General features: G+C 38.6%; 1 protein-coding gene and 2 long non-coding RNA genes across 9 annotated transcripts; 1 reads left to right on the forward strand and 2 right to left on the reverse strand.

The window, feature by feature from the left end:
* The first annotated feature begins 28,870 nt into the window (after nucleotides 1–28,870).
* LOC145058365 (uncharacterized) lies at nucleotides 28,871–33,669 on the forward strand. Of its 5 annotated transcripts, XR_013686356.1 has the most exons (8): nucleotides 28,871–29,315; nucleotides 29,485–29,595; nucleotides 30,150–30,252; nucleotides 30,356–30,421; nucleotides 30,499–30,545; nucleotides 30,650–30,697; nucleotides 31,047–31,175; nucleotides 32,699–33,668. It is a non-coding gene; the product is annotated as an uncharacterized LOC145058365 (long non-coding RNA). The 5 variants fall into 5 exon arrangements; XR_013686354.1 differs by having other exon boundaries at nucleotides 30,150–30,421; nucleotides 32,699–33,669; XR_013686357.1 differs by having other exon boundaries at nucleotides 28,871–29,150; nucleotides 30,150–30,421; nucleotides 32,699–33,669.
* A 3,221-nt stretch (nucleotides 33,670–36,890) lies between these two features.
* LOC145056687 (uncharacterized) lies at nucleotides 36,891–39,151 on the reverse strand. 3 transcript variants are annotated; one of them, XR_013685883.1, is made up of 3 exons: nucleotides 38,607–39,140; nucleotides 37,270–38,443; nucleotides 36,891–37,194 (listed from the first exon to the last, which is right to left on the reverse strand). It is a non-coding gene; the product is annotated as an uncharacterized LOC145056687 (long non-coding RNA). The 3 variants fall into 3 exon arrangements; XR_013685882.1 differs by having other exon boundaries at nucleotides 37,270–37,539; nucleotides 37,635–39,126; XR_013685881.1 differs by having other exon boundaries at nucleotides 37,270–39,151.
* Nucleotides 39,152–41,063: 1,912 nt separating this feature from the next.
* Nucleotides 41,064–46,449, reverse strand: LOC145056688 (uncharacterized). The gene is made up of 12 exons (XM_079004396.1): nucleotides 46,190–46,449; nucleotides 45,657–45,784; nucleotides 45,471–45,533; nucleotides 44,655–44,776; nucleotides 44,347–44,462; nucleotides 43,445–44,252; nucleotides 42,652–43,374; nucleotides 42,336–42,557; nucleotides 42,144–42,239; nucleotides 41,861–42,055; nucleotides 41,619–41,732; nucleotides 41,064–41,510 (listed from the first exon to the last, which is right to left on the reverse strand). Exons 1-12 carry the CDS (start codon nucleotides 46,288–46,290, stop codon nucleotides 41,250–41,252), a joined length of 2,949 nt encoding a protein of 982 aa, XP_078860522.1. The 5' UTR covers nucleotides 46,291–46,449; the 3' UTR covers nucleotides 41,064–41,249.
* Between the last annotated feature and the right edge of the window lie 25,640 nt (nucleotides 46,450–72,089).

Consider the following 72,089-nt stretch of genomic DNA (forward strand, 5'->3'; position numbering starts at 1 on the left):
CATAAAGAAATACCATAGGGTATTTGATCTTACTGTAAATATCTTAATCAGTTCGTATATTTTAGCTATTTCTTATATCCCTTTTCTCGCATAGATTTTAATGGCTGGATTTCACCACGGCGATCCGTACTTCCCGAACCAAGGCAATGCAGGATGGCTAGAGGAAGAACCAGAAGATGATCACCCAATCCCTTTGGATGATCACCATGCTGAGGGTTTTTCCGATAGTTCTGACTCGGAGCCTGAAGTCAACAACCTACCCCCAGCTGCTCAAAACCCAAACCTGAACCCTCATCCCGCATTTCAAGGACCCACACCTCTGTAGTCCCCTAACTTGACTAGATGGAGTCAGGAACAGAGTCAACCCATTCCCTACAACGGAGATAGAAGTTTCTACAACCTCACTGAAGGAGGATCTGCTGACAGGGTCCTACCCATCATGGTTCGTAGGATTTCTAGGACCACGATACTGGGTCAAGCAACTATCGATCGAGTCATGGAGATTGACGCCAACTCTGGCGTTAACATTGTCCACATTCGCCAACTAGAGTCTGCTCATGAAAGGAATCTGGTCCGCAATGTAGCTCTGCAGAGGGAACTTGCCGAAACTCAAGCTGAAGTTAGGGAACTTCGAGCTCAGCAAGTGAGAGTTGACATGCGTATAAGGTACATAGAACGTCTACTGTCGGGATCAAGAACTCATGCTAGCAGTTCTCGTCGCCGATAGAATCTTGACGCTCATCTTTTGGATATAACCTGGTTTATGTAAAAACTTTGGTATAATTTCCTATCTTTGTAAATCTTAGACCTGTTAGGTCTTGATCTATTCATAGTTCTGTCAAAATTTTCCTATCTTGGTTGATGTAAGGCCTACTTCTAGGCCATTTTCCCAAACTTGTTACATCTGTAATCCCAGTATTATTGATAGATATCTAATCATATGGAAATCATTATCCAAATGTCATTATCTTCATTTAGTCATGCTATTCATCATGTTGTTGGACTATGGGGAATTGGTCCATGAGACACATTTATCATTCAGCTATACTTATCCATGTCGTCATCTTTTAAACATATAGTTAAAGATGCTGCCACGCAGAAATCCCATACGTAACCCAATCAACGAAACACCGATACCACCACCTCCACCACCACCTCAACCTCCTCAACCACCTCCTCCCTTCGATGCCACTATGTTCCAGGCAGCTTTCACAGCCGCAGTTGCAGCTGCTGTGTCAGCCATCAACGCTCCTGTCCCTAGTGGATCGGGAACAGGTGCACCTCCCTCGAACCACGGTGAAAGCCATGGACACCCTCGGGAATGCACCTATAAGGACTTCATGAACGCCAAGCCCCGCAGCTTCAATGGTACTGGTGGGGTTATGGTGTTAAGGCAACGGATTGAAAAGATGGAATCTGTCTTTGAAATCTATGCTTGCCAGGAGGGCAAAAAGGTCAAGTTCGCAGCTTGTACCTTCTCTGACAGAGCATTAACATGGTGGAACGGCCATGTTAAGTATCTGAATTTAGTGGTGGCATATTCCATCAGCTGGGAACACTTGAAGGACATGCTGATGAGAGAGTATTGTCCTCGAGGTGAAGTGCAAAAACTCGAGCAGGAACTCTGGGGTCTACAAATGGTTGGATCCGACATATCAACCTACACAAATAGGTTCTGTGATCTGGCAATCCTATGCCCTGACATGGTTGCTCTTGAGAGCAAGAAAATAGAGAGATACATCTAGGGATTGTCACCCCAGATCCATTCGAGTGTGTTAGCTTCCAAGCCTGTCACTTTCGATAGTGCCAAGGAGCTGGCACAATCTCTCATAGATCACAGGAAACCTCAGAACCCAACAATCCCTACACCCGTACCACAAAAGGTCAACAACAACAAGAAGGGGTGGAACAAGAGGAAAAGAGGGGCTTCGCAAGAATCCTCCAAGAGACAACAACTTGTGGCAATCAATGCTGCCACGGTAACTACCGTTGTCCCTGCGAACCCATACCAGCAAAAACTCATGCTGGAACTCTCCTGAAGTGCACCAAGTACAATTTCCACCACCACGGACCTTGCAGGGAGATGCAGTGCACTAACTGCAACAGGAAGGAGCATACACTCTGTTTCTGCAAGACTCCAACAGCTCAGGCCGCCCAGGTTCCTAACGCCGGTATGGGCCAAGCTTGCTATGGTTGTGGCGAAGTGGGCCACTACAAGAGGAACTACCCTAAAGCGGGGATGGCTGGAGGAGTAGGAAGAGTTATGTCCTTTGGCCACAAGGAAGCGGTAGCTGATCCTACGATAGTTACTGGTACGTTTCTCCTCGATAAATCATATGATTGCATACTTTTCGACAGCGGAGCAGAGAAAAGTTTCGTAAGTCATAAATTTGCACACCTGCTTAAACAAAAACCATGTGCATTAGATAATTCATTCACGGTAGAAATGGCTAACGGGAAAATGGAGAGTACTAACTGCATATACGTAGGTTGTAATTTAACTTTAGATGGTCATACTTTCAAGATAGACCTCATGTCGGTCCCAATTAAATGTTTCAACGTTATCATCGGCATGGATTGGTTGAGTCTTCTTCGCGCTGACATCATGTGCTTTGAAAAAGCAGTTCGTCTTAACCTTCCTAACAATGAAACCTTAGTTATCTATGGCGACAAACCTAGTACGAGCCTTCGCATCATTTCGTGCATCCAAGCCTAGAAGTGCTTGCGAAAGGAATATCATGCATTCCTCGCACACGTCGTCAACACGAGTCAAGAAATGAAAGACATTCAGAACATCCCAAAAGTACGAGACTTTCCAGACATCTTCCTAAAAGAATTTCCCGGATTACCACCACAACGCCAAGTCGAGTTCAGAATCAACTTAGTGCCAGGAGCTACTCCCGTAGCCAAATCTCCTTATCGTCAAGCACCGGCCGAGATGCAGGAACTTTCCAGTCAGCTTAACGAACTTCTCAAGAAGGGATTCATTTGGCTTAGCTTCTCGCCATGGGGAGTACTGGTCTTGTTCGTCAAGAAGAAAGATGGATCGTTTCGTATGTGCATCGACTATAGAGAACTCAACAAGCTTACCATTAAAAATTGTTATCCTTTGCCCCGCATTGACGATTTATTTGATCAACTTCAAGGAGCCAACTACTTCTCGAAGATAGATCTACGATCCGGATATCACCAACTACGAGTGTTAGAGGAGGATGTTCCCAAGACATCCTTCCGAACTCGTTATGGACACTACAAGTTTGTGGTGATGCCGTTCGGATTAACTAACACGCCCGCAGTATTCATAGATCTGATGAATAGGGTGTGTCGTCCTTACTTGGATCAGTTCGTCATTGTTTTCATTGATGACATACTTATCTACTCTCGAAGTAAGGAGGAACATAGTCAACATCTCCGTAGAGTCTTAGAAACATTGCGAGCAGAGAAGCTCTATGAAAAGTTCTCCAAGTGCGAATTTTGGATCCGATGAGTCGAATTCTTGGGCCATGTTGTTAGTGAAGAAGGAAAAGACGTGGACCCTTCCAAAATCAAGGCCATTGAGAACTGGTCAACACCGAAGACACCTACAGAAATTCATCAATTTCTAGGTCTCGCTGGCTACTATCGCATGTTCATTCAGAACTTCTCCCGCATAGTGAAACCTCTTACAACACTGACCCAGAAGGGCATGGCCTTTGACTAGGAAGAGAAGCAGGAGAGAGCGTTCCAAACGCTCAAAGGAGCCTTGTGCACCGCACCAATACTATCCCTCCCCAAAGGGATAGAAGACTTCGTTGTCTATTGCGATGCATCAAATCTAGGACTCGGATGTGTTCTGATGTAGCGAGGTAAAGTCATAGCCTATGCCTTGAGACAGCTGAAGACACATAAGGTTAACTACACCACCTATGATCTTGAGCTAGGAGCAGTTGTGTTTGTTCTGTAGACCTGGAGACACTACTTGTATGGTACAAAAAGCACGATCTTTACAGACCACAAGAGTCTACAACACATTTTCGATCAGAAGGAGCTCAACATGAGACAATGGCGGTGGGTCGAGCTACTCAGTGATTATGAGTGCGAAATTCGTTATCATCCAAGTAAAGCCAATGTAGTAGCCGACGCCGCAAGTCGGAAAGAATATGTTGGTCGTAGAGTCAAATCTTTGACTCTAACTATCCATTCACACTTGTCCACGCAAATTAAGGAGGCTCGTCTCGACGCTTTGAAACCTGAAAACGTGGCAGGTGAATCCCTTAGAGGGATGGACAAGAACTTGGAAGTCAAGGGTGGCGGAGCCTTATACCTCATGGATCGGATCTGAACACCGAAACACGGTGGCTTCAGAGACATGGTCATGACCGAAGCTTACAACACTCGTTATTCCGTCCACCCAGGTTCAGATAAGATGTATCTGGATCTTTAAAAGTTATACTAGTGGCCTAACGTGAAAGCAAATATTGCTACCTTCGTAAGTAAGTGCCTTAGTTGCACAAAGGTAAAGGTCGAATACCAGAAACCGTCCGGTCTTCTACAGCAACCGGAGATACCAGAATGGAAGTGGGAGTGGATCACTATGGACTTCATAACCAAGTTGCCCAAGATGACGGGTGGACTTGATTCCATATGGGTCATCGTTGATAGACTGACCAAGTCTGCACACTTCTTGCCAATCAAAGAAACAGACAAGAGGGAGAAACTTACAAGAACTTACATTAGGGAGATTGTAAGACTGCACGGTGTTCCCTTATCTATTATCTCGGACAGAGATAGTAGATTCACTTCGAGGTTCTGGAAGTCATTACAAATCTCCCTAGGAACTAGGTTGGACATGAGTACAGCCTACCATCCACAGACCGACGGACAAAGTGAGAGAACTATCCAGACATTAGAAGATATGTTGCGAGCCTGTGTGATTGACTTTGGGAAAGCTTGGGATACTCATTTACCCTTTGTAGAATTTTCCTACAACAACAGTTATCACACGAGCATAAAGGCAGCTCCATTCGAGGCCCTCTATGGCCAAAAGTGCAGATCCCCTCTGTGCTGGGCTGAGGTGAGTGATACCCAGTTAGCTAAGGGACGAATTCCCGAAAGCACTCTCACAGGTCCGTAGATCATTCGGGAAACGACAGAGAAGATCGTTCAAATTCATGAATGATTGAAAGCCTCTAGAGACCGACAAAAAATCTACACTGACAAGCGAAGGAAACCGTTGGAATTCCAGGTGGGTGACCGAGTTCTACTGAAGGTCTCACCCTGGAAGGGATTGATACACTTCGGAAAGTGTGGGAAGCTCAATCCAAGATACGTAGGGCCTTTCGAGATCCTTATCCGAATCGGCCCCGTATCTTACAAACTCAATCTATCGCGCGGACTCAGTAACGTACATCCTACCTTCCATGTCTCGAACTTGAAAAAGTGTATGTCCGATGAGACTCTTGTTATTCCACTCGACGAGATCGAGATCAACGAGAGCCTCAACTTCGTGGAGAAAGCAGTAGAGATCATGGACCGAGAGGTCAAGCAAACAAAGCAGAGCCGTATCCCGATAGTGAAGGTTTGCTGGAACGCCAAACGAGGACCTGAATTCACTTGGGAATGAGAGGATCAGATGAAACTAAAATATCCTCATCTTTTCGCTTAGTTATTTGTAACTTCTTATTTGCTTAAATTCTAATTTCGAGATGAAATTCCTTCTAACGGGGGATGATGTGACAACCCGAAATTTCCATTTTGTACGAACATTATCAAGTAAATAGAAGTTAGAACAGTCGCAGTAAATTTTCAGACTTATCCGTATAAGTTTGAGTATTTCAAGTTTTACACTTAAGGAGATATCAGGAGAGTGGATGGACTAGGGTTTTGTGCAACTCTGTTATTCCAAAACTCTATTATATTAGAGTTCATTTCATGAATAAAATATTTTCTGCCAAAAATCCCAGGACTATATATAGAATTCTGAGCCATATTCATTCATTAGTGACATTTCCAACTAGAGAAAAGCCATTTTCTCTCTCACGGATCTTCGGTTTTTCATCCCAAATCGTGAGTACCTCTCTCTAGTTGTATTATATGGCTTATAATGTGCTTAATAACATAGATTTCATAACAAAACAACAAGATTCGAGAGTTTACCGCCGAAGAACACCTTGGGGAGTAAACCCTTTTATAAGGGTAAAATGATGCCTAGTCCTTTCCCCTTTATATGTAACTACCTTAGACTTGTATGTTAGTGTATATAGGACTAGAAATCACCCATGAACACCAAGAGTAAGGTGTTCATGGCCCAAGAAGTTCTTGGACCATGAACTCCAAACTCAAGGACCAAAGAGTGCCTTAATCACTCCTAAAGCCTTGGAACAATAGCCTTGATTTACTCCTAGTTATTTAAGGACTTTAAATCATCAAAAACCCATCCCCATGAGAGATTATGGCTGTAATATCTAATGGAAATGGTCCCAGGTCCGTGAAGTCCTCAAAGGAGTGTTTTAATGCCCTAAACCCTTCCAAGGATTAAACCATCAAGTAGAATTGCTTCTAGGGATCATGTAACACTTCAAAACACCAAAGAAAGCTAAGCTTAGGAGCTTACGGCCATAAACTCAAGAGTTTACGGTCGTAAACTCCTTGTTGTAATGGCATTGAAGAGTAAACTCAAAGATAGGATCCTTTAGAACCCTAAACCCATTAGCCTTGTCCCACAACAACTTAGATGCAATCCTTAGGGCTTATAACACTTATATAAAGTGTTTATCATGTTCTAGGATGTCTTAACATTTTCAATTAGTCGTTTAAGACTAATTGGGTGCATATATGTGTGATTATATGTTCATTAGGATCATAGTGTGTGTACAAGTCCTCACTTGACACCTAACAATCCTACACCGTTCAGTTCATCCAAACCACCATCTTCAGGTGAGTTCATACCCCTTAATCAATGTTTTAAATGATTTTAAATGCTTTAAATGGGGGAGGGGGATACAAGTAGAAAATAGCATGTTCTTAAATCAATCATAGATATTTATAACTGTGTTTTCATCCAACTGATTTCACATGCTTCAAAATGTGATGTATCAAATGGTTTTCTATCTTAAAGATACCATGTTATCAAAAGTAGTGTGTTTGAAATGTTTATTAAAATGACATCAAGTCATTGTTATTTATTGTTCAAAACTCATAGATGTCATACAAAACCATTTCTTTTACCTTCTTGAACAAAACTATATCTATACACTTATGTTCTTATATATGTATTGATATTATAGTTTTCATCCTTCATGAAGTTTTTCCCACACTCTTGTGTAGCAAAGGTGTATAAACCTGCTTGAACAACCAATTACCTTCCAGTTAACTATTATAGGGATAGTTAGGAGACACAAAACATTATTCCTATTACAAGGAATTACACCAGAATCAGTTCATTCATGAGTCTATACTATACATTACATGTTACATGAATACGTCTACATAGATACGCTTACATGAATACCTTTACATAGATACATTTACATGTATACACTTACATGGATACTTGTACCTAGATTCACTAGGATGATTTACTAGTACATTATGCGTAGATTGTCCTGCCTATCCCAATTCAACGGGATATCTAGACGGGACTAACCATTCCGGAACCCACCTGTTAACAACAGTGGTAGATGAACATCTACGGATGCCTACGATTATTACTTATATTAGGGGTACCTTTACGGGACTAACTATTCCTTTGGCCTACTATTCGCTACAGAGGTAAATGACCATCTACGGATGCCTACGGTTAATACTTATATTAGGAGTACCTTTACGGGACTAACCATTCCTTAAACCTGCTGCGGCTATAGAGGAAAATTGAACAATCTATGGATGTTAAAAGGTTATACATTTTGCTAATCGCGATGTCGTGTTAATCCTAATACAAAAGGATAACACTTACATGATTATATTTTTCCTATTACTTTATTTTGTGATACATTCACATAAACGATGAGTTAGACTAAGTATTGCTAGTAATAGTCAAAAGGAAGGAAAAACTATCATTTTTATAGCAAAACATCCGGGTCTTGGTAGAAGACTACATTTCATACTAGTAGGAAATATGGGATTTTCTAGGGTTTTCATACTTATATCAACTGTTTCATTCAATGATTTACATAGCATTCATAACAGCTTTCCAAAACAAGACAATGACACTTAAACACTTATGAATTCACCAGCTTTAGGCTAATACTTGCTTTCAAAATAACTTGTATTCTCAGGTCACCAATAGACAGGTACGATGGCCAGGTTTTGAGAAGACGGAGCACAGACAAGATTCGTCTTTTATTTTGATTGTATATTTTGGTGTCTTATTACAATGAAAGAACACACATGTATTAAAACTTTACTTTTAATGCAATGGATGATGTTGTTGCTTGTTTACTACTTTACACTGTTGTGATATTGTACATGACGTCCTCCACCCCGGAACGTTTCCGCCATTCTTGGTTTTGGGGTGTGACACACTAGCATCAAAGTTGCACCATTCGAAGCCCTCTATGGGTGCAAGTGCAGATCCCCTATGTGTTGGGCTGAGGTGGGTGACACGCAGCTAGCAAGAAAACAAGTGCCTGATAGCACACTCACTGGCCCTAAGATCATACGGGAAACTACTGAAAATATCGTTCAGGTCCGTGAATGATTAAAGGCGTCCCTGGATCGGCAAAAGAGTTGTGATGATAAGCGACAAAAGCCCTTAGAGTTCCACGTTATATCAAATGAAGCAGAAGTACCCACATATTTTCCCTAGCTCATGAGTACCCACTCTAGAAATATTTTTGGGATGAAATTCCCTCTAACGGGGGATAATGTGACAACCGGTTATTTCGGGTCAAGAAAGACTATAAAATTCAAGCAAGTCAACAAAAGTCAAATAGTGAAAACAAAACACTTTACACCTTACTTTTAGGGTTCTTGGTTTTAGGACCCAAGAACCTTGAGTTTTGGTAAGTTCTTCATGTTAATCTAGTGTTTCTACACATTTTTACACTAGTTTCATCTTATTTACACACATTATCATGTGTTAAAACTCTTAGGGTAATATCATCTTCAAAGAGTTCATCAACCACATTCAAGTATTTTAGGCTTGTAGATCTTCACATCATCTTTTCAAACAACCCACAACCACACTCAAGGTGAGTTCATACCCCTACATTTTCGAGATTTTCATGTTTTAGGGGGGGTACAAGTAAAAATTGTTTTATCATACAAATACTTGCATGTTTCATCTCTATGTTAAATATAAAACATTATTTGCATGAACTATGAACTATCACTAGTTTTTGGATAATTATTTGTGATATAATAGTTTTGAGATGCAAAACTAACAAAAACAAGATATAAAATATGTTATATGATCATAAGGAAAATTATAATTACAAAACTACAAGGTTTTTGGAGCTTTTTACCAAAATATAGTTTTTTCCAACAAAAGGGTTACATTCTAGTTATTTCACCATTTTGAGGGGTACAACCCAAAAATGTGACATTTTAACCATACATTTTGAAACTAGACAAGATAATACTATGTATTTATATAAATGATTATATAAATAGTCTTAAACAACAAACATTATAAACTATAATTGGTATAGTTTAGGAGTCACAAACACTACACTATCATTACGTAAGAAACGTATAATTATATAAAGGTATAATTATTTTTACACTATGTAACTACTATGAAAGAGTAATGCTTTCATTTACAAGAAAAAGGGTTTTCAGTTCACGTAAACCGGTTGATACAATTTTGTGAGACATTTGGCTTCACCGTACCTGCCAGAGTACACACTAAGTCATGCATTATAACCACAAACTTTTGTAGGGAGAGTGTGACACTTGTGTATACATCTTTACGGGATTGACAACCCCGCACCTAAGCTGTTAACTACAGTTAGAACTGCAGGTCTGCGGTGACAAATATCGTAACAGTTCCGACGCCTGAAGAACATCGTAGCAGGCCAACTAGTCGTTAGCATGGTTATGATAACTCACATGGGGTGTTAACAAAACATTTGGTTTACGGGGTTAACATACATTCAAGTAGTTTTATATGTGAAGGGTCTAGGTAATGGTTTGGTCTAGGCTTTCATTGTAATAAGTTCTTTTGAGTCTTTATGCAGTTTTGGTAGGTTGTTTGGTAGTTTACGGCCAAGTAGTGAGTTTACGGCCGTAAACCTAGTGTTCGGCCCAAGTCCACTATATATAGGGGTTATGTAGGTCATTAATGGTTGTTGATGCCACAATAGTTCACGGACATAGAGAGCAAGTTGTACCAGACGTTTTTATGCAATATAAGCATGTGGAAGCTTATTTCAATTCTGTCATACATGGATTGAATCTTGGTTGTCAACCAAATTCCAACCAAATTCCAAACTTGGTTGTCATACATGGATTGAATCTCGTTGTCCATTGCCTCTTTCCATTTTGTAGACTCTAAGCCTGCCACGGCTTCCTTATAGCTATTAGGTTCATCTAAATTTATTAGTGTACCATCACTAATATACGTGTGCCCTTCAGTAGTAATATGAAAACCATAAAACTGGGGTTGAACTCTAACTCTTTCGGAACGTCTAAGAGGTAAGGACTCGTCAATTAATTCAACCGGAGTTTCCTCCTCGGGTTGAGCGCCAGCGGTGGAGGTTCCTTCATCACTCGATTCTTGAATCTCTTCAAGCTCGATCTGCCTCCCACTGTCTCCTTGGCTTATGAGTTCTCACTCTCGGAAAACCCCTCTTCTCGCAACGAAGACAACATTGTCATTCGGTCTATAGAAGAGATATCCAAAGGATTTCTGCGGGTAGCCGATGAAAATACATCGCTCACTACGAGGTTCGAGCTTGTCGTGAGTATCTCATCTTACGAAAGCCTCGCAACCCCAAACCTTGATATGTGCCAACGAGGGAGCTTTCCCTGTCCACATCTCGTGAGGTGTTTTGGCAACCTTCTTAGTAGGGACTCGGTTAAGGACATGGGCGGCAGTCTCTAAGGCATACCCCCAGAATGAGATAGGTAGTGAAGCACGACTCATCATAGAACGAACCATGTCCAACAAGGTTCAATTAGGCCTTTCTGCCACACCATTCAACTGCGGTGTCCTGGGTGGTGTCAATTGCGAAACTATTCCGCATTCTTTGAGATAGTCGTGGAATTCAAGACTTAGGTACTCTCCTCCTCGATCGGATCGAAGCATCTTGATTTTCCTGCCCAATTGATTCTCCACTTCATGTTTGAATTCTTTGAACTTTTCAAACGTTTCAGACTTGTGCTTGATTAAGTAAATATAACCATATCTACTATAATCATCGGTGAAAGTCACATAGAAGCGGTTCGCATCCTTTGTGGTGGATCTAAAGGGTCCACATACATCGATATGTATGAGATCCAATAAACCCTCACCCCTCTCACAAGTACCAGTGAAGGGTGACTTGGTCATCTTTCCAAGCAAACAAGACTCACACGTGTCATCTTCCCTAAGGTCGAATGATTCCAACACTCCACCCTTTTGGAGTTGGGCTATGCGCTTCTTGTTGACATGTCCAAAACGACAATGCCACAAACATGCTTTATCCATACTATTGGAAGAATCCATGCATAAAACATCATTTCCTAGGTTATCTAAAATCATAACAGTTTCATAAATTCCATTACAAGGCATTGCTTCAAAATATAAGACACCATTTAGATAAACATAAATCGAACCATTCTCATTATTAAACAAAAATCTAAATCCTTGTCTAAACAAACCATGAAATGAAATGATGTTTCTTGCCATATCTGGCGAGTAGCAACAATTATTCAAATCTAAACTTAATCCATTACTAAGCACTAAAGAATACACTCCAATCTTGGTGACAGGCGACGATCTTCTGTTTCCCATGATTAGATTTATTCTTCCACACTCCACATCCCTATTTCTTCTTAGTCCCTACAATTCAGAACAAATGTGGTAACCACACCCGGTATCAAGGACCCAAGAAATAGCATGAGATGAATCATTAGATTTAATTGTGTAAATACCTGCGAAAGACGGCTTGATCTTTCCTTCCTTGATGGCTTGCAGATATTCTGGGCAGCTTCTCTTCCAATGCCCTATTTTATGCCAATGGTGGCACGCTGCCTCCTTTGGGTTAGGGTTGGGTTTAGCAGGGTTAACCTTGGTCCCACTAGAAGAGGAACCATCTCGGGACTTTCCCTTGCGGTGGCTCTTTAACGGAGCCTTCCTCTTTTTGCCCCTTCCCTTCCCAATAGCCAAAACAGGAGCAGCGGGTGGATTGGGAGTTGGTGCAACAGACTTGTCCTTGAGGTTGCTCTCAGCAACCCTTAGGAGACCTTGGAGTTTGCTTAGGGTGACCTCTTCCTTGTTCATGTGGTAGGTCATCCTACATTGGTTGTAACACGGAGGCAAGGAATGAAGTACCATGTCGATCGCCAAATCTTCCCCAAAGTCGACATTCAACTTGCGAAGACGATCGACATACCTTTGCATCTTTTGCAAGTGTATAGTTAGAGAATCTCCATGTCCCATTTTAGTAGTGATCATTTTTGTGAAGATCTCGTAATGTTCCTACCTCGCGTTTTGATGGTATCTCTCCAATAAGTCTTGATGCATCTCGTACGGATACATGTCCTCATAGGACGTTTGGAATTCGGCGTTCATTATGGCTATCATGATGCAGTGAACCTTCGTTGCATCACGTTCATGAGTCTCAAAATTAGTCATTTCAGCCAGAGTAGCGACTTCTGGATTGATCTTCTCGAGCTTCTTGTCAAGGACATACTCCTTGTCCTCGTAGCGAGCAATCGTGCGAATGTATCTAATCCATTTGCTAAAGTTCATTCCATCGAAAGTCACTTTTTGGCAAAGGCTCATTAGCATGAATGAGCTAGCAGCGTTGTTCGCGTTCGACATCTACAAATAGAAAGGACAAAGTTTGATTAGAATTGAATCCCTAATTATCATCCAATATGAAAAATTAGGGCTAGGATCCAACAACATTATTTACACATTAGAAAAGGGATGTCGTAATCCAACATGCAAACAATTTGAAGGTAAGTGAATTACGATTCACTAATTCTCCACCATGAAAACATAACCTTAAGTTCTAAATGTATTGAGAATTCCTAGATTTCGATGAGATTCATTGAACTTTTCAATGGCATGTTTAAATCTCGATATGCCCCTCTCGTTTGTGACTAGGATGCTGAGGATCACAAAGTGGGTGTGAATAACCATGCAAATCTACACGGTGCCTTCATTGTTACAATCACTTATTCAATGTGTCGGTGAACTACACACGCTCCACCGAACCATGATAAACAATGAATCACCCTTTGCCACCTTTGCTTAGAACCAATTAGTGTGTCGGTAAACCACACACGCTCCACTAACTTCTTAGCAAGGGTGCAAAGTGTAATTTCATGGGTTTGCATCAATTCACTTTTCCTAACGTAACTAGGATTGGGAATTTGAAAAACATGTAGTTACTTTGTGTTTTAATATTATACTTTTAATGAGGAGATAGGGTTCCCTATCCTACCCGTTCAGCTAACGACCCTCCACCGATCAAGCAAGCGGTGGGTGTGAGTATACACCCATTAAGCGCCATTTCATAGGCCGCAACCTTATACCCACCATATAAACCGGCTTCGTGAATGAGGCCTACTAATGGTAAGACTAGCATTTTAATTATACATACATATATATATATATATATATATATATATATATATATATATATATATATATTAGTCTTGTAATATTATATTAGTATAGGGTTGAATTTTAAACTTGTAAAATTCTAGGGTTTGAAATTTAAATTGTCTAAATTAAACTTTTAATCACAAAACATAAATTTCAAAACTTGAGGACAAGTTTTAAACTTTTCAAAACATAAGGGATCAAATAACAAATAATTTAAATTAACTATTTAATCTCATAAGTATCCATATTTGATTTATTTAAATGTTTCTTGCAAAACAAATCACTAATTTAATTAAAATAATCAAGTAATATCATATAAGGAAATTATTATTCAATTAATTGGTAAATATCTTTTGTTAGGTCAAGGATATACTCACATATATGTTTAAAATCGGATTTTATTGACCCATGAAGATTAAGGCAAGTTTCCATAAGAAAAACAGCAAGAAATCCCGAAACTAGCTCCATCTAACGCTCGAACTCGCCGAGTACCACACTGGACTTGCCGAGTTGAGGCCTACTCGCCGAGTACACTGTGGTACTCACCGAGTTCATCAGGCAGATGGATAAAAATGATTTTTTCAATCAACAAGCAATCAACCAATGCATCAATTCAATAGAAACCAATCAAGTCTCTAATACCACTGATGGGTTTGAGCCATAAGAACTTTCCTATGTGCACATGAAAACCCTAATGCTTGGATTTAGGTTTCTCTAATTGAACATGCAATGTATTCAAGACTTTGATTGATAGATCTAATGTAAACATTCAATTAATAACATATAGAATCAGATCTGAAGGAATACCTTCAATTGCTTGCTTGAATCTTCTTGTCTTTGGAGCTTAGAGTCACAATTGTCACTCCTCTAATGGCTTACAAAAACCAACTAGCAAGAGGATGATAATAGAGAGAGAGAGAGAGATGAGGATGAGAAAATCGGCTCTAGGGTTTCTTGAGATGCAAGAGTGCTGATTTCCTCCACCCAAAGGGTCTATATATACTATTGACTACTAGGGTTACACCTTAAACCCTAATTGAATAACTTAGGCCCTAAGCAATCCAATGATCCCTATGGACTACGCCTTGGACGATTTCTACGATCTTCCAAACCCTAAAATCGTCCACCCTCTTATCCATAAGGATTCATAGCCCAAAATACAGCTATCACACGTTTGACAGTTTATGCCCCTTTATTCAATTAACCTCTTTAAGTCACCAAATTAATTCCTAATTAATTTATGACTTATATTAATCAAATAACAATATTATTATTCCTTATATTATACTCATAATATATTAATAATATTTCTTCTCTCATTATAAATCATCCTGTCAAGTTGCTATGGTGAAGGCAAACCAAAAGGACCATGCACAACCGGGTCAAATACTTGCCAAATATAGTTACAGCCTTAGACACTATTCCAACAAAGGTTTCATAGAGTATACTTCAGAAAAAGCTTTTTGGGAAGCTTTTATTGAGGTATATGAAGGTAATGAGGATATGAAGGAAATCCGCCAGGATATGCTGCGACAAAGGTTTAATATGTTCAACTACATTCCTGGAGAAACACTGGAAGCACAGCTGCAGCGATTCACAACTCTCACCACTGAGATGACTATAGTTGGGATCTTCTTGACAAAGTTTGAAATAAATAGGAAGCTACTGAATGCTCTCCCAAAGTCATGGGACATGAATGTGGTTGTCATCAAGAAGACCAAGGATCTAAATCACCTTACTCTTGCTGAAATGATGGCGATCATCAAGGCTTGTGATATTGATGATAAACAACGGGAGATAAATCATGTGAATTCATATTCAACTACAAACCTTGGGATTTCATCTAACAATTCTCTTTCATCTCTCACCTTTCCCTCTCCAGGTCAACCTTTTGCTACTCAGCAAGCTTAGACACAATCCTTTTCCACTTCATCAGCTACTTCACTTCCTGCTACATCGTCCATGCCTTTTTCTTAGAACCAATCGTTTGTTGCTTCTCAAGTTGCTCCTTCCTCAAATGTGGCTTCTTCCTCAAATGCTAAGGAGTGTGATGAAAATCTTGGTCTCGCCATAGGACTTGTTAACTGCTACAATGCTCTTGTAGCTGGAGATCTTCCACCACAATTGTTATTTGCTAATCTGGATCGGATTTATCTAGAAGATGTGGAAGAAATGGATATTACATGGCAAATTGCCATGGAAGTGTTCAAGGCGAAGCAGTTTGCGAAGAAGACAAGGAAGAATAACTGGGGATGAGCGCTGATAAAAAGGTAGGGTTTAGCAAAGGGAAGCTATGTTGTTTCAACTGTCACGAGCCGGGTCATTTTTGCTCGTGAGTGCCCGAAGCCAGATAGAAGATTAAAAAATGACCGGATAATGGTTACAGTGGGAAACAATTGGGGAGGTGCTCAGGTCAACAGTGAGAAGGCTATAGTTGCTCAGTCATTTGACTGGGAGGACCAGATTCAGGCCCTGAACATTTCAAAAACAGAAAATGCTCACCTGGCCTAAGTTAAAGATGAAGCCTCCATGGAGAGTGTTGCAGTTGAAGAAAAGATGATGGAGCTTCAGTTTCCGTTGATGGTATCTTCTACTTCTAAACCGAAGAAAAATGAGGTAAGTTTGCCTTCTTGCTCTCAAGCTTGTATTGATTATGTTAAAAAAAAATCATGAAGAAATAGAAACATTACGTAGAGAAGTAGAGGACCTTAGATATGAGGGTTATCAACTTAGAAAAGGACAAAAACCCCTTAAGTCCTAGCTAGAAACAAAAATAAAGGACTTTAGGAGACTTCAGGAAGACTATAGTAATAAATGTGAAAATTATGACTACATTAAGAGATAGAACGCTGAGTTAATTACTGAACTTGACACATTAAAGGGCAAATTTGAAACTGCTGATTTTGATTTTAGAAAATTTGATGTATCAAGTGAAGTAGTTTCCAACATGATAGACCACTTTATGCAATTTAAACATAATCAGTCAAAGGGTCTAGGGTATGATAAAGTGCCTCCTCCTTTCAATCATTCATATCAGTTTCAACCTTTGTCCAAGGAGGAGATTGCTAATGAACCATTCATGGTTTATGGCAAACCATCTGGTTTTGTTTCGGGAGGATTTATTAATGTTGAAAGTACTAACATTTCTACTTCCCCTACAGATCAATCCTTAGATCAGTCAAAGCATGAAGTTGAAGGATCTGTTTCTGATAACAAAACTGAGTCTGAACCTGAAGTTTTAGTTTCCAATAAAGTTTTTTCTGTTTCTGATGTTATAAATGACAATGCCTTTTGTGATGTTTCTGCACCTGCTGATACTGGTTTAAGTTGTTTTGAATTGTTTGATGAGTTGCTTGATAATCCTACTGTCTGTGATGCTTCAAATGCAAACATACCAACTCCACAGGTTACATCATCTGATGCACCCTCACTTGTCTCACAACCTGCTTCTTGTTCATGTTCTTGTGGGAAAAGTAAGGGTATCAGTAAAGAAAACAAATCTGAGAAACACTGTACAAATTTAAATAATACCAAACAACTTTGTTTTAATTGTGGTATTGGTGGTCATATAGCTAGAAATTGTCCTAATAGAATGTTTGTACACTTTATGTCATCAAGAGGAGAGAACGAATCTAGAGGAAGGTCTTTAATTAGAAAGTCCTCAAGAATTCGTTCTCAGGATAATGATTGGAAGGATGATCGAAGTAGAAAAAGGGCAGGTTTTCAAAAGAATAATCAGGTTTTCAATAACAAAATCACAAATAGTTTGCCAAAATCGAACAAGGCTCCGCCAAATTCGGTTTCGTCAAAGAGCAGATCCAGGTCTTCAACCACCTCTGGTAGAAAATCCGGATGTTCTAAGCAAACTAAACAGAAAAAATGTTTCAAAATTACCAGTGATCGTTAAGAAACCTAATTATCAGTGGATGCCCAAATCAACTCCCAACCAATCATCATCATCCTCTAAAAGTACTTTATCTGATGATTCTAAATTGAAGACTTTGAAAGATAAATCAGAGAAAGGGAAGGGCCAACACAGGAAAGTGATGACCTGGGTTCCCAAATCTAAATGATCCCACTCATTTTTCAGGGACAGTTGCGGGGGAATGTCGTCAGACCTTGGTTCGTCAACAGCGACTGCTCCCGACATATAACAGGAGATATCTCCCAACTGAACAACATTCAATCTTTTAATGGGGGGTATGTTTCCTTTGCGGGTGGAGAAGTGTCACACCCCAAAACTGTGAATGGCGGAAACATTATGTGGCGGAGGACGTCATGTATAGTATCACAACAATGAATAGTAGTAAACAAGCAACAACATCATCCATTGCATGAATAATATAATTTCATACATGTGTGTTCTGTCAAAGTTATAGACACCAAAAATATACATATCAAAATAAAAGATGAGTCTTGAACGAACTCCATCTTCTCAAAAGCCTGGCACATGTACCTGTCTAGTGGTGACCTGAGAATACAAGTTATTTTGAAAGCGAGTATCAGCTTTAAAGCTGGTGAGATCATAAGTATATTAGTGTCTTAGTTTGTATGAAAGCGTTTGTAAGATGTTTGTAAGATGTAATGTATAAGTTTTGTTAAGTTTGTTTTTGTTTGAACTATCCTAGAAAACCCTATATTTCCTACTAAGAGTAGCCTTCTACCAAGGCACCTAGTAACTGTGTGTGTCTCTTGTAAGAGTGTGTATTTTCCCAAATTTGACTGTCATTAACCAAAAATATAGTTTTTACATTACCGTGCATCGTGTGAATGTTCACGAAGTGAATGTAATGGGAAAAATATTATAGTACTGTAGTGTTGTATTAAGTAACTACTGATGTACTAACTACCTTAAATCAATTGTTATTTAAAGTACAATGTGATCAGCCTGTACCCTGCTACCGACTCAATAGTAAAACGACGATGTAAGACGCCGTAAGAAATGACATTTGGCACCCGTAGACTTGCAAGTCCCACTGTAGTGAGCAGCAAGGTGTAGGATAGTCAATCCAGTATAGATCTATACGCAAACTCATACGCTCCCTAATTAAGGAGATTCTTGATACAAAAACGGTCATGGCAGGTAGTGCCATGACCCGTTTAATAGCTCACATAACTGAACGTAATGTATATGTAATGTATATCACACAAAAAGCACCAAAACCTTACATTGGGAGGCTCCATGACCCGGTTTTACGGTTTTGGGAGGCTCCTAAAACCGTAAACACCAAATATGGTGCAAAGTGGTGCCTTAAGGTGCCTAGATGCTTCACCATGCCTTAGCGACTTGTCTAGATTCATCCTTGATGAGTTTATCACACAAAAAGCACCAAAACCTTACATTTTTATGTGTTTACGGTTTGGGGATCTCCCAAAACCGTAAACACCCCAAAAGGTGTGTAAAAGTCCCATAAAAGTCGCATGGTTATTCCTTATGTCTAAATCTAACCTAGACTATTGCCATGATTGAGCTAAGGACTTGAAAACCCCCAAATACCAAACTTATGGGTTTAAGGTATTAAACGGGTCATGGCACTACTTGCCATGACCGTTTTTGTATCCAGAATCTCCTTAATTGGGGAGCGTATGAGTTTGCGTATAGATCTATACTGGATTGACTATCCTACACCTTGCTGCTCGCTACAGTGGGACTTGCAAGTCTACGGGTGCCAAATGTCATTTCTTACGGCGTCTTACATCGTCGTTTTACTATTGAGTCGGTAGCAGGGTACAGGTCGATCACATTGTACTTTAAATAACAATTGATTTAAGGTAGTTAGTACAGCAGTAGTTACTTAATACAACACTACAGTACTATAATATTTATCCCATTACATTCACCGCGTGAACATTCACACGATGCATGGTAATGTAAAAACTATATTTTTTGTTAATGATAGTCGGATTTGGGAAAATACACACTCTTACAAGAGACACACACAGTTACTAAGTGCCTTGGTAGAAGGCTACTCTTAGTAGGAAACAAGGGTTTTCTAGGATAGTTCAAACAAACACAAACTTTACAAAACTTATACATTACATCTTACAAACGCTTTCATACAAACTAAGACACTAATATACTTATGATCTCACCAGCTTTAAAGTTGATACTCGCTTTCAAAATAACTTGTATTCTCAGGTCACCACTAGACAGGGACAGGTGCCAGGCTTTTGAGAAGATGGAGTTCGTTCAAGACTCATCTTTTATTTTGATATGTATATTTTTGGTGTCTATAACTTTGACAGAACACACATGTATGAAATTATATTATTAATGCAATGGATGATGTTGTTGCTTGTTTACTACTATTCATTGTTGTGATACTATACATGACATCCTCCGCCCCAGAATGTTTCCGCCATTCACGGTTTTGGGGTGTGACAAGTCCTTTGAAGCATTTTTACTTGGTGGTTAGGCCTTTGGAAGGATCTAGGGCACCATTTCACTCCTAAATGGAGTTTACGGTCCCTTTACCATTTTCCTTTGAGTTTACTACCTTAAACTCATGAGTTTACTACCTTAAACTCATGAGTTTACTACCTTAAACCCATAAGTTTGGTATTTGGGGGTTTTCAAGTCCTTACCTCAATCATGGCAATAGTCTAGGTTAGATTTAGACATAAGGAATAACCATGGGACTTTTATGGGAGTTTTACACACCTTTTGGGGTGTTTACGGTTTTGGGAGATCCCCAAACCGTAAAAACATAAAAATGTAAGGTTTTTGTGTTTTTTTGTGTGATAAACTTATCAAGGATGAATCTAGACAAGCCCCTAAGGCATGGTGAAGCATCTTTGCACCTTAATGCACCACTTTGCACCATATTTGGTGTTTACGGTTTTGGGAGCCTCCCAAAATCGTGAACACTTTGATCTTGGTGTTCTTGGTACATTTCTTTGATGCTAACATGTAATACAAGCTTAATAAGACTCAAGGATGGAATTACTTAGTATAAGGAAGCTTGAAATGAGCTTAAAGTCCAAGAACACTTAGTGTGTGTTCTTGGTGTTCTTGGTGTTTTTGGAAAACTAATCAAAACATAAAAATGGATGGATTAAAGGATGTACAATCACTAGATTAAGTGATATACTAACTTGAAAGGGCTAGAAACACTTACTAGATTGAAGATATTGAACAAAACTTGGATCATACTTGAGAGGGTTTTTGAGTTTACTCTTTTGGTAATTGGGGAGTAAACATAAAATGACTAGTTTGGGGAGTAAACTCATGCTTAAGGCATGAGTTTACGTTTTTGGGGGTAGTTTACGGCCCAAACATAAAAGTTTGGCTGTGAACTTCTAAGACACGAGGTATTCGCGGTTTAGAAAATTCGAGACCCGAAACGGCACATTCTTTCACCCGTTCATTTAAAGATTTATTATTAAAATAATCAAATGAACTTATTTTTCCTAAAAACAAGTAAAAGTGAACTTGACTTATAATATGAAGAGATTGACTTTTAGGGTTTGACCGAATGAATATTCCGGGTTGTCACAAGAAGGTAGCAAGATCACTCAGAGAGGAACTGTTACAAATGGAGTGTTAAGTTTCGAGAATGTCAACTTTGCTCCCGAGTTAAAGCATAGTATGTTGAGTGTGTCTCAGATATGCGACAAAGGCTATTCTGCACATTTCACTGACAAGGAATGTAAGATTCTCAAGCCAGGCATTGTCATCCCGGAAGAATGGATTCTTGTCAAATCTAAGAGGGATGGAAATGCTTACATAAATGGTATGAATAGAAACCTTCCAGAACAAGTTACTTGCCTCTTTTCAAAGGTCTCAGAACAAAATGCAATGTTATGGCACCGAAGATTCGGTCATGCTAACGCCAAAAACCTAAATCGTCTTGCAAATAATGAGATGGTTCGTGGTTTACCTGTCAAAAATTTTATAACGTTTGAGAAGTGTGTGTCATGTGCCCAGGGTAAACATCATAGAAAACTACACCTTCCAAAACAGGTTAAATCAATCAGTCAGGTGCTCCAATTATTACATATGGACTTGTTCGGTCCAGTCAACGTCCTAAGCATCAACAAAAGTTTGTATTATCTGGTTGTGATTGATGATTTCTCTCATTTTACATGGGTCTTCTTCTTATCCAACAAAGTTGGGGTTGCAGATCTGATAAAGAAGTTCATAGTGCTGATTGAGAATCAAACGAATAATCGGGTGAAGGCACTTCGTACCAACAACGGAACAGAGTTCAAGAATTCTATTCTAGATCATTTTTGCGCAGAAAAGGGGATTATGCGTCAATACTGGTCTGCTCACACACCTAAACAAAATGGTGTTGCTGAAAGGCGAAATAGAACTTTTAAAAGACGCTGCAAGGACGATGTTGTGTGATTCCAAGTTACCGGTTTTCTTTTGGGCTGAGGCGATTAACATTGCTTGCTACGTTCAGAATCGTGTGTTGATCAACAATGCTCAGATGAAGACACCGTATGAGATTCTATATGGTCACAAGCAATCAGTCAGTCATTTTCGTATATTTGGCTGCCCTTGCACCCTTCTTCACCTAGAGTCCAACCCAAAGTTTAATGCCAAAGCCGATGATTGTTACTTCGTAGGGTATGCTGCATGCACTGCATATAGGGTCTACAATAAGAAGACGAAACAGATTTTCGAATCATATGATGTGCGCTGGTTGGAGGAGAATGAAACGGATGCTCGAGTGGGTCCGGATTGGTTATTTGATTACACATCGCTTTTCAAGTCTATAAATGTGTCTTCGGATAGTTCATCTGGGTCTTCCTCTGGTTTAAAGATTGTGTCTGAAGAAGAAGACGGAGAAGTTGTGTACAGACCTCCAACGGTATCCTCTTCACCATCTGAGGGGGAGTCATCTGCTGCGCCTGAGGGGGAGCCATCTGTTCCACTTGATAGTCCAAAATCTTCAACTCAAAGTGATACCCCTGATGCTGATGCTACACCTCTTACCCCTATTGAAAGAGAGTTCATGTCTAGAGATACTTCCACTGTCACTTTAACGTTTATGGAACTACTCTTTCCTGAAGAAATTGATAATGAGTTTGTAGCAGATTCATCTAATGTTGAACAATCAGCAAATGATGGAGTTTTCAACATCCACACTCTCCCCGTTTCACCCAATGATATCAGCCAAGAGATACCCTCAAGAATTCAACGCGATCATCTGATCGAGAACATCATTGGTCAGCTGGGTGAAGGAGTTAAAACCAGAAGTCAGAGTGGAGATGTCAATACATGTCTCTATTCTTTCTTTATCTCTCAAATAGAACCCAAGAATGTTGAAATGGCTCTGAATGAGCCCAGCTGGGTAGATGTTATGCATGAAGAGTTGAATCAGTTTGAAAAGCTCAGGGCTTGGAAATTAGTTGAGTTACCAAAGGGCAAAAAGTCTCTTGACACACGCTGGGTCTATCGAAACAAGCTGGATGATTCAGGGGTTATAGTGCGAAATAAAGCTAGATTGGTGGTCCGCGGGTTTCGACAAGTCGAGGGTATTGATTATACTGAGGTTTATGCTCCAGTGGCTCACTTGGAGGCTATTTGTATCCTCCTTGCATATGCCTCCTACATGAACTTCACGGTTTATCAAATGGACGTCAAGACATCCTTCTTGTATGGCAAGGTGAAGGAAGAAATCTACGTTGAACAGCCCCCTGGGTTCGTTGACTCAAAGTTTCCTAATCATGTCTACAAGTTGGACAAGGCATTTTATGGGTTACATCAAGCTCCTCGAGCGTGGTATGCGACCCTTACAAAGCATTTGCTCGAGCATGGATACTCTCGTGGCACTATTGATCATACTTTGTTTATCAAGCATGTTGGTAATGATCAGATTTTGGTTCAAATCTATGTTGACGATATTATCTTCGGGTCTACCAGTTCGTAGCTATGCAAGGAGTTTGAAGGCGTTATGAAAAAGCGGTTCGAGATGAGTTCGTTGGGAGAAATGACCATGTTTCTGGGGCTTCAGGTCAAACAAAATTCAACTGGGATCCTGCTACATCAAGCCAAGAATGTGGAGGATATTCTTGAGAAGTTCGGGTTTCAAGACGCTAAACCTGCATCGATGCCAATGGTCGAAAGACCTCTGCTAACTCCAGATACTAATGGCGAATCCGTAGATCAGACACTCTACAGATCGATGATCGGATCGTTGATGTATCTTACTGCAAGCCATCCAGACATCATGTTTGCAGTTTGTCAATGCGCACGTTATCAGTCTAATCCTAAATTTTCACATCTTATTGTTGTCAAAAGAATTTTCAGGTATATCAAAGGCAGCCCAAAATTGGGTCTTTGGTATCTGAAAAATTCCGAATTTGATTTATATGCTTTTGCTGACAATAATTCTGGAGGCTGTGAGCTTGACATGAAATCTACTTCAGGAGGGTGTCAATATCCTGGTGATCGGCTGGTGTCGTAGCAGTGCAAGAAGCAACACACCATCTCAACCTCAACAATAGAAGTGGAATATGTGGCTTCATCTGCGTGTTACTCTCAAGTTATCTGGATCCAACATCAACAGTTGGACTAGGGTTTGAATTATCTAGAAACCCCCATCTACTGTGATAATGAGGTTGCGATTCAAATTCCTAAAAATCCTATCCAACATTCCAAAACCTAGCACATTGATATCAAAATTCACTTTATTAGAGATTGTTATGAACGTTCACTCATTCGGCTAGAACAGTCCCCAGTATTAATAATGTGGCGGATCTGTTCACCAAGCCTTTTAACAAAGCTCGATTCGATGTGCTTGTGGGATTTTTTAAAATGATTCGTTTTGAGGATTAATTTTGTGTTTTATTTTTTCTTATTTTAAGTTATTTTTATTTTTATTTTCTTAATTCTTATATTCTATTTCATTTTTGGTTAGATTAGTTTAAATTTGCGCATTTTAGTGATTTCATTCTCACCCATGCACAAATTTAGGGGGAGAAATAAACAAAAACCAAACAAAAAAATTGAAAATTTTCAAAAATCCAAAAACATTAAAAAATCAGAAAAATCAAAAATATGTTGCTGATAGGTTTGCTTGTAGGTGATGTGTTGGGAAGTGATATTATCAAGTGATAACAGGCAATCTGAATCTGCGTAACGTACCAAAATTAAATTGTCTACGCTCTGTGTTCGATGCGCTGGTAGGCATGAAAGATTCTAAATGGACTTGACTAAGAAGAATTGAACTTAAGAAATGCAAGGACTTGACGAATCTTGAACTAGTTAGATCCGTTTAGCCTGACAATACGATGCTCGGATAGGTTGAGCAGGGAGATATACATGGGAATCTACTGGTCACATTAAAAGAACTTGTATCTAGAACTGTGGATTAACTTTTTCTCGATGTGCGGATTCTGTCCTTAATTCCGATATTGATGGGGTGACTGGGGAATTCTGATAAATTAGGTATGTAGAAGGTTATTTTCTTTCTTTCTGTCTATTATTCATATGTTGCACCCTCTGTGTGATCGAGAGATCCGACCTGGACTGTAACATATGCAACTCTATCTCTCTGCATCTTCTCTCTATGCAATTCTTTCTATCTGTTAGCCTGTCTCCTCCGCATGACTTACATTCTGACCTGGTACATAGTATATGCACCATTCTTTTTCTCAATCTCTCTAAAAACTTCAGTTAGTCATATGTTTCACCCTCTGCGTGATTGGAAGAGATCTGACCTGGGTGTATAGCATATGCATTCTAAATCTATCTTCTCTCTCAATAATTGTCTGCTCACCCGATGTCAGGAGTCTTCTGGAAGTCCTTGATTACTAGAGCATATCAGGAAGTAGGAAACATGTTCTAGTACAATTAAAATTGAACACTTACAGATTGTCTGTACATCTCACTGCTCAATTTAGGTGGACAACAATATCCTTGGTTGTCGTTAGATAAATGGTCCTTAGAAATTTTATCTAAGTATATAGAGTCAAAATGTCTTGTCTTTATTAGCTTGTCCAAAATTGTATCACAATTTTTCGTGTTTAAGTGGATCATAATACCGGCGATCGACCAGACATAGACATGAAGATAGAGGTACCGACAAGTGGACCAAGGTTGTCTAACAACTTTGATCCCTAAGTCACAAATTATATTCAGTGTTTGTTTAGATAAGTTTAGTTTATTTTATTTTTATTTTTGTTTCATTTCAATTTTATTTTATTTTGTAATTATCAAAATATTAAAAAAATTTTAATTTTGGAAATTATTTTATTTTAATTTTATTTTGCTTTATTTTATTTTATCGTTAATTTTATTTTTTGTCTGTGTTAATTTTAATTTTTATTATTATTATTATATTTTTAAAAGTTGTCAAATTTTTTTATTTTTTTTTAAACTTTAGAAATTTTTATTTTATTTTTATTTTTATTTTATTATAATTTTTTAAAACCTCAAAAGTTTTAGTTTTGAAAATTATTTGAAATATTGGACTGTGTCTTACACTGTGTGGACAGCAGGTAAAATAGTCAAGGGTATATAAGAGAGTTTACAGTCGGAAACCCTCTCACTTTTCAGCTTCCAGCCGCAAATTCTCTCCCTTTCTCTCTCATCTTCAAAAAAAATTCGTTTTTTCTGTGAAATTGCTCTGATCATCTCAAAGGTAGTAAGATTCTGACCATGAATATGTATTTGCTTCACGAAATCGTTGAGTTTTGAACCTAAAATCGATGAAAATGGGTCTATCGGAGCTTATGGCCCAAGCTTACTGCCAAGGAGCTTACGACCGTAAACACTATTTGCGGCCCTGAGCTTACGGCCATGGGTTTACGATCGTAAGCTCCATGTTTACCGTAAACTCCCGGTTGACCTTGAACTCAAATTTTGGACAAAATAATTAATTTTTGGGCTAAATTTAAATCAATTGAAATATTATTTGCTCAAATATCTTTCTTTTCTTACTTGGTATGTTTTAGTGCATATCAAATGGCAAGCTTAAAGTTCACTAACATGCATAACTTGGCGATTGTACTAGCAGATCCTCCAGTTGCTCATGGAGAATTCAGGTCGATGATTCATGGTCTAAGAGAATGCTGCCTGGCCTCCACTATCACCATGAACATTGTGGTTTATCAGAACATCATAAGGAAGTTCTGGCAGACTGCCAAGATGAAACGAGATGACGATGGAGCAGTAATTATGGATGCAATCCTTAAGGGATGCAAGGTTGTGATCACTGATCATTTCATTAGAGAAACGTTGCTGATCAATGACTTACCTAGTTTTCCCACTGAGATCGGAATTGAAGACGCTCAGAAGATTTTGAAGAAGATAAGGTACGAAGACGACTCTCCTCCTATAGTGAAGAAGCTTCTGCCACCTTATTGGAGATTCCTAGCTCATGTGTTCGTGAGCTGCATCTCCGGCATGAGGTCTGGTGCGGATGAAATATCTTTGAGAAACACTGGAGCTATTGTTTCTCTTGCTACAGGGATTGGCTTCAACTTTTCAAGGTTTATCATGGACTAGGTTGTGATCAACATCAATGCTATCACACGGGATACCTTCTTGATGTATCCCAGGTTCATTCAGCTATTCATCAACAGACAATTTCCTGATATGGTCAAGGAGGGAGATACACTGGATATGAAGTCCTTAGGCCCTCACACTGTTGGGCTCATCAAGCAAAATCGCAAGGGAAAAGTCGTCTTTCAAGGACTATATCCGCTCGTAAAATTCGAAAGATTTACTGAGCCAAATGAGGCATCCAAGTCTCATGGATCCTCTGACAAAATATCCTCTGAGCCTACTTCATCAGAAAAGGTGATATCGGAAGGAGATGTGATCACTGTGTCAGACAAGGAAGGATAAGAGAAAGTTGCTCCCAATGTTTCTGTAGCTGAAGAGCATGACCTGCAATCAGTCCAAGTCGAAAGTGACTACAATGAAGGGTCTTCTAAGAATGCGACTGAGACTGATCAGTATGAAGACCTTGATATTACAGGCTTTGATAAAGATGAGAGTCCGAATAACTTTGGAAGTAACGAAGACTTTTTGTCAAATGTCAATCTCGACACACTACTTGACAATATCAATGATGTTGCTCATCCAGCAACGGAGATAAGGGACTATGATGACGTTCTTGAGTCAACACCTGTTACTACCGATCAAGTGGTTGATACGACAACTCCAATGGTGAAAGTGTCAGGGATTCCTCCCCTTGATGTTGTTTCACCTACAACTGAACCACTTCAAAGTGATGATGCAACAATCCAGACCTTACAACCTCCGTCGAAGAGAAGAATACATGATCCTAGACATGGGCTTTTGGATTCTGACTTATTCCAAGGCCTGCCAACTACACCAACAACTACCCCTGCCATCGTCTCAATAGAACCTTTTAATGGAGGTCCTAGCACCACCTTTGAGGTTGGTGGTTCCTCTGCTTAAGCAGGATTTTCTTATCCTAGGGTAGATCTTGATGATGCCTCTGTACGGCTAGCCATGCATCTAGCCCAGGAACAAACTTCAATACCTTCTTCTAGAGCTAAAGGAATTTCGTTTAGAGAAGGTCATTCAGGAGAAGATGCTTCAGTCATTGATGAGCTTCAAAAGAGAGTAAATGTGCTTGATCAGAAGAATATAGAGCTCAGTATTCAAGTTAATGATCTTTTGAGCGAGAATGTAAATCTGAAGATTCAAGTTTCTGACCTTCAAGAGGATAAAGCTTTGAATACCCAGTAGATTTCTGACCTACAAAAGCACTTTAATCTTCTCACTTCAAGTTACTTTGATTTGAAGAAGAAGTTAGAAGAGGAACTTGGTGACAAGTTCAAAACATCTGCTGATGAGTCAAGGATTAATCTGCATATCCAGGCTCATCCCATTGTAAAATCTGCTCAAACTCCTCGAGTTGTGAATCGATTTGAGGAGGAACCAGTTCAAGCTCCACACATAGTAGCTCTGAAACGTGCCAAATTGGCTAAGGTAGCTGAAAAAGGTCAATACTTGTTTAAAAAGAGCTTAGATCAGAATGCACTTGTGGATCAGCCTAGTATCACCTTCACATATCTTGAAAAGAATCATTTTACAGATATATATATATATATATATATATATATATATATATATATATATATATATATATATATGTGAAACCCTTTTCTGAAATATTAACGAGTCCACGTCTATGAGAAGTTCCCCACCGACCGCTCTCATGCCTCCGTCACGTGTAGCTAAGCTGTCTCTTTGTGTGCTTAAACTCATTTCCGCCCAAAATAGCATTGACGACACACTGGGATTGAAGAAACGGCGTCGTTTGGCTGCTAATGAATGATGCCTTGGTGCTTGCTTCCGGTCAGCCTGACATCACCATGAGGAAGAAGACTTGGTGGTGGTGTTTCTTCCGATGTTGCTTGCCACTGTTGGACCCCTTTAATTGACACCTCTCCTTCTTTGCAATGACTCTCTCAAAATAAGGTAATACCGACCTAACTTCAGTATTAAAGGAGTGCAGTTCATTTGCGTAGTAGATTCTTCTTGGCACTCTTGGATTCCCATTAAACACCACTTCCCCTTCATTGTGGTCGACCCAGCCTCTTGACTTTCTCTTCATGCCGACTCCATGGTTGTTCTGTATTTAAGGTTATAATTTCACATGTTTGTTGTTATTTTTTAGGGTTACTCGGTAGGTATATTTTGATAAGGTTTATGCGTATTTTTCTATTTTCTTGAAATTACAGCCACTTCCTTTGATTGCTCACCGCTCCAAACATCTTCATATATTTTGATTAGTTTTTCGTTTTGTCTGCAGATGAGCTTCAATTTAATCGTTTCCTTACTCCTCAAGGATCTGTCCTTTCTTCATTCTTTCTTCATGGGTTGAAAGCAAAAGGGGGATACTGCCTCATATGTTACTAAAAAGGTAAATTTGAACTCCAAATTAAAACTCTATTATATTTTGTTTGTGTAAATAAATGTTAATCTGGAATCGAGGTATAGGGCTTGAACCCTAATTTCATTTCTTCCTATTATGAGCTCTCTCTTTTGAAAGTTTTTTAATCTATCGATGTTAGTTCTTCTATTCTCTACACCATTTTGAATACGTTTTACATGAAGAAGTTATCATGAGGAAATTGTTGTTGTAAGATGTACAAATCATGTTAGCAATCACGTTTTCAAAGTATTCATCACTAGGCGGAACTTAAACATGAGGAAACAGGATATTCTAACAAGTATGTTAAGACCTCAACCTGATGACAATGAATCTAATTTCAACTCTTGAATTGAGATACATCCACATGGTGGAGACCGGAGAGGCGTTGGGTTTAAACCTTCCCCCCAGCTCAACACTTCCTACCTACTACCCTTCTCTGTTGATTTCTTTCTAATTTGTTCATTGCAGAACACTTTATGGGTTTTCATCAAATTAGTTTTCAAAGTATCATTTGTTGCTGAGGTTGAGTTTTTGTTTGATAGGTTTTGCAGCAGAGTCAACTCATGGGTTGTTGGTGACAATCAATTATATGGGTATTACGCATCATCTTTATAGTGGAAGATTGGAGCAGGCCGCACTTGACATGTAAAGCTACTAGAACACTAATTAAGTCTCACATCCTTCATTCTTTCAGTGGAGAAGGTGGGTAATGTTTAATGGTCTTCTTTTGGATTGGCAACCCTAACAGATTCGATTGAAGGTGAGGTTGATTCTGCATCCTACTTTTTTCTTCTCCAACATGGATTAGTTGAAGGTGAGTTTATTTTTTAAAAGTAGAAGAGATTGAAGGGTTTTCTAAACTAATTGAAGACAACTTACATTTTTTCACAGGTTGATGTTACAAAGAATTTGATTAAAGGTTTTCGATTTGTGATTAGGTAATATGGTTTTTATTTTCTGGATTTTTTGTATTTTTGATTGATAAATGGTCAACTAAAATCCTTTAACAAATCTCCTTCATTTTGTTTTGACTGTTTGATAGCAATGCTCATCAAGGCTATGATTTACGACAAAGCTGGTCATGAAAGATGTATCTTTTTTCCTCTTGTTTTTAGTTTTTTTGTTTAGGTTTCCTTAAAAAAAATTCATCCATTAGTCTATCAGTCTCTTCTTTTTTATTAACTTTAAATTTTGAATTTTTTGACACTTTTTCTCCAAATTACAACTAAGAAGAATCATCGTTGGACATTATTGATTTGAAATTTCAATTTATCATGATCAAATTAACATGGAACTTAATTGGATCGGGAACAAGTTAGATTTCAACCAAAAAAAATAGTAAATTTCATTTTAGTAAATTCCATTTAAGTTTTCCATAAAAATAGTTTTTTTTTTAATTTTTTAATTTTTTAATTTTTTTAATTATGTATGTAATGTAGTGTTCATGGGGGCAGCAAGCTGATTCTACTGGGAATGGGCTCAAATGAACCTTCCACCACCTGGTCCCATACCAATGCTATCAATGAACACCAATTGGAAATGAGCAAGATGGTTTTAGTAAAGAAGAGGTAATAGTAAATGGCTAATCACAAGAAATAGCAATATACTGTCATTTACATCATTCAAATAGCAGCTTACTTTCATTTCTTTCAATTACAATAACGCATTTACTTTCAAACTTCCTTCTACAATGCTTTAATCACAAGGAATAACTGAATAACCAGTTGCTTTCATTTCTTTTCATTATATCATTGCATTCTTAATCTTTTTTTTTATTTTAAATTATAGCCAATTAAAGCATATACTTCACCTTTTTTTTCATACCAAGTCATTATACCTAAGGCTGTAAAAAGTTATAGTTCACTTGATAAGCTTAGTATTGAAAAACAAGTAACAAGGCTAGGAATTTGGTATAAAAAAGTTTATCATTTGTAGATTCTCATTGCTATTGACTTATGAACTAGAAATCTTGAAAATATATTTTTTTATAGTAGGCTTCAACTGGATGTTTGCTATGCTTTGATGAGCCAATGGACATCAGAGTGTATGATGATCATTAATAGTCATGGCGTTCATATAGCTTACTCCTCCACTGATTCTAGCTTCAACAAGATATGGATAAATAAATTTAAATATATCCCTGTTATTGATAGTAAAAAAGTGCATTTCATTACTTATAAATGACACAATCATGGAAGCTCATCCTTCAATTTGTTTGATTATACTTTTTTACCGATTTTCATATTCACCTTCTTTTCTTGGATAACCAATGGAGCTCTATTTAGTCGAATACATGAATGAACATATGTTTTTAAATATTAATTCTAAAAATATATGATTTATGCTTCAGCATGTGACTTAATGTTTTATTTGAAATTTTAGTCTTGGAACGTGAAATAAAAACAAAATGTTAAGAGGTGACTGCGTGGTAAGTGAATGTAGGAGAGAAATTCTACTATGCATTTGGTTTGAAGAAAAAGCTAGCTACTGGGTCATATATTCATGAATGAGTAAAAAAGAAGAGAATCAATGCATTTTTTAAATATTTTCTTTTGTAGTGTCATCAATATGGCTTCCTTTCATGTGTGATTGTACAAGCTATCCAACTGGTGTTTTGTCGTTTTATACTTGCTTCCATCTTATTTATCTGTTCAACTGGTTGCAAGTGTTTATTTTCGTGGTCTATTATTGGGTTAGATGCAATAATGGTAACTTACTTTTGTTATTTACCTGAACCTGGAACTTCTGGAGGTAAAAAGAGTTCTTGGTTTGATTATGGCAGAATTATAGTTCGAGTTACTCTTCCATAATTCCACTGCTGTAGCTTCCTTCACAGGTCTGGTTAGATTAAAGATGATGATATCGAATAGTATTTGTTTGTCTTTTTTTTCACTACTTGTGCATTATAGCATGCTACTTTCATTCCTTTAATCAACATAATTTTAACTCATCTGAAAGCTTTTAAGACCATATATAGTGTATCATTTTTAAATTTCCAAAACTACCCTTTGTGGGCCGTGCTCAGCACGGTCCTTTTGAATTCACTAGTATATATATATATATATATATATATATATATATATGGTTATAGGTCAGGGATCGTTTCATGGGGATTTCACGACACTCTGGACATGTGGATCGTGAAGCGGAAGAGTGGTAAAACTGAACTATATAAGGATACTCATGATTTCAACTCCTGGACTAGGGTTGATCTTTCAAAGCTGTCACATGCCCCTTTTGCCAATGTCTCTCAAAATCCCTAGGCTACACAGTTCAAGCATTTCTTGGAAGATCAAGTATGCAAGGGTTTTCCTTCCATGAAGACTGCAGAGTCAATCATTAAGATATACCCAAGTGTAATTGATCCTAAAACCAATCAACCTCTTCGAGCTGTGATGTGGCCAGCTACTAATCAAGTGAAGCAGATTCCTATTCTTCAGGATCATCCAGATGGATCTTTGTGAACCATAGAGTACTGGGTGTTTGATGAAACCACAACGTCTGCTGTCATCAAGCTTAAGAATGGATGCATCCGCTTGTACGAAAAACGGGACCTGCTTTAGTTTGGAAAGTGGGATATACATCAGCTGAGCCATTATCAGATTAAAGTTGTAGAAGTCATCTTTGAGCCAGCTGCCAAAGAGTTTACAGCTATGGTTGTGGAGATCATTGACAAACTGATGTGGAATGGAGCGATGGGGAAGTCAGATGTGCTAGTGGTCGACAAAGACTGAGCTCAAGCTAGCACCAAACCAAGGGGGATATTGAAGGGTCTAGTTAATGGTTTGGTCTAGGCTTTCATTGTAATAAGTTCTTTTGAGTCTTTATGCAGTTTTGGTAGGTTGTTTGGTAGTTTACGGCCAAGTAGTGAGTTTACGGTCGTAAGCCTGTTTACGGTCGTAAACCAAGTGCCTACCCAAGTCCACTATATATAGGGGTTATGTAGGTCATTAATGGTTGTTGATGCCACAATAGTTCACGGTCATAGAGAGCAAGTTGTACCAGACGTTTTTATGCAATATAAGCGTGTGCAACTTGTTTCATTTCTGTTTCTACTTTGTTTCTTATTCTATTTGATTGTGTGATTGCTTGATCATTGGTAATGATCCGTGTTTAGGACCTTACAATATGAAGATAAAACTTCATAACACTATTTTCCAGTACAACATTACTTACATTTTTAGTCTTGGGTTTAAGACTTACAAGTCATTTTTAAAGAAAATATTTGATATTCTGGAAGTATACACTTTCATTTTACACGAAACAGTTAAAAATCCTTCTCATACAAAATGCTTATGAACTCACCAACTTAATTGTTGACACTTTTCAAAATTACTTGTATTCTCAGGAAACCAATAAACAGGTAATCACAAGAGTTTTGGTGGATGGGTCGTCGTCGCATCACGTTATTTATTTTTGTCATATGCACTTGATATCAAGTATACAATGTTTTTTAGTACAATGTAACCTTATTAAATATTCAATACAATGGTTGTAATGCTTTGATCGCTACTATTCAATTGTTATGATACTGTACATGTAGCATCCCAAAAATTACGGTCAAAAAATTTCATTTTTAAATCATTAGTGAAATCCATCATAACCAACCATTTCATATATAAACAAGACTGTTATATCAAAACATATTCTTTTTATCAGAGTAAAACATCCCATGCTAAACAACAATGGTGTGTGTCATGTGATCACCCCGAGCTCCTTCCTCCGCTACCAGAAGTACCTGAAACGAAAACTGAAAACCGTAAGCACGAAGCTTAGTGAGTTCTCAAACCTACCACATACCACATACATAACCACATATTGGGCCCCTTCCCACTGCATCGGGACTTGCCCGGCATCAGACTCGCTCCGGCATTGGGCCCCGCCCGACATCAGGCCCCGCCTGGCATCGAGCCCAACTCGGTATACAGAGCTGTCTTTCTTAGGCCCCGCCTGTCTCCGGGCCCCGCCCGCTAAACATATACAACACATAATGATAGCACATAACACGTAAGCTATTCCTACTCTACTGTAGTCCGGTACTAAGGCCTCACCTATCTTGGGCCTTACCCCTGTCCTGCTACTGGTGAGTCATGGAACCCCGTCCATGCTCCTGCTGACAGTGAGATACGGGCTCCCTCCCACACTCACCTCTCTCATACCTCGGGCCTCGCCTCTGCTCTGCTACTAATGAGATACGAAACCCCGTACATACTCTACTAATGATGAGATACGGGACCTCGCCCACACTCACCTCCCTACTAGGCACATACAAGTATCACAAAGACAACAAGTATAAACTATCATGCAAACATTCCTCGAGCTCCCACCCGGCATCTGACCTTGGTCCGGAATAACATACAAGCATACAGTGCCTAGGGCTAACCTTCGGGTCTTCTTATTCATAAACTACATGGGCCGGCATTGTGGCCGTAGACCCATTCACATAGTGAGGAGACTCACCTTGCACTGCTGAAGACTAGCTGAACACGTCTGACTGCTATCTGGCAACTCCTGAACTACTGATCCTTCGGCTCCCCGAACTATCGATACCCAAAATAACACTTAGACCACAATACCCACAAAATTCAAACCAGGTCAAAGTCATCGCTCCGAGTTGACCCAACTCGCCGAGTTGATCCACCAACTTGTCAAGTCCTACAGTCCACACAAAACTCTGGACTTCGATCCTACTCGTCGAATTCTCCGTGAACTCGTCGAGTGCACCTTCAACACATCGGGACCCTCCTTCATCTGACTTGTTAAGTTCCTCTTTGAACTCGCCGAGTCCACCTTCATAAATTAAGGAGATTGCCTTAAACTCGTCGAGTTCCTCCTTGAACTCGTCGAGTACGATCATCTTCATGTCCACTATGGACCCAGACTGGCTGAGTCCCTTACCAACTCAACTCATACCCTATAACAGAAGGGTTTTGGGGCAAGAAAATGGCCTGACTCGCCGAGTCACTCTATGTCCAATTCTATTCAGACGATCTCAGTCGAGCATAAGGTATCCAAGACCTAGATCTAACCTTCTAGGGTCGAAATAACACGCAAAGCCTCTGCCTTTACATCCATGCATGGCCCTTTTTGCACAAAAGGCCATAACAACCTCTCAAACCTTGCATGGGGAGTTCTAATGGCATAAAGCTTGCACCTTTATGCCATAACAGCCCTTAATGGTGCTATATCTGAAAACACAAGCCCTTGGGACGTCCATTCCTCTCATGTTAGGGTTCTTGGACCAAAAACCCCCAAAAGTGACAAAGAAGAGATCTATGAAACCACAAGGCAAGGTAGAAACTTGATTACTAGAAAATGATGAAGATGACACAAACTTCTTGGATCTACCACCTTCTCCTTGAACCTCTAACCTCCTTCTCCTTCCTCTAGTCTCCAAGAACACTCTAAATCCTTCAATAATGACTCACACACTCAAAGAGAGCACTAGGGTTTCGTGGGTTAGGCTCTGGACAATGGAGGCTACAAATGAGGCTGATAGAATGAGAATGAGATGCTTAAATAGGGTACCAAGTCCCGAAATTAGGGTTTCCCAACCCAGACTAGACTCGTCGAGTCGGCCACTTAATCCGCGACACGGAACTCGCTCCCACTCGTCGCGTTCCTCGCTAGACTCGACGAATAGACCTCTTGACTTGGGGTTTTTCTTTCCTTTCTTGACCTTTTGAATTCGGGGTGTTACAGTACATGAAATTCATCCACCCCCAAACGTTGTCGCCATTCTGGTTTGGGGGTGTGAAATTTAAGATAAAGGCCAGATGATAGAAACGATTACCAAAGCCACCACTTCCTCATACTCCATTACAACCACCACTTATTCAACCTTTGTCACCGCTGCAACGGCCACCACCACCTTTATCCGACGTCTTTGTTACTTACCCTACAACCCATCTTGTTTGTCAATAAAATAGAAACCAAATGAACCAAAAAGCAGCAAAAATGATAAGCACAATGATGCATAAACCCAATATCTCTCCCATTCCTTCATAGCTTTTATTTCTTGCTGCTACTCAATTTATCCTACATGAAAAAACCAATTCCTTATAAACTAGAATACATTAATATAAATCATAGGCATAAAAAGGCAATAGATCGGTAGTAGGAAATAACCATGTGTTGCATGAATAACTCTTTAGGGGGGTTGTTTATTATGCTTATGTGTCATTTCTTCATTTTACACTGTTCTAAATCTCTTCATTTCAATGGAATACAGTAACGAAAGATAAATAAGGAGAAAGAAATAAAGACACATAATCACATGGGTAGAGAGAGAGAGACAAAGAGGATACATTTTCTTTAAAAGTTGGACATATTTGAATATGTATATGAAAATGGGAAAGAATGGTAAGAACTCGTTAATGCTAAATTTTATCTTTTACCATATACATTTACATGAAATAGTTCTTGGGAGAAATTGCATCCATTGATTCATTTCATGTGTCTTGTGGTTATTTTTTGTCTGTTGGATCAAAAAGACGCATCAGCTTAGGATTGCAATCCATGTAAAAGGAGATGATTAGGGTCGCACTAATGGGTTTAGAGTACACTATCGTTGGGGAAATTGGTAACCTGCAATGCATCAAAGATCTAATAAGTTCTAACTTACAAAATTAAAATAAATGAAAATATTTTGGCAATTTATACATAGTGTTTGACTTCAATGATATATTGACCACTTTTGATAGCAAAAGGTTCATTTGCCAAGACTCATTGAAGATGATGCAACATCTCTTTTGTTTGAGGAAATCCAAATCCCAGATATGCATCCCAATTCTGCCATACCAATGCACTTTCTTTAGTTTCAATAGAACAACCAGTTGATTCTGTATATAGTTTCACCACATGTTCTGCCATTTGTATCCATCCAAAACTGTACTCTAACCATAATTTTCCCATTCAACATCTTGAGACCACCTGAAATACACACATTTATCATTGCACATAGAACAGGTTAGAATGACGTCTATGGAACTTGAAAGGTCAAAAAACTGAAGTTAAGAAAGTTAGACATTTTGACTGGTGTGATGGGTTTTCTGCAATGGTGGTGGTAAGTGGTTCAATTGGTGTGTTTTCTAATAGGTATCGCTGATCTCATCTCCTTCTTCATACAAATCTATTGCTATTACAAAAATCTTGTGAGAAAACATGACACGCTATATTGCCCTGCCAATTGTCAATACTATCATAAGTTCATTAATCAAATCCATAATCCCAAAAAATAATGATACATGAAATAAACAAATAAATCACTTCCCAATAAAGCCTTAACGGAGCTACATGTGAGTTTTTTTCAGACACCAGCACACACACAACACAAATACACACATCACACTAATAAACAGACACTAACACACACAAATTGACAATAATAATTCAAAAAAAGAAAAAAATAGTTTGGACTAGCACCAAACTTTAACCTTTTTGTTTGATTTTTGTTGCAAGCAAACAAGCTTGTGTCTGTAAATGTTACAAACTGCACGGAGCAAAAGATCTAGGGTTTTGAAAACCAGGATATTAAAAGATAAGAAAAATTGAAGCCAATAAACATAGATCCATACCGCTATCATTGGTTTATTGTGATATTTCTAGTTAAAATTGCCAATCTACAATTAAAATATGGAATTTGAAAAAGCAAATTCTCAAATAGAGAAGAGAATCGAATTATAAAAATGAAAACATTAACGGAAATAAATCAAACAGAAATATAGAGAGAGAGTATCTGGAAAGTGGTTATAAATGGAACTGTGTGATTCCGCTGATGACCCCATGGTGGTGGGTGGTTGAAGGCGACACCACCACCATCAGATTACAAAGGCCGCTGCATAGAGTTTAGTCATAGGTAAGAGAAGATTAAGGAAACCGGTATCAAAATCAGTTGATCGAATCCACTATCCAGACCCAAAAATATGAAATAGCCTTTATATTAAAACCAGATGACATCATTTGATTGAGAGAAAGGGATAAGAGAATTTCATACTTACTTTTCATGTTCACGATCACAAAGCAAAGGAGGGGAGATATAGGGAAGGGAGACGATATATAGGTCAGAGATAAGGGATTTTAAAATTTGAATTTCATATCTTTTCGTGACTTATCTGTACGAATGTGATTTCAAAAAAAAACAACGAAAGAGAAGAACTAGTGGGGAGAGAGCGACAAGGGTTTACCAGATCTAGAAGTAAGATGTCATAGCTTCACTGATTAAAGGCGGAAGAAGGCATACCGACTATATCTTTGTAGCATGAGTGAGGTGGTGAGTGGTGTCGATTTAGGTCGTTGTAACGATGGCAGATGGTGGGAGTGGTCGACGACGTTGGAGGTGTAGGGTAGGTGGGTAGTGGTCGACGACTGAATACCAGAGCATAGGAGTGGGCAGTAGAGAAAAGTGCATGATGGTTATATAAATGACTAAGGAGATTAAAGAGGTGTAGATTGTAGGGCGGAAGAAATGGCGACACATTGGGGAGGTTGTTAGACGGGATAAAGAATGGGGAATTGGTCAAAGAACCAGCAAGATTGTTTAAGATGTATGTTGACCAATTCAATTGTCGTTCAATTTTGACTGATTCACCTATTTGACGGATAAGATTTTTTTGTCATGCATTAAGTTGTTGTAAATGTTGTTTTAAGGAGTGTACCTCTTAAAATTCAGCATTTGAGGCTAAATGCTTATTAAGGTATAAAGATATATAGATAAAATATCAAATGAGAACCACTAAAAGTTAAGAACCATTTTTATTGAAGTATAACACAAGAATCCACTTTCATCTTTTGTTATATCAGATCTACACACACTACATGCATTCTCATACGATTATTTTCTCTCTCACCTCAAACTTGAAGAACACACAAACATTACTACCAGTTAGCCACTAGCCACCACCCTTGACTGCCACCACCGTCATCAGATCCACAAGCTCTGGTTGACTCCAGATCTACAATTTCAGCTTCAGATCAACGATTTTCCTCTTTAGATCTACAATTTCCGCTTCAGATCTACGATTTCCCTCTTCAGATCTACTATTTTCGACTTCATATCTTCGATTTTCTCCTCCACATTATGAGCTTCGGCGAGCGGTGATAACCACCACCTTCCTCCATCATTGTCAATCGCCACTTGGTCTCAGATCTGAAGTCAAGAAGCTGTTTCAGATTCACTTTCTCTCTTTAAAACGCAAAACATATCGGATATGGTGCGATTTGGTCGGATATGATAGTCGACCTTATCATCATCAATCACCGCCTAAAATCAGTTACTATGCTTCGTCGGAACACCAAAAAACATCACACTCTACTCTGAAGTTGACATGGATGGTTGGTGCTGATGTATGGTAGTTGTTGGTGGTGGTAGAGTTTGGGTTTGATTCTCCTAAATAAATGAATTAGTGATATTATGATTATATTTAAATTGTAAACTTTGTGTACTAAACTATGAGTGGATTGTATTAAATTATGTATTTTGTATTATTTTTGTGTTAAAATATGAATCGATGTATGAATGAAAATATTAAACTGTATAAATTACAATTTTGCCATTTACGTACCAAAAAGACAAAAAAATTTCAGTAATTTAACATGTTTAATAAGTATTATACACATATTTACTTATAAAATGGGGTTCTTAATCTTTTGTGGTTATCATTTGAACCTCTCTCTCTCTCTCTCTCTCTCTCTCTCTCTCTCTCTCTATATATATATATATATATATATATATATATATATATATATATATATTTCAAAAATTCGACCGTTGAACGGTTGGAAGGAAAGCAGCCCCCATTGATCGTCCTCTTTCTCCGTAACCAACACGAGCAACGACTGATCTATAACGGGATTGTCCTCTTTCTCCGTAACCAACACGAGCAACAACGACTGACCTACAACGGGATAGTGTGCACGCTCGTTCGTAGCCACATATACCGTGGAGGCGTCCGTTGTAGACATACCGGACAGCGTTAGAAAAAAATTCAATGACTAGTTAGTCAAACCGGTTTTTTAATGAACTGGTATAGTCTTTTTTTTTTTTGCCTATCTCTAAAAGGATCTAATAGATACCTATCTTCTAATAAAGTGGATTTTAGCAGCACTCTAAAGATATTTTAGATTTTGGCAAATAACTTTAATTATATGTACCGATGAAAACTTGTGCTATACCAACTACTGAAATTAAGTTGTTACAACTGCTATGTTTATTGGTGTAGGTATATATACATCTAGCAATATAAAAGTTGGAGAGATTCATCTACTGCACAAACGTAACGCTGCTTTAGACCAAAGTGACATTACATCAAAAAAAATGTTAATTCAGTTTAAAATGACTCGACTTACTTGTAATACAAAAACATTTATAAACTCATTTAAGATCATCCGACACCACTCCTTCCAAAAACAACATTTGGGATTTAAATTAGCCAAAAGAACATCCACACAACACAACAAGAGAAAGTTGGAAATAAGTTTTAGGGGTAACCAAATCTCATATCCATCAAATTACAAAAGTAGTAAAAAAATTTGTGTAAATTTCTATCATCCAACACGAATTCAACTCTAACACTAGTACACTAGTAAAAGCAAAAAGAAATAGCAAAATGTCGGAGGCGATCTAAAACACGATAAGGCTGTTACTACCTCCATTTTTCCTGCAAATCTTTCCTTTCGGATAAAACCCATGTGACAAAAATGGCGACAACCAGAGCAACAATGGTGAGAAGAAGCAATGCGTAGTTGAAATCTTCAGTAAGTGAATCATATGTTCTTGAAGGTGCAAGGCGTGTGAAGAAGAGATCCACTCCATATGCAAATACTAAGGTTGTTGATTCCAGTTTTGCAGGTATCGTTTCTATGCCTCTAAGACCTTCCACTTTAAATGCGTGTGTTACATACGACTGAACAAAACAAAAAAAGTGAATCATATGTTCTTTCTTTCTATTTCCACATGTCATTCTCTCAAATATATTTTTATAAATAATTTATTTCAAGGGGAATAAACTGACCTGTGGAATAATGGGTAAGGTATCTGTGAGAGGTAAAAGACCTTCCTCTTTCTCAGCTTGTGTGGGATTAAGTGATCTTCGTGGATCAACAAAACGCTTATCAAGAGCCAATACCTAGAAATAAATATAAGCATGTAATTAATGCAATACACTTTCATTGGTTCGTTTTCTTCCTATAAGAAAAATATTAAATATATAATGTTATAAGAAAATTTTAGTGTAGAAATGAGAGAGAAAAGTACCTGATCAGCAATTGTGCCGATAAGCAGGTGCTTGGAAGTTATGCCCTTGGCAGTTGAAGTCACAGATATAGCTTTGACTGAATGTGTAAAGAAGTAAGATTGTGATTTTGTAGAAACCTCAGGTCGAGAATACGATGACACAGGTGTCGTGAGGTTATGTTTTCCAACAATAAGCTTCAAAACATCTTTATTTTCCTGCAAGTAGAGTAGTCACATCTTTATTTTCAATGCATACCAAATAATGAGAAAAATAAAAGAGAAAACAGAAGATTAGGAGCAGTACCGCACGAGACTGATCATAAATTTCGATAACAGACATCTCGTATCTGTGTGCTCGTAAGTTAAAGTAATGGTAGACAACCCAGTTCTCACTAAGTACCTTCAAAAGAAAAATATATGCATAAATAAATACCATACCATACCTTTTTTTTAATGTAAAGAAATAATATTAATTAATTAATTAATTAATACTCACTGCATGCACGGGACCCTGTGAACCTAAATGACTCATGCGGTGCAGTATGCGACCGGTTATAGTATCCACAAGGTGGACCACCAGCAATGATTCATCTGGAGTTGCGGACCCAATTGGACCACTTGCTTTCGGTGAAACAGTAGCAACAAACAGAATGTTTTTAGATATGTATTTATACATCACATCCTCATCTGCAATCACCTTTGCTTGTGTGTGCACCACCTAAAAAAAATGTTTAAATTCACTTTCTTCGACTTTGACTTATTGTAACTTTTGTCCCATTAATAATAAACATTATGAACAAAACAAAAAATACCTCGTTTCCTTTTCTTGAAACAGTGGAGATGATTTTTTCCGATTCTGAAGGGAACACAATCGACCACAAATTCCTAGCCTCAAAACAATACTCATCACCATCACATTTACTTTTCACCCCATACCCCCTCAAGATCCCAACTTCAGTTTCCACATCATACCAATACACATTTTGAGACTCCCGTTGAAAGATCTCAACAGCTTCACGGCTTCTCGGGTACAAATGCGCGCGGTTTTCATCATCAATCAGCAAATGAAGCTGCTGCTCGCTGGAATCACTAAACGGTAACGGAATAACTTGCACGGTCGAATGCCCGGGGCCCGCATTCCTGGCCTCTTTTCCCGTGTACGTGTCAACAACCGACAATGTGCTTGGAGAAGATAAAGAAAGCCCACATCGGCCAACAACAAGGACAGATGGGTTTTTATCGAGTGCGTGATGGTGCGGGATTTGCCACGGGTGTAATTTGAGAGCCGTTGGATTTGGACATTCGTCTGATTGGCGGAGAGATTGAAGTAGAGTTGACCAGACAATATGACCATCTCCGGAATGTAACGCGAAAAGCTTTCGGGATTTGGTAAGTACTATCAGTAGTCTACGGAATCCGTTATGGTCTCGTGTCATTTTGCTTTTTTCAGAACTTTGTAATTTAATTTTTTGGATTATTGCTATTTCATCCGGTGTTGCAAGCATTAAAGTGCCTTTAAGCTTCAGCATATGACCCTTCAATACAAGAAAAACATTATGTATTTTGATTTTTGAAAAAAAAAATTAGTAATGTACTTTTTCATACCTTAAGCCACTCAAAAAGGCTGTCTTCAACTTTGGCTACTGATACACCAACCTTTTCCACGGGTAGTTCTGAAGTTGTGACATCTATAACAGAAGCAAGTCCATCATCTCTACTCCAAACAATCTCACCTTGTTGTAGCAATAACAATGAATGATCTTCCATTACAATCAAAGCTCTGAACCCGTGTGATCTATCTGTTCTAACATAATTATTGATGAAAATTTTGTGAACAAAGCCCCTTTCGTGATCCATCTTGACAGTTTCCTTGAGGTGATTGCTACTCATGTCATGAACAAGCCTTACAGATAGATGAATCTTGCTATCTCCATGTTGAACAAGTGCAAAAGCTTGCTCGCCTTCTGAAAGGGCTAATGCATCACTAACAACAACTGTTTTATCTACTTTTTCCATTACGTTTAATTTCCCTTCATGGGTTACTTTTATAAAGGCTATGAATGTATCTGTGGTTAAAGAAAAGATTCCCGAAAGCTTTGAAGGTAAGATAATTGGGTTCAAAGAAACTCCATGGATGAGATCTGAAACATGGGTTTGTTGAAGGTTAATTTCTCCATCTGTGATGCTTATTACAAGCACAATTGACCTTGTAGCATCCAATGCAACAAATTTGTCACTTGAAATTGACAAGATATCGCCATAAATGCCCCCGGGAAATGGTTTTCTGACATGTTTCAGTACCCCTCCATTCTTAACATCAATCTCATATGTATTGAACTCGGATAAATCGGAAACTCCTACAGTGTGAATTACGTTACTGCCCTCGGAAAGGATCAACTGATGAACATCCATGCTGTTAATCAAAAACAAAAGGTAATATATATCAAAAGCCTGTTACTACAATCAAGAAACAAGAAAACATAATATAATTGGTGAATTGGTCAAACCCTTCATTTATGAAATCCTTCTTCCAAAGAATCTCTCCATCAATGCTGGAAATGGCATAAAGACATGTGCCACCATAAACAAAAATTGGACTATCCAGATCAAGCTTCAAATTGGCCTGCAGATTATATATATTACAGATAATAAAGTAACATACTTCATACAGCTAATAAATGGAAATTCCAATCAGTTTATGATAAAGAAAGAGTTAGCTACTGTTTTACTTAGAGGACTCAATGGATACAGGATTTTATCATAAGAAACAGGATCTTAGCTGAATTGAGTTGTATAGGTGCACTAAATTACTCACTGGAATTGTTAATAATGCCTTTGAGGACTTTGAGCCTGATAGAAAAGACTCCCACACCATTTGCCCATCAGGAAGGTTCCATGCTCTTAAAATACTCCCCTCTGATGACAGTGTAATGACATCTGAGGAATCAGAGATGATATTTTAGCAATAACAAACATTTATCATTGTATCAAATAACCATATACATATCTCGCAACATATGCAATCAAGAAACCAACTTTTTGAAAAATAAGAAATCAACCTCTTTTATATAACAATGTGGAAAACTATGTAGGTTTTGTTATAGATTTTCTTCACCCAACTAGTTATATATATCTGCATCAAAGTTCTCTTCTTGAAAAATTTTATATTTAAGCAAATAAGGTAAACCACAGTATCAGCTTTGTCTCTTTTTATGTCACAATACATTACTGATATCCTTTTTAGCTATACCCCAATCAGTTATTAGTATTTTTCATAATTATTTCAAGCTTAATCAAGATTGATATATGATCATCAAGTATTTACATTTACAGATTATTAACAAACTTCTTCTAGGATGATAACAAAAATTATAGTGAGCTAACAATAATAATTCATAAGAAAAGAAAGGTCTGTTGCCTGTAAAAAAAAAACCTATTTTGCTAAGCCATGACTAGATTGTTTCATCTCGTTTCCTTCTTTGCCCTTTAATCTATTGTACAAGTTAATCACATGGTATAAGGATAAGAGCAGCAACCAAATAACTATATATCCTGTTCAACACTCCCAAAATCCTGGTAAACAAGTCTGCAAAACTGTGGGATGACTTTTAGTAAAAAGAAGAGTACTCACATTTCCCAAGGGCAATATCAATTTTGTCAATAACATCAGTGGCTCCCAGAACATGTCTCCAAACTGCACATAGGAGAAAGCATCAGCATATACATATACTCTTCCATCAAAATTATCAGTTATTAGCACCAATAGACTGAAGACAATAATTAAAAAGCCTAAATATTAACAAATGTTACAACTTACAGATCTCGCCTCGACGAAGGTCAAGGGAGGCAATAACATTTTCTTCAGTCGACACCACAACGCGTTTCCTGCCTGCCTTTTGGGTGTGAAACACAGCATCCTTTACTTTCCCTATGTATCGTTGATGCCTGAGAGATAAAACTTCATTCGTTATTAATGTAGAGAAAGAGAGATCAGAAATTGAGTATAGTGTGTATGTCTCTGCAAAAGGGTTATTCCTCCGGCAACCACAAACAGACATAAGTCAAAAGCTCAAAAACTACATCAGAGACATATAAACGGATGTACTAACTAAGAATTCAGTGAGATTCAGAGAAGAAGATTTTAAACAATAGAATTCGACTAAAGAACAACACAAAAAGATCGATCGAGAGTCATGTTTTTCTATACATAGACACATCAAGTAAACAGAATTTAAGCACTCGCGTAACATCAATATCGATACCTACATCCAAAATCGAATTAATCTACGACGTTCAAAATTAGCACAAGACTGAGTAGAGCAGTACATAAATAAAAACTAAAATAGATACCAGTCCATGAAGCCGACTTGATCTTCGAAGAGTGAAAAGGTAGGGATTAAATAGCATGAGATGACGAGGAGGAGGAGGGAAAGCTTGATCGCCATTGCCATGGCGATTAAAGGTTGATCTAGGTCAGTAGCTGATTTTGTTGTGATAGTAAAAAGGAGGGGCTGGAGGGGATCTGAGAACGCGAGGTTTGCGTCAAGCCGGCTTGATCTGTTTTCCTTCTTTTTCCTTTTCTTCTTAGTTTTTCTTGATTTATTTTTTCTTTTAATTAGGGCTCATGGCTGCTCCCTCCTGGGATAGGATGAGCATGTTTGTTTTTTTTACTTAAAACGAAACTAAATCCAACCGAAAATATCTTTTAAAATCGAATTTGTTGAGATTTTTTCGGTTTTAAGTTATTTGGGTTGTTTGGCAGGATCTGTTTTTGAAAGGATTTGAAGTTTTTAAGAAACTAAATTTTTAACATGTTGTTTAGTTGAAACATCTGAATTGTTGTCTGAATTATAAAAATATTCATTTTACCTTTTTGTATTTTTTTTCCCAAATTCAATGTTTTTGTTACTTCTTGACTATATATATATATATATATATATATATATATATATATATATATATATATATATATATATAGGGTTAGGTTATTTTGTTTTCACTATCTATTGTGTACATGTATGACTGATTCTGTACCAATCATTTTAGTTATTTTAAGAAAGTAATTAATATATATTACATGTTGAAGATATAATGGGTATTAATTACATCTTCAGCATTTAATATGCATTAATTACTTTCTTAAAATAACTAAAATGATTGGTCCAGAATCAATTATACATGCACACAATAGATAGTGAAAATATTTGAACCTAACTATATATATATATATATATATATATATATATATATATATATATATATATATTCGCTTCATTATAAACTATAAAAATACAAATATTATAACTTGATGTACTTATAGGTACACCTCCCAAAACGAATTCTCAGCTGTAACACAATGTTTTCGGAATCACAACCAAACCCGCTTTGTGTTTGAACCGTTTACCATATCATAGACACATTGTCAATCTCTCTTCATGATTTTTATCTTCGACTCAATGTGTGGTTTACGTAAAATACATGAGTACGTAAGTGATTGTTTCAATGCTTGCTCAAGGTGTTGTAAATAACCCGACTTAAAAGCATTATCGCCTTTAAATCCTCCAGCATTTGTCATATTCACTAACGCCTCAACTAGCTTTGCTTCTTCATTGTTTGTCCATGTCTTATAATTTCTAATTTGACTTGTCATACCTATATAAACTTAACAAAAAACAATAGATAAGTATCACAACTAATTTTAGAAATTGAACAATTTTCCAACAATGATAAGCAAGCAATAATTTTTCCAACAAAACAATAAGCAAGAAAACAATTTTTCCAACATAACGATAAGCAAACAATACAACAATTTGTCCAACATAGCGATACATTATAAATAGATAAGCAAAATGTCAATTTAATTGGTTTCACCCCTAGATGCAAACATGGACTCGGCTAAATGATCTATAAATATGGCCCATTCATTCGAAGTCCCTATAGAAGTAATAGTATCAACATCTTCAGGTCCAAAATCTCTAGTTCCCTCATCCTGATCACAATCATTGTCAAAAGGATTTACTTCCATTTCTTGTCTTATGAAGTTATGTGGTAGACAACATGTTATTATGATCTTATTTTACATTTCAATTGGATAATACGAATTGTCCTTTAATATTCCTCATCTTCCCTTCAAAATGCCAAAACATCGTTCAATAACATTTCTTGATGATGAATGTTTCATATTAAAGAATTCCTTTGTTATAGTTGGTTGGTGTCTATGACGCCATTCATTTAAGTGATACCTTTGCCTTCTATACGAGGCTAGAAACCCTCTCCATTTGTATATCCGGCATCAACTAAATAATAACCTGAAAATAAGATTTATAGTTAATAACATTTTACAAGTAAGATTTATAATTAAAAACATTATAAATAAGATTTACATACCCGATCTTGGAACTTTCCATCCATGTGGTATACGAAGAGCATCATGAAGAACTCGACCATCTGCAGACGACCCCTCTCATCCCAGTAATACACAGATAAACTTCATATCTTGGGAACAAACCCCTAGAACGTTTGTTGGAATACCATTCTTTCTTGTTCTATAGCTAGGCTTTTCTTCGGCTGGAACTAGGCACTTTATATCTGTTCAATCTAAAACTACTAAACAATTCTTAAACCATTTCCATCTTTGATCGGTAGAGTTATTGGGAACATGTTCGGGTTTCTTAAGAAAACGAATATGAAATTGTATGACTACATTACAAACTCGACTAAAGTGCCTAGTAATCGTTTCTCCCGAACGACGAAAGACTCATGATGACGCGATTCTTAAAATTATGAGCAAGAATATGTAGAAACTGTTGGATTTAGTGTCTAAGCCCATAACTATAATTGGTATATACTTGAATTGATAGTAGCATAGTCCTTTTTAGGTTGCCTTCATGTAACAACCCAAAAACCATGACCAAAAATTTCGTTTTTAATTTAATAATAAAACCACAAGTGCCAACCATTCATTCAAAACATATCACATCAGAGTATCATGTCTAAAACATTGTTTTATTTTATCAGAGCAAACATCCCAGGCTAAAACTCTTTTGGTGTGAGTGTCATGCGATCACCCCGAGCTCTTTCCTCCGCTACCGGAAGCACCTGAAACCAAAACTGAAAACCGTAAGCACGAAGTTTAGTGAGTTCCCCAACCTACCACATACCACATACATAACCACATACTGGGGCCCCGCCCGCTACATCGGGACTTGCCCGGTATCGGACTAGCTCCGGCATCGGGCCCTACCCGGCATCAGGCCCCGCCTGGCATCGAGCCCCGCTCGGTATACATATCTGTTTCTCTTAGGCCCCGCCTGTCTCTGGGCCTCGCCCGCTAAACGCATACAAATATATAACATAACACATAACAAGTAGCTAATATACTTTACGATACTCTTGATCTAAGGCCTCGCCTAACTAGGGCCTCCCCCCTGTCCTACTACTGACAAGTCATGGAACCCCATCCATGCTCCTGTTGATAGTGAGATACGGGCCCCCACCCACACTTACGCCTCTCCTATCTCGGGCCTCGCCCCTGTTGTGCTACTAATAAGATACGAAACCCCGTCGATACTCTGCTAGTGGTGAGATACGGGACCTCGCCCACCCTCACCTCCCTAACAAGAATATACGAGTATCACACAGACAACAAGTATAAACTATCACACAAACATTCGTCGGGCACCCGCCCGACATCAGACCTTGATCCAGAATCACATACTAGCATACAGTGCCTAGGGCTAACCTCCGGGTCTTCCTACTCATAAACTACATGGGCCGGCATTGTGGCCTTACACCCATTCACATAGTGAGGAGACTCAGCTCGCACTATTGAACCCTGCTGATACTCCTTTGGCTGCTGACTAGCAAATTCCCGAACTGCTGACCCTTCGGCTTCCCGAACTACTAATACCAAACACCACTTAGTCCAATACAACAATCCTTCTTAGGGTAAAATGACCATTCTACCCCTAGTCCAACTTGGTCCATATCTAAGGCCCAATACTAGGGAAGCTTCCCAAGCCCACTAGTGGCCCACTAATGGCCCAATTTGCTAAATCGGTCCCAATCCCTCTAATGGGCCTTATCCTAAGCCCAAACATTTTCTTGGCCCATATTATCTGACTTCTGATGGCCCACTATGGCCTAATAACCCAAAGCATGGCCCAAATCGAGGCCCAAAATGCAAGGCCCACATTGACAGAGTACGCAGGGCGTACATTCACCTACGATAAGCGTACTAGCCACTAGTGAGTACGATGGGCGTACCTGCACGTACGCTCAGCGTAACCCCCTATTAAGCCTTTTTCTCATTAAGTGCTTAATACTCCACTTTAGAAGCTACAATTACAGATCCTGGTCCTTTTCCATGTCTTAATCCATAAAGTCACTAACTTTGTGACTTAACTTGGCCCAATTAAGCCTAAACTCCCAAAATGACATTCTTCTTCCATAAAGGGGGCTAGATCTCATGCATGAAGCCATTAAGACGTTCAAGATGGAGACTTTACTGCTTATGGGACCTTTTTAGCTCTGAGGGTGGCAACCCTAAGCTCAAACACTAGGTTTCATCAAAAAGGTCCATTCTTTGGACCTAAAAAGGTCCAAAGCTCCATAAACCTAGATCTAAACTTCTATAAGGAAAGTTGGAAGCTTTATACCTTTTGGGGTTTGTAAATGAGCTGGAGAACTTGGATCCAAAAGCTCTTCCTTGATCAATGAGACTCCAAGGTGATCACGCCTCTCCAAGAACACTAAAATGCACTCAAAATGGCCTTACAAGCTCCAAGAACACTCAAGAGGGTTTAGGGTTTTGTAGCAGCTCTTTAGGGTGAAATGGAGGTTGAATCTTGAGGGTATAATGTTCCTTATATAGTGGCACACCCTAAATTAAGGGTTTCTAGACTCTGGACGTACGATGGGCATACCCACGCGCGTTCTACTTTGCATGCATGGTCCTTCTTAGCCAACTTTTCCATTAAGGGACCATTAATGTCAATAACTTCAAAATGCTATAACTCTTTCGTTCTAAGTCCGTTTCCGACGAACTTTATATCCACGAAAAGGTGGCGAGAAGCCTTTCTCTTCTATCGACACACCTCGGCCCAAAAATTCTCAAATAAAAACTTCAAGACCCATAAAAGACCGAAACGCCCCTAGCCTCGTTCTCTGAAATCCAATAACGAATACTTTCAGAACATGGTGTTACAACTCTCCCCCACTTAAACTAGACTTCGTCCTCGAAGTCTCTCCTTACTAACACCCATCTCCCCATCACTGATCTGCGGAACGCAACCAATGATTCTACGCGCGGAACAACATACCCACCATACTGAAAGCCAACTCGGTCTTCCATTCTGAAGAAAACGTACTTCAAACTTCCACAAACCCCAAGCTACTTCACACACAGGAACCATCATGATAGACACTTCTTCCCGAACACCATGCTGCCTCTTGTCTTCTTTCCAAAAGAACAGGGACCTCCCAGGTCTGGACCTTTCTGCCCATTATCCAGAATATCGGATTCCCTCCGGTCACCGAACCCAAGCTCATGCTCTTAGTCTCTCCCAACGACCTCCGAAGAAACTTTGGCTAGCTAAAACTTCTCTATCTACCTTGCTACTCGATCCCCTAACTTGACTCTAAGGCCTCTACCAATTCCCACCTGCACTGCTAAAATCTCATGGGCCTCACCCACGGGTCTCACCCAAACTATATCTTAGAGCGATCTCTCCCTCAAGTCTCACTTGCTTTGCTACTATCGCAAGGGCCTTGCCCACGGGTCCCACCCAAACCATACTATTGAGCGACCCTACCCCCAGTCTCACCTATCTAGGGCTACGCGGGTCCTAAACCATCCTGAATCCTCAACAAATTAAACTTTCTCGATCTCTATCCGACTAACTAGGAGATATGGGCCTCGCCCACACTCTGCTAACTAGGAGATTTGGGCCCCCGCCCACACTCCTCTAACTACTGGCTACCAGCCTGAAAACATCCAACAACGAGTGCTCCACAGTCTAACATCCTGATTAACTCGCGTGCTACCGGGAAAACATCAACCTGGTTTCCCAAACCAGTCCTCTACTACTACAAATACATGAACTCACTGTTAGGATGTTTCTCAAACTCCCGTCTTCCCCGATGCTCTATCCAAACGACTACCTCGGCTTCTTTCCTTCTTAGAAAGGATGCGAACACATCCAAGTCATGCTCCTTCTTCAGCTCCTAACTACTGGGATAGTACTCCCCGCTTTGATTCAACTAGATCCCTATAAGTCCCATCTTGGAAAGGATTCCCAATCCTTTTCTCCATCCAAAGGTCGATCTGCTGCCAGCCACGCTTACCACCGCTAGAGCTCCAAAACTAACCAATACCAAACCCAAACCACTCTTGCAGAATAAGAGGACACTTCCCGAGTCCCACTCACACCTGCCATGTGACATCCCCAAAATCTCGGCCAGAAAAGACCGATTTGTTTATGCTTTGTTTTTAAAATCAGAGTAATCGTTTAAAGAAAATTGTTGCGGAATTTGTCCCCAAAATAAAATAAATATGATAAGAATTTATCAAAGCATATCTTAAAGAAAAGTATTTTCATTATATAACAAAATCTCGGGATGTCATGTTCCGATACAGACACATAAGCATAAACAGAACATACATTTATTTACACTAATGATTTACATCTCCTTTATTCTCTCAGTGAAATATGTCTTCGTATTGATACTTGTGATACAAAGAAAACTGAGTGGGTCAGGCTTGGGAGCCTGGTGAGCATATAGGGTTTTCAACCCACAATAATACATTTATTATATTCAATTATCAACGATCAACCCAAATACCCATCCCCATTATCTTCTTTATTTATTAAGGTTTTACCCTAAGAATCGATTATACTTTCTTCATTCATTCCTAAGGGTTTACCTAAGGAACTGGCACACAGTCCATTTGCTATCACGGTTTATACAACAGGCACTATGTCGCATAGTCACCGGGGTTCATACAATTGGCACTACGTCTCATAGTCACCAGGGTTTACAAAATAGGCACTACGTCTCATAGTCACCTGGGTTTACACAAAAGGCACGAAGTCACATCGTCACCAAGGTTTATCAAATAGGCACGAAGTCGCATCGTCACCAAGGCTTACTCAATAGGCACGAAGTCGCATCGTCACCAACAATTCCATCTACCCATGTTCTACCCAACATTTTTGTAGATATAAATACAAACACAATTTAAATCATTTAACACCCGTATAAAAACATCAATTCCAAATCCATCTCAAATAGATAATTAATATATAACACATAGCACGTATTTTATAAAATACTTCATATTTATGTGTAAGATGAAAGTGACTATACACTCACTTGATCAAAATATGATCGGGCAACACTACGGCTTGCAGAAGTAGTGTTTCTCCGTAGATCTGGAAGATCTTCACAAAAACCGGCTCCTCGCGGGCAGCGCTTCGGCTCGGGAATAACGCTCTCCGGGATCCTCGGGGCTTCGGATCTTGCTTCGGGGCTCGGAAATATTACCGGGGCTTCGGGGTATAAACGGCATGCAAAACGAGGAAAAAACTAGAGAGAAGAAAGAGTTTGAACAAGAGAAAATGGTTGATTTTGAGTTCTATTTATAGGCTGAGGGTCTGGGATTACGCGGGGCGTAATCTCAAATTACGCGGGGCGTACTCGAGTTACGCAGGGCGTACTTTGACGTCATTGCGTGCGTCGACTGGTGGCACTCGAGTATTGGTCAAACAAGTTGCACCCCTTTGAGTACGTTGGGTGTACTCAAATTACGCAGGGCGTAATTTGACTCGTTGAACTTCTAAATTGCGTAATTTTCGCATACGAGCTCCGTTTTCGACGTTCTTTATATCCACGCGTAGGTGAGACTACGCTCTACAACTTTCATTTTGACTCCGTTGGCTAATTTTGACTTTATTTTTATTATATTATTTTTAGTAGGCCGGGACTGGAAAACTCCGTTATAAATTCATAGCTTCTTCATCCGACGTCCGTTTTCGCCTATCTTTTTATCGTTTCACTACAATTGACGAGATCTTCGATTCTCGTTTAGATTGTTTTGGCTAAAAACCGCTCGATCTCAAATCGAGTATTCGGGCTGCATACTGCTAAGCTGAAACTTAGAAAAATCATAACTTCCTCATACGAAATCAGATTTGGACGTTCTTTTTATGCACGCTCACGGTTTAACGAACTCTACAACTTTCGTTTAGATCACTAAGGCTAAATATCGCTCTAACATAAATTCACTTTTTACGTCGCGCTGTGTCGTGCTAGTTCTGTCGCGAAACTTCGACAGGTCATAACTTCTTCGTTATAACTCGGATTTCGACGTTCTTTATATGCACGAAAACCTTGTAGCATATACTATAACTTAGTTAAGATTATTCATTCTAAATAATATTTCATCAAAAATTCATTTTTGACGCCTATCGTCTCTAAATTGACTAGCCCTGATCTACGGGCGTTACAATTATCTCCCCCTTAAGATGATTACGTCCCGGAATCATCAATGAAAATAGAACTTGTATAATGATTCCATACGCTATCTCTTCATCCTAGGTAATAACCGTAATTTCTATGTTTCCTCGAAAGAGTATTTAACTCTATGGATTTCTTGATCGCAGACGATGCTCAATCTTGCCTCTGCTTATCGTACTATGTTGTACTTTCAATCGCAACCTTCGAGTTACCAAATAAGTCGTTATTATGGACTCCTTCTTCTTCTCTCCTTCTTCTTCTCAGGATAAATACTTTCCTTTATCTATTGTAACAAACCGATGGGTCGTGCTCTACTGACCTCTCATCGAATGGTGTAATGCTTAGACTCAGGTCTCTTAGAGTTAAATTCCAAAATGGAATATACCTTCCTTCATATTCTAATGTGATATAATCACATTTCAGCATGTAGCATTTCTGCCTACAAACTTCTTTTAACAACGAGCACGACACTATCAATCGCATTAACTTCAACCTTCTGACTTAAGTCAGATGTTACATCTAACTTGGTCCTCTAGACCACGTAACATACTCCTCGTATTCGAACTCAAATTTAAACATGACCACTAGGGTCGGAACAAGAACCATCTTACTAGTCATTACCGAAACAATGGTAATGACATACCAGAATAAAATGGAATCAATCACTAGCTTCTTGGTAACCTTGTGACTTTCCCTGATCCAAGTGTGAGTCCTGTGCTTCCGGTAGTATATGCATCTACTACCTTTCACACCTACTCATACTCATCCCAAGTATTGTCTCTCAGTCGAACCAAGTCACTATACAAAAATCACACAATCATTTAACACATCAGATATTAAAACCATAAATATCAAAACCATGGTTTACATTATAACTTGAAATGATTACACAAAAGTTCAAGTTCACCCTATATTATGCCTTTAATTGGCTACATCATAAGTTGATCCTTGGATATAAATTCCTCATCCTTGATTCGCTTCGTCGAGGATCATGTGGAATGCCCTTGGGTGTGGCGGTGCGTTTTTCTTTGGGCAGTCTCTAGAAATATGCCCTTCCTCGTTACATCCGTAGCAAACCTTTTTGTTGGATGCGCACTTGTTGGCGTAATGCCCCGTCTTCCCACATTTGTAGCAAGTCATATCCTCGCTACACTTCCCGAAGTGTTTCTTTTTACACTTCTCGCACCACTTAGCTTCATCTCTTCCTCCAGATTTCGAGAATTTGGTTTCTTTGTTGATTATTGAAGACCCTTCATGTTTCCTCTTCTCTCCAACTTCAACTCTCTCCAAACCCTTTTCTTTTATTTGGGTTTCAACATTTTTGGCTGCCCAGATGGTGGCTTTCAAAGTGGTTGCTTGCTTGACTATCGGACCAAAGTCCGCTGGTAATCCATTGGCAAACTTGTTGACCTTGGAAAGTTCAGTTGGAAGTAGGTATGGAATAAGCTTCATCTTTTCCGTAAAGCTTGTGGCGTATTCAGTGATGCTCAATTTTCCCTTCTTCAGATTCTGGAACTCATTGTTGATTTCCAGGAGATCCTGCTCAGAGCAGTATTGCATTTTCAATTGTACCACGAACTCTTCCCAAGACATCTTGCTAGCTTCCCCCTTGGGCATCGAACCGACCAGTAACTTCCACCAGCTCAGTACTCCAGATTTTAATAGAGGAATTGCAAGAGCGGTCTTCTGTCTGTTACTACACTCGCAACTTTCAAACATTGTATCCATCTCGGAGATCCAGTCCATGACTTGCACCGGCGTCGGGCTCCCAGATAGACACGGTGGTTTGGATGCCATGAAATCCTTGTATTTACATCCTCTTCCATCATTTCCTCCATCACAATTGTTTTGTCTAACAATTGGTGGGTTGGCTTGACCAACGGTACCACTGAAGTTTCCACCTTCCGATGGCCCTCCATTCACTTCGGGCTCTTCAACTTGGATTGAAAGTTCTTCACGATTTTGTTGAAGCAGACGTCTAGTTTCTTCCATCTGATGATCCAACATCGTCTGAATCATCAATTGTACACCAGCCATTGTTATCGGCTTAGGTGCTGCTGCTACGACAGGTATTTGCTCAATCACAGGTGGTTGATTCCTGTTTTCATCAGCATTTCCAACTCCACTTCTTGTTCTCACCATTTTTGATCTACACACCGAATAAGGTGAAATTAGATCCTCATTCACGATAGATATTCAAATCGTGCTTATCACTCCGAAACGTTTATATGCTAGTTCTAATATCGTAGCCATACGCTTAGAATCCTAAACACATAAGGTTTCCAGATCCGGTCGGCAACAGACCATAGACCCGAACAAATAATAGCATCAATATAGTTATCACACAAAACATTTTGCACATAAAAGCATTTTAGGCATCATTCCTAAAATAAACTAGTGCTTGTGTCAATTTTAGGTGTACTACCTAACATATTTTAGACACACTCCTCACAATCATTACTTAGCATTCTAAGTTTAAGTCTAGAAATTTCCTACAAATTCCTAGTTCGCTTAAACTAATGCTTTGATACCAACTGTGACATCCCCAAAATCTCGGCCAGAAAAGACCGATTTGTTTATGCTTTGTTTTTAAAATCAGAGTAATCGTTTAAAGAAAATTGTTGCGGAATTTGTCCCCAAAATAAAATAAATATGATAAGAATTTATCAAAGCATATCTTAAAGAAAAGTATTTTCATTATATAACAAAATCTCGGGATGTCATGTTCCGATACAGACACATAAGCATAAACAGAACATACATTTATTTACACTAATGATTTACATCTCCTTTATTCTCTCAGTGAAATATGTCTTCGTATTGATACTTGTGATACAAAGAAAACTGAGTGGGTCAGGCTTGGGAGCCTGGTGAGCATATAGGGTTTTCAACCCACAATAATACATTTATTATATTCAATTATCAACGATCAACCCAAATACCCATCCCCATTATCTTCTTTATTTATTAAGGTTTTACCCTAAGAATCGATTATACTTTCTTCATTCATTCCTAAGGGTTTACCTAAGGAACTGGCACACAGTCCATTTGCTATCACGGTTTATACAACAGGCACTATGTCGCATAGTCACCGGGGTTCATACAATTGGCACTACGTCTCATAGTCACCAGGGTTTACAAAATAGGCACTACGTCTCATAGTCACCTGGGTTTACACAAAAGGCACGAAGTCACATCGTCACCAAGGTTTATCAAATAGGCACGAAGTCGCATCGTCACCAAGGCTTACTCAATAGGCACGAAGTCGCATCGTCACCAACAATTCCATCTACCCATGTTCTACCCAACATTTTTGTAGATATAAATACAAACACAATTTAAATCATTTAACACCCGTATAAAAACATCAATTCCAAATCCATCTCAAATAGATAATTAATATATAACACATAGCACGTATTTTATAAAATACTTCATATTTATGTGTAAGATGAAAGTGACTATACACTCACTTGATCAAAAGATGATCGGGCAACACTACGGCTTGCAGAAGTAGTGTTTCTCCGTAGATCTGGAAGATCTTCACAAAAACCGGCTCCTCGCGGGCAGCGCTTCGGCTCGGGAATAACGCTCTTCGGGATCCTCGGGGCTTCGGATCTTGCATCGGGGCTCGGAAATATTACTGGGGCTTCGGGGTATAAATGGCACGCAAAACGAGGCAAAAACTAGAGAGAAGAAAGAGTTTGAACAAGAGAAAATGGCTGATTTCGAGTTCTATTTATAGGCTGAGGGTCTGGGATTACGCGGGGCGTACTCGAGTTACGCAGGGTGTACTTTGACGTCATTGCATGCGTCGACTGGTGGCACTCGAGTATTGGTCAGACAAGTTGCACCCCTTTGAGTACGCTGGGTGTACTCAAATTACGCAGGGCGTAATTTGACTCGTCGAACTTCTAAATTGCGTAACTTTCGCATACAAGCTCCGTTTTCGACGTTCTTTATATCCACGCGTAGGTGAGACTACGCTCTACAACTTTCGTTTAGACTCCGTTGGCTAATTTTGACTTTATTTTGATTATATTATTTTTAGTAGGCCGGGACTGGAAAACTCCGTTATAAATTCATAGCTTCTTCATCTAACGTCCGTTTTCGCCTATCTTTTTATCGTTTCAATACAATTGACGAGATCTTCGATTCTCGTTTAGATTGTTTTGGCTAAAAACCGCTCGATCTCAAATTGAGTATTCGGGCTGCATACTGCTAAGCTGAAACTTAGAAAAATCATAACTTCCTCATACGAAGTCAGATTTGGACGTTCTTTTTATGCACGCTCACGGTTTAACGAACTCTACAACTTTCGTTTAGATCACTAAGGCTAAATATCGCTCTAACATAAATTCACTTTTTACGTCGCGTTGTGTCGTGCTGGTTCTGTCGCGAAACTTCGACAAGTCATAACTTCTTCGTTATAACTCGGATTTCGGCGTTCTTTATATGCACGAAAACCTTGTAACATATACTATAACTTAGTTAAGATTATTCATTCTAAATAATCTTTCATCAAAAATTCATTTTTGACGCCTATCGTCTCTAAATTGACTAGCCTTGATCTACGGGCGTTACATACCACATCGACTGCATCCCGAGAACCGGGCCAAAAAAAGGGGGTACTACTATGAACTTCCGCCCGAAAATCCATGGTATGCAGATGGCATATGATCCGAACACGAACAGAAATAGAATTCTAACATAAATTCGCTAACATAGATGCAGTACCATACCAACATGATCATGAATAAAAATGACAAGAAAGCAAAAGATACATACCTGCAACGTCCGCTGTTTGCTTGCGCCTCCACTATAGACAACTGAAAAGCCCTGCTCCCTACTGCAGGCGCCTCCGCTCGGCCTTGAAAGTCGTCGGTGATCCTCATGGTCGCAGGGGCAGGTGTCATCACCTGTCCTGATGGAAAAAAACTCGGACATTGGGCCTTCTTGTGGCCCCTCTAACTTCAAATGGAAACATATCAGGTCTGATCCCTGAGGGGTGGTAGCAGTATAATCCCTACTAAAATGACTAGTCCGGCCGCACTTGAAGCAGCCAAAATCACCACCACTACCACTCCTGCACACACCCTCGTGTGTCCTGCCACACTTGCCACAACGATTACGGCCTTGATAATCCCTCGATCTCGCGTCTGACCCCTTGGGTCTCTTGCCTGAACCTGCGGCTACCTGAACCTCCTCCGACTTTTTCTTCCTGAGGTGCTCCAGATCGATCTCCCTCTCCCTGGCCCGAGCAATCATATCCTCCAGCGTCTTGCAACAGGACCTGCTCACAAACTCCCTGATGTCACTCCTCAACATCTTGTGATATCGGGCCTTCTTCATTTCCTCATCTGTGACATACTGTGGAACAAGAAGAGCCCTCTCCCTGAGCTTGGCGGTGATCTCTGCCACTGTCTCTGTAGTCTGCTGCAAATCCTGAAACACTCGTGCTAACTATTGCACATCAATGCCTGGTGCAAACTCGGCCCTGAACTTGGTTGAGAAATCACTCCATGTCATCGCGTCCAACGCGGCATCATCCCCAATGGCATGACAAACCTCCTCCCACCAATCATGTTCTCTGTCCTTCAGAAGACAGGAGGCAAGTCGGACCTTGTCCCCTTCAGGGCACCGGCTCGTACGGAAAGCGTTGGCGACATCAGCCAACGATCTGCTGCTAGCAATGGGATCCCTAGCCCCATGATAATCCGGAGCTCCAAAAGCTCTGAACTCTCGGAATTTCAGTGAACGCGCCCCCATCATGGTCATCATCTCAGTACGAAAAACTCCCAGCTTCTCATCCAAAATCTCCAGTATCCCCTCCTTGACCGTACCAAAGATCACAGGAGTCTGGTCTAGAATAATGCGAGTAATCTCAGCAGATATAAACTCCCTCATCTGTTCCCCTAGCTGATCGGCTCCTGAACCCGAGCCTGATCCCTCTCCTGCACCTGAACCGCCCACTGGTCTCTCATGTAATATCACCATGCTGAAAACATGCCAAAACAATCATCATAATACACATCACTACTGAGGGATCACACACACACACTACAAGTTCCCTAGTTTTATCTCAGCCCTTCTTGAATCGAGTACAGATCCTCTGCTTTCAGTAGTATGGGTCCCTACCACCTTCCATATCTATCCGTACTTTCCTCAAGAATTGCCTCAACTACACCAAGTCCCTTTCACTACTACTAACATTGCTCCCAACACTACTCTCATCCTAGGCTTGCCCTAGGGTATCCTCTAACTCGCTATCCGCCATCATCTGCATAAGAAGTTCTTGTTATCTCCCCCTAACTGACTCGCAAATACCATTACATATCACTCATACTAGATAATTCTTCGAATGAGAGGTCCTACCCTACAACGGTTGGAATCAGAAAAGAGCTGGGGAATAGGGCTAGACCTAACCTTCTGAAATTATTTAGTCCTTGCAATATGTAACTTAACATATTCGTTTACTAGTTAGCTAAAGATAACTAGAACTCCTAATAGCACAAAGCAAGCAACATTCGGGCATTGGGAAAACTAACCACATACTCCAATCAAGCTGTTCTATCCCCTACTCAGGAATCTATACTAGCATGCAATTCATAAAGCTCATATAATCAGGCATAACCAAAACAGGCTATCCTACCACTGACTAATCAATACTAGCATGCAGCTCAATAAACGCATATAACAGGCATACAAGGCATCCTTCCTAGATCCTTAGCCCTAAACTAGCATGCTAATCACATTATTATATCATAACATAAACTTGTATGGGTAATTTAGGAGAACTTACTTGAGCTCAGTTGATTGCATGCACCACACCCTTTTCTTTTTTCAAAACTCTTTTCCCTTTCTCAGAACGCGTTTTTATAAAAATGATTTTCTTTTGAAAATTTTAATACTATGCCCTCAGTTTGAGTTCAGGCACACCCGAGAGTATGCCCAAATCCCTCAAACTAAGGTTCTCATACCAACTTGTAACAACCCAAAAATCATGACCAAAAATTATGTTTTTAATTTAATAATAAAACCACAAGTGCCAACCATTCATTCAAAACATATCACATCAGAGTATCATGTATAAAACATTATTTTATTTTATCAGAGTAAACATCCTAGGCTAAAACTGATGGGTTTTGGTCCTAAGAACATCCTATGTGCTCATACAAACCCTAATGCTTGGATCTAGGTTTCTCTATTGTACATGCAAGTTATCCAAGACTATAAACCCTAATTCTAGCATTCAAGTAATCATATTAACATGAGAATAGGTTTAAGATGTTACCTTGATTTTTATGTAGCAATAACAATCCCAAATCTCCTTGTATTGACTTTGGAAGGCTTAGAGTCACAAGTGTCACTCCTCTAATGGTTCACAAACACCATAAGTAAGAGGATGAAGAGGAGAGAGGATGGAGGCTGCCCAAAACGTGTTCTAACCCTAGAATTAAGACTCTCCACGTTTTTGGGTCATAAGGGTCTTATATATAGTTAGGCAATTAGGGTTATCTAACAAGGAAACCCTAATTTGGATGCTTAAGCCCTAAGCAACCCATAGACTCCTTTAATTAAGGCCTTGGACGATTTCCTTATGGGCTTCCCCATAGAATTCGTCCACCCCTTAATACAAGGCAATCCATGGCCCAAATTGCAATTATCTTATAATTACAATTCCAGTCCCTTAAGTTTAATTAATCTCTTTTAGTCACAAAACTAATTACCAATTAATTCTTGACTAATATTAATTAAACAATATGATTTGTCCTTTAATATATTATTCTCATAATATATTAATAAATCATATTTAATCCTTTCTCTCCATAATTCATCCTATCAAGTTGCTTTGGTGAAGGCAACCCAAAAGGACCATGCACCATCGGGTCAAGTACATACCAAAATAGTTATGGACTTAGACACTAATCCAACAGTCTCCCACTTGGATAAGTCTAATAACTTTTATGCGTATGACTTCAGATCCTGATCTGCAATCGTAGCTTTCCAAAGCCGCTGTCAACTCTGATCCTATCAGATACTCGTGTCCTTAAGATAAGGGATCATATATTCCTCCATTCTAGATATCGTATGAGACATGATTTCAAACCATTCTCTTTGTACTATTTCTTGAATTCCGATTTATGACGACTGACTAATTGAACAAATCAAATTAGCCCTAGCCCGGCCGAGCATTTACGTTTGTCATCACTAAATCATCGAGGGGCCCAAAGATATCGCTTTTATCCTTCTTTGGATAAAAGGAACGGATAAACTTTAATTCAATGCTTGCTTGCACTCACTCACCAAATCACACACAGTAATATGTTTTATAACACCAAGTTACTAGTGCGTTTACATATTATCAATGTGCAACCGATTTGCAAGATACAACTCACACATCTCGGTTTCAAGAATATAAGATGTTATCGTCTCACCAATCACTCGTGATACAATTCATGGAGTGATCCAAGTGAGCATGGGTTTAATCCAATGCTCAAATCATATTCATAATACTCTTTTAGACAATCCACACACCAATTCACGACAGTCTTTATTCATATCTACTTCCAACATATGAACGACTGTGGCCCGTTCGAATAATTCGATTATTCTTAATAAACTAAATTATTCTGGAAGTCAAAACATGCAAAGTGAAACACAAGGATAATACTAATCCCATATGGCCTCAAACCTTTGAGCATAAATAAAACACCTTTTATTTATCACCATATCGATTACTCATTATTTGTTGTTTCGGTTAATCAACTTCTTACTTGAATTATTACACTTGTCCTATGCTCCTAGCATGCACACAATGTTTACCTATGGTTTTTACTTTGTGAAATAGATCAAATTGAACACATTTTCAATCATTCTCATTTCACAACTCCAAATCCTTTTTCATAAGTGTAAGAATATCAAATTCTTGCTACTTATAGAATATGTTAGATTCTAACATTTTATGCAATGATCCTTTCGTAATGTCACTGCACCAAAGTCACAAAGACTATTGCCAATGATATTACAAAGTTCTCTATTGGAGATTGTTACAAGACAACTCCTTAGATATGATGTCTCTCACTCAAAGTACATTTCTTTGAACATCCTTTTGCATAAAAGTTTCTAATCTAGTCATAGGTTTTCAATATTCAATTCCCAATATGGACATGTTTCCATATTTTCCATATGACAACTCATTCTTAATAGAATCTTATCTATTCGTAATAAAGTTGATATGGTCCATCCAATATGGAAACGTTTCCATATTTTTCAATACTATACTTCCAACTACTCACAAGTAATCAATCCTCGTCGAACTTTGGATTGTCCTTTGATAGTTGTTTAATAATCTTAGTCAAAACCGATTCTTGTCCTTTTCCCTCTAAATGCTCTAGTCATTTGGAAAATTTTAGAATGGTCAAATATTATAGCATTTGCAATCAATCCTACACCCGAAGCGTATGGACACGATGCAAAATGTCTTACATAAAGATTTGATACTTTATCAATCTTTTGCCATAATGTTTTATTTGCTATGTTCTCAAAAATTCGAATTGTGAAGAGGAATGTCGTAATCATAATCGAAATTTTAAGAACACACTATTTACCTTTGACTAAATTTATTAACATTCCACAACCTAAGCCTTTAGATTTGAAATGAAGCATAATATTCTCTCCCTTAATTATAGCAAAACAACTTTACAACCCTTATAACTTTGCAAGGTATAACTCTTGTTTTCTATAATTAATATTGCTAACCTTGCAATACTTTCCTTAATAATCATTCAATCATAACATTTATGCTCCCACTATCATGATGATTATTATAAACATAACACTTATGCTCCCACTAGCTTTGACATGTATTCAGAAACAACTTAACTTTCAGAAAAAACAATGCTTATTGGATTTCTTAAGTTCATGTTTCTAATACTTAGTGCTTTGATAATCTTTTATCAAGGCTTCTTGAACTTATACACCTTTGCCTTAGATAGTTCATATGTGTGTGTAAAACAATTGCCAAACCTCACAATTCAAATTATGGAAAGGGATACCGTAACCATAATCGAATTCGAGAATGCAATTTTACAATCACTATCTTCTTGAAATCTTTCTTAGTGAATGCATTTCCTCACAATTATTTTCATGAAGGAGGAAATCTTATGACACTTAGATTTAAATGGTGTATTTGTTCCTATCCATGTGAATTTGTCAAAACCAAAGTTTACGACAAATTCAAACTCATATGGATCGAACTTTCTTAATCTCGATTTCTTGCCTTATGGTAGCACAACTGCCCACCATGTCTTCCAAGTAGTTAAGCATCTCACCTTTTCTTATCAATGTACTTTCCATTGATCAAGGTCCTTGCCTTTTATGCATTCAAATGAGAACTCATAGGACTCGCATGCATAATTAACTCGATTGGATTGGCAAAGAAACAAAATAATGTCAACACGATAGGTTGTAAACCTCAACTCGTGTGCTAGTGATGATCGATAAGGTCTATTTTGATTTGTTCTTGAAACCTTTCAACACCATTAAGACTCCCACTGACTCCTTGACATATAAGATTCTCTTGTCAATAAACATTTCTTGACAAACAAATATTCAGGAGTTAGTGTAGCTTTTATCAAAACACTTCATAAATTGGTCCTAGTTGGTCTTTGTCTTATCCAAGACATCACAACTTTCCACATTTGATGAATGTTATAAACCTTCTTAATACTTATCACTCAATTTCACAATCTTAACTCTAAGACCTTTTTTTGGAACGAAGTATGATTGACTTCTTGATTTAACCATTTCTTCAATTCTTGATTCCTCTTCTTAGACATACAATTGTACTAAGATTCACTTAGAGGATCAATTGAGATATGGTTCTTAATCATTAAGACCCATCATAAAGAATAAAAGGTACTCTCTTTCTTCTTAGAATGGAGAAACTTTTATCCTTCTGCCTACTTGATTCTTCTTATTCGTTTTGCTATTGATTTAAACTTTTTCAATCAATTCATAATTACACTTCATCTTGTAAGTATAATCATATTTACTAAACCTTTAGTGAATCATGACGAATATCATTGTTACTCTTATGGTGGACTTGATCAACACGCAACTTTGTGTGCTCGATCTCCTAGTCCTTCACTTGACACTTTGTCAATGAATTTGTCTAATTTCCAAATATGAAATTTCTCATTCATCGTGCAACCAAGTTGCGTGGTTCCAAATTTCTGTCCAATTGAAACTTGGGCGATGAGAAACTCTCCTTATTTGGTAAATTCTTGACATTTCCATAACATAATAAGAACCAAATCCATTATTGCTAATAATAGAAACATTCAAACATCAAATTTTCATATACACCATTGCAAGGATAAATAAATAATATAAAATCAAGATTTATTTTATTGCGGAAAAATTTTGTCCTTACAATGCAATTCATTGAAAAACTATGCTAATACATCTTTTTTAGCAATCTAATTTTAACTCGAAGTAGTAGCTCAAGAATCTAATCTTCGAGAAATGTGATCGAAATCCATTCCTTCACGGTTAGATTCTGCTCACTTCTTCCCTTAAGCTTTCTTTCTTTTCTTCGATCCTACAAAACATCAATTGCAATCTTATCACATTATGTATTAAGAATATAGAATAGAAGCTTAAAAGACTTAGTTAATGGATTTTACCTATATTAGAGCCATACGTTTCGACTCTCCCATCTCTTAGATCTCTTAGGTAAATGGGGCAGCTTCGTCTCCAATGCCCTTTCTCTTGGCAATAAAAGCAAATTGACTCTTTTGGAACATGACATGGAACTACTTCAGACATTGCCTTTCTCTTATGATCAAACTTTTCGATCATAGCATGTCTTTCGTTGCCATTGTCTATATCCATAGAGGTCTTGAAGACAGATTCACCGATCAACTTTGTTTTTCTATTGCGCCAAACCATTGCTGATTCAGCAGCAATAAGCATATAGGTGAGATCTATAAGGGTCACGTCGAGGTTCATCATATAGTACTCTCTTACAAACTCACTATATGAGTTAGGAAGTGACTGAAGAACCCAATCAACAGCCATTTCCTCACAGACAACGGATCCCAACATTCTTAACCTATCAATGTGTGACTTCATCCCTAGGACGTGTGCACACACCGACTTTCCTTCTTTATGTTTACTTGCCAAAAGGGCTTGAGTGATCTTGAACTTTTCAAGCCTTTGAACTTGTGGGTTAGGGAGAATAATTTGAGGAGGAGGAGGAAGTGAAGTATGATCTCTTGTTCCTCGATCGAATCGTGGAATATCATCTTCATGTGGAATGCTTGTTCCACGGGATTTGGGAAAACCATAGTTGTCGAACTTTGACATCTACAATACGGGAGAAAACGAATTCAAGTTAGTTGTTTGATTGAGTCCTTAGTAAATCACCCAAATGAGATACTAAGGCTAGGACCCAACACAATATTCTACAACTCGGGAGAGGGATGCCGTAACCCAAATTGCAGAACATTTGAAGGTAAGTGAATGACGATTCACTAATTTCCACCATGAAAAACGAAAAAGAAATTTAAGTTTTAAATCTATGAAAACTCCTAGATCCTATGAGATTCATTGAACATTTCAATGGCATGTTTAAATCTCGATATGCCCCTCTTGTTTGTGATTGGGATGCCGAGGACCAGAAAGCGGGTGTGAATAACCATGCAAGCTTACATGGTGCCCTCACATGTTACAGTCACCTATTCCATGTGCCGATAAACCACACACGCTCCACCGAACTATGACAAACATTGAGTCACCCTTTGCTACCTTTGCTTAGAACCATTTAGTGTGCCAGTAAACCACACATGCTCCACTAACGTCTTCGTAAGGGCACAAAGTGTAATTTCATGGAATTGCATCAATTCACTTTAGCCTAAGTAACTAAGATTGGGAATTTGTAAAAACATTTAGTTACTTTTGTAATTCATTATACTTATAATGGAAGGTTTCATCCTATCCTACCCGTTCGGCTAACGACCCTCCACTAGTCAAGAGTGCGGTGGGTAAGAGTGGATACCCATTCAATCGCCATTTTATAGGCAATTTCCTTAAACACCCCTTATAGACCAGCTTCGTGAATGAGGCCTACTAACGGTAAGACTGACTTTTACTCATATATATATATATATATATATATATATATATATATATATATATATATATATAATGTTAGACTTTTAATGTTATATATAGTATAGGGTGTATTTTACAACTTTTAAAATACTAGGTGGTCAAATTTAATAATTATACTTTTAATTCAATTAAATTGTACATCAAGACTTTATGGATTTACTAAATCTCTTTTAATTATACACCTTAATTAATTAATAAAACCATAAGGGTGTGATTTGAACTTTTCAAAAACAATATTAGGGTTTTAGAATTTAACATTCCTAATTAAACTTTTAATCAACTTTTAAATTCCAAAACTTGAGGGCAAGTTTTGAAACATTTCAAAACATTAGGGTTTAGAATTTAAATATATATCAAATTAAACTATTAATCCAAAATTTTAAATTCCAAAATTTGAGGGCAAGTTTTGAAACCTTTTTCAAAACATTAGGGTTTTAACTATTTAAATTTCAAAACAACAAAACTTTTGGGTTCAAATTTAAACTATAAAACCTAAAGGGGAAAATATGAAAACTTTTCAAAGCACAAGAATCAAATAACAAATAATCTAAATTAACATTTAATCACATAATTATCCATATTTGATTTATTTAATGATTTCTTGCAAAACAATTTACCAATTTAATCAAAACAATTAATCAATTATCACATAAGGAAACAAATATTTTATTAATTGATAAATATCTTCAATTAGATCAAGAATATAGTCATATATATCAAAAAATCAGATTTATATTGATCTAATATGATAAGGCAGCTATCCTTAAGCAAAAACAGCAAGAAATCCCGAAGTTTACTCCATCTGACGAGTTGACTCGTCGAGTCAAGCATGGACTCGTCGAGTTCAGCTATGGACTTGGCGAGTCCAGCCTCCAGAACACCAAAAAACGAATTTTTCAAACATATAATGCATCAATACAATAGAAACCAGTCTAGGCTATGATACCATTGATGGGTTTTGGTCCTAAGAACATCCTATGTGTTCATACAAACCCTAATGCTTGGATCTAGGTTTCTCTATTGTAGATGCAAGTTATCCAAGACTATAAACCCTAATTCTAGCATTCAAGTAATCATATTAACATGAGAATAGGTTTAAGATGTTACCTTGATTGTTATGTAGCAATAACAATCCTAAATCTCCTTGTATTGACTTTGGAAGGCTTAGAGTCACAAGTGTCACTCCTCTAATGGTTCACAAACACCATAAGTAAGAGGATGAAGAGGAGAGAGGATGGAGGCTGCCCAAAACGTGTTCTAACCCTAGAATTATGACTCTCCACGTTTTTGGGTCATAAGGGTCTTATATATAGTTAGGCAATTAGGGTTATCTAACAAGGAAACCCTAATTTGGATGCTTAAGCCCTAAGCAACCCATAGACTCCTTTAATTAAGGCCTTGGACGATTTCCTTATGGGCTTCCCCATAGAATTCGTCCACCCCTTAATACAAGGCAATCCATGGCCCAAATTGCAATTATCTTATAATTACAATTCTAGTCCCTTAAGTTTAATTAATCTCTTTTAGTCACAAAACTAATTACCAATTAATTCTTGACTAATATTAATTAAACAATATGATTTCTCCTTTAATATATTATTCTCATAATATATTAATAAATCATATTTAATCCTTTCTCTCCATAATTCAACCTATCAAGTTGCTTTGGTGAAGGCAACCCAAAAGGACCATGCACCATCGGGTCAAGTACATACCAAAATATGGACTTAGACACTAATCTAACAAAAACTCCTTTGGTGTGTGTGCCATGCGATCACCCCGAGCTCTTCCCTCCGCTACCGGAAGCACCTGAAAACCAAAATTGAAAACCGTAAGCACAAAGATTATTGAGTTCCCCAACCTACCACATACCACATACTAGGCCCCCGCCCGTTGCATCGGGACTTGCCCGACGTCAGACTAGCTCCGACATCAGGCCTCGCCTGGCATCGAGCCTCGCTCGGTATACATATATTTCTCTTAGGCCCCACCTGTCTCTGGGCCTCGCCCGCTAAACGCATACAAACATATAACATAACACATAACAAGTAGCTAATATACTTTACGATACTCTTGATCTAAGGCCTCGCCTAACTAGGGCCTCGCCCCTGTCCTACTACTGACGAGTCATGGAACCCCGTCCATGCTCCTGCTGATAGTGAGATACGGGCCCCCGCCCACACTCACGCCTCTCCTATCTCGGGCCTCGCCCCTGCTGTACTACTAATAAGATACGAAACCCCGTCCATACTATGCTAGTGGTGAGATACAGGACCTCGCCCACCCTCACCTCCCTACCAGGCACATACGAGTATCACACAGACAACAAGTATAAACCATCATACAAACATTTCTCGGGCACCCGCCCGACATCGGACCTTGATCCGGAATCACATACTAGCATACAGTGCCTAGGGCTAACCTTAGGGTCTTCCTACTCATAAACTACATGAGCCGGCATTATGGCCTTACACCCATTTACATAGTAAGGAGACTCAGCTCGCACTGCTGAACCCTACTGATACTCCTCTGGCTGCTGACTGGCAAATTCCCGAACTGCAGACCCTTCGGCTTCCCGAACTAATAATACCAAACACCACTTAGTCCAATACAATAATCCTTCTTAGGGTAAAATAACCATTCTACCCCTATTCTAACTTGGTCCATATTTAAGGCCCTTACTAAGGCCCACTACTAGGTAAGCTTCCCAAGCCCACTAGTGGCCCACTAATGGCCCAATTTGCTAAATCGGTCCCAATCCCTCTAATGGGCCTTATCTTAAGCCCAAACATTTTCTTGGCCCATATTATCTAACTTCTGATGGCCCACTATGGCCCAATAACCCAAAGCATGCCCGACAGAGTACGCAAGGCGTACATTCACCTACGCTAAGCGTACTAGCCACTGGTGAGTACGTTGGGCGTACCTGCACATACGCTAAGCGTAACCCCCTGTTAAGCCCTTTTCTCATTAAGTGCTTAATACTCCACTTCAGAAGTTATAATTACAGATCCTGGTCCTTTTCCATGTCTTAATCCATAAAGTCACTAACTTTGTGACTTAACTTGGCCCAATCAAGCCTAAACTCCCAAAATGACATTCTTCTTCCATAAAGAGGGCTAGATCTCATGCATGAACCCATTAAGACATTCAAGATGGATACTTTACTACTTATGGGACCTTTTTAGCTCTGAGGGTGGCAACCCTAAGCTCAAACACTAGGTTTCATGTAAAAGGTCCATTCTTTGGACCTAAAAAGGTCCAAAGATCCATAAACCTAGATCTAAACTTCTATAAGGAAACTTGGAAGCTTTATACATTTTGGGGTTTGTAAATGAGCTAGAGAACTTGGATTCAAAAGCTCTTCCTTGATCAATGAGACTCCAAGATGATCACCCCTCTCCAAGAACACTAAAATGCACTCAAAAATGGCCTTACAAGCTCCAAGATCACTTAAGAAGGTTTAGGGTTTCGTAGCAACTCTTTAGTGTGAAATGGAGGCTGAATCTTGAGGGTATAATGTTCCTTATATAGTGGCACACCCTAAATTTAGGGTTTTTAGACTCTGGACGTACGCTGGGCGTACCCACGCGCCTTCCACTTTGCATGCATCGTCCTTCTTTGCCAACTTTTCCATTAAGGGACCATTAATGTCAATAACTTCAAAATGCTATAACTCCTTCATTCTAAGTCCGTTTCCGACGAACTTTATATCCACGGAAAGTTGGCGAGAAGCCCTTCGCTTCTAGCGACACACCTCGGCCCAAAAAATTCTCAAATAAAACTTCAAGACCCATAAAAGACCGAAACGCCCTTAGCCTCGGGCTCTAAAATCCAATAACGGATACTCTCAGGACAGGGTGCTACACTTCATACTGGCAACTAGACAGGATGACCTATTGAGAAATAAGAAGAATTTATTATTTAATTAATAAATTGAAATGAATGATTTATTAATGTATTATGGAAATAATATATTAGTTGGAAATCATATTATTTAATTAATAGTTAATCAGACATTAATTGGAATTAGTTTTGGGATTAATTGAATTAATTAAAAGTACAGGGGCTGTTTGGCAATTTATTGATACTTTAGGAAATAAGCTCTGGAACCTCCCTAAAGAGGCTTGGACGAAAACTTCTAGGAAGGCCCTAGAATTTTCGTCTAAGGGCTATTGGATGGAAGGTTGTGGGTTGATTGTTCCTTAAGCTGAGGAGTTAAGATTTCCTACTTCTAACCCTAGTTTTGGCTCTAAGTCACCTCACTATATAAAGAGCCTCACCCTTGGTATTTTCGTCCACATGAAACTCTAAGAAGAGTAGTCAAAAATTGAAGCTCCTTCCTCCTCTCTCATATCTCATTATCTGGCTAAGTGTGTTTGTGATTCATTAGAGGTGTTACACTTGTGACACTTGCTCTCAAGCTTTAACATCTTCAAGGTTTTGGGATTTTTATTACTACATAATAATCAAAGGTATGTATTATAACCTTCATTATGTGATTTTCGATTATTTACTAGAGATCTAGGGTTTACACATTGTTATTCATATTGTA

This window comes from Lactuca serriola, chromosome 6 (assembly GCF_051521515.1).
Source record: "Lactuca serriola cultivar US96UC23 chromosome 6, Lser_US96UC23_V15, whole genome shotgun sequence".
NCBI lineage: Eukaryota > Viridiplantae > Streptophyta > Magnoliopsida > Asterales > Asteraceae > Lactuca > Lactuca serriola.

Coding starts and splice junctions, on each gene's coding strand:
- LOC145056688 (XM_079004396.1), bottom strand. CDS start 46,290: ATGGCAATGGCGATCAAGCTTTCCCTCCTCCTCCTCGTCATCTCATGC. Junction 44,463..44,654: donor AGGCATTATTAACAATTCCA/GTGAGTAATTTA, acceptor TATAATCTGCAG/GCCAATTTGAAGCTTGATCT. Junction 42,056..42,143: donor TTTATGATCAGTCTCGTGCG/GTACTGCTCCTA, acceptor CTCTACTTGCAG/GAAAATAAAGATGTTTTGAA.